A 72089-nucleotide genomic window follows, 5' to 3' on the forward strand; every position below is an offset into this window, starting at 1 on the left:
TCCCCACAGAGATGGTGTGTGAACTGTGACATTGGACTTCCTGCAGAGAATGTGAAGTTGTTGGAAGATTTATAAGTCACATTGTAGATTGTGATGAAGGAGTTGTATCACCCTTACAGAGGTAATGTTTGAGGATCTTGGCATTGAAGTCCCCACAGAGAGAGTGTGAGAATATAGCAGTGTTGAAGTCCCCACATGGTTGTTGTGTGATGAGTTAAATTAATATCCAGAAGAGATGCTTAATTGACCATAGATATGTGTGATTTTAGAAATGCTTAAGTTCCAACATGAGTGGAGGGGGAGAGGGAGACAGCAAATTATTTAAAGAGATAGTGTGTGATGATTGTGCTATTAATGTCGCCACACACAGATGGCGTGTGTTGTTGGAGATGCTTATGTCCCGACAGATATTGTGTGTGATGAGGGCGGTACAGTTCTTACAGATCTGCAGTTCTGTTCCCAGTTTTGTAAAACACAATAAATGTGGCTCTTTCAACAATACCGGCTGAACGGAAAGAAATCCCTCTCTCCCATCACCAACAGTAATGCACTACTGTATAAAATGCCAAACTGAAATTCTGAAAATAAAATACAACTGTGTTGTGTGATAATTGTGCCAATGAAGTCCCTGCAGAGATGGTGTGTTGTATCTATGATGTAGAAGTAGCAATATAGCTGGACCAATTACTGTGATATTGAAGTCTTCACGCGATGCATTGGGGACTATATGTGAGAACCTGCCTTGTGGGGACTATCCTTTACCAATGTTTTAGAAACATGCTGATAGCAGAAATATGTTCAGAAAAAAATCATAATTAAGGATCCAGCTTCAGATTTGCAAAAATGCCTAATTATAATCACATGTACGGTACACTCATTGTGGGGACTTGAATGTGTGTTACCATCCTTGTGGGGACTTATTTCATTATTCATATTTGGAATTGAATGCATTCATATGCAATTGCCTAAATATGTGTTTCACAGTACTCTTTGTACATTTTACAATTCTACTTCTATACATGAGTACCTGCTCGCAGGGATTCACAAGAGATGGATAGTGATGTATTGTATTTCCTATTAGATATTCACTTAAAGGCTCTTCATTCTGTTATCAAGCCCTATTATTAACACTCCAAAATATGTCTGCAAAGAGAAATAGGGAACAGAAAGATGACACAACCAACCCAGGATCACACAGTGTGGTCAAGGAGGGAGCATGGATTTGTATTCAGGTATTTTTGTGTAACAGTCACCACCTTGCCCACTGAAACACATCTCCTCTCCATGATTGGCTTTATAAAGATGGTATGGTCCACTTTGGGACTGTCTGTGATAATACTGAAGATAATTTCCCTATGGGGAGGCTGCATGAATATTGTAAATCGAAAGTTCTCACAAAGAGTGTGTGTTAATACGATTTGTGAAGTACCCATAGGGTTGGAGTATGTTTCTAAAGATGCTAAATCCTCACAGTAATGATGTGTGTTAATGGTGATGTAAATGTCCCTTGCAGGGATAGTCTGTGATAATAATGGTGCTGATGGTGTGTGATGAGGATGATAAAGTCCCCACAGAGATGGCTTGAGATTATCAGGATATTAAAGCCCTCATACAGATGGCGTATTGTGCTGAAGTCCCAACAGAGATTTTGTATCCTGATACAGATGTTCAGATCTTCACAGAGGTGCTGTGTGATAATTAAGTTAATGTCCCCACAGAGATGGTGTGTGATAAGAATGAAGTCCTTGCAGAGGTGGAGTGTGAGTATAATGATTTTAAACACATCTCTTGAAGATTGGCTTTATAAAGATGGTACGGTCCCTTTTGGGACTGTGTGAGATATTGTTAAATTTGATTACCCTATGGGGTGGGTGCATGATTATTGTAAATGGAAAGTCTCTACAAAGAGTGTATGTTAATAATATTATTGAAGTACTGATAGGGTGGGTGTGTGTTCATAAAGATAAGTCCTCATAGAGATGGTGTGTGGAAATGGTGATGTAAAAGTCCCTCACAGTGATAGTCTATGTTAATAATTATGTTAAATCCCAGATGGAGATGGTGTGTGAGGATGACGATAAAGAATCCACAAGATTGTGTATGGTATGTTGAAGTCTGCATGAGATGACGTGTGATTATCAGGATATTAAAGTCCCCATACAGATGACGTATTGTGTTGAAGTCCCAAAATAGATTGTGTCATGATACAAATGTTCAGGTCCTCACGGAGGTGGTGTGTGGTATAAGAATGATGTCCTCACAGTGGAGGTGTGTGATTACAATGATTGGAAACCCTTCTTCTTGAGGATTGGCTTTATGAAGATGCGCCTGTCCACTTTAGGACTGTGTGTGATAATAGTGAAGTTAATTTCCCTGTGGGGAGGGTGCATCATTATTGCAAATGGAAAGTCCTCACAAAGATGGTGTGTTAATCCCATAGGGTTGGTGTGTGTTCATAAAGATGGTAAGTCCTCATAGCGATGGTGTGTGATAAGGGTGATGTGAATTTCTCTCACAGGGATAGTCTGTGATATAAATGATGTAGATGGTGTGTGATGATGATGAAGATGGTAAAGAATCCACAGAGCTGTTGTATGGCAATAGCGATTTTGAAGTCTCTGCAAAGACGGTGTGTGATCATCAGGATATTAAAGCCCCCATACAGATGATGTCTTGTGTTTAAGTCCCAAAAGAGATTGTGTGTCATGATATGGATGCTCAGTTCCACACAGAGGTGGTGTGTGATAATTAAGTTAATGTCCCTATAGAGATGGTGTGTGATAATAATGAAGTCCTCACAGAGGTGGTGTGTGTGATTATAATGATGTTAAAGTCCTTGCACAATGCTGTGTGACAAGCGTAGCTTATGATAAATTACAGTGTAAAAAATGTAAAGGTACACTGGGCTTTTACATTTTTGAGTTAGAAAAAGATCTATATAAATAGTGAGCAGTACAGACATTTTGTTAAGTGTTAATGGACTGTCTAATATTCAATCAATGTCTTGTATTTAAAAAAATAAATAGGATTTACTTTACTTTACTTTAATGAAATTATAATGCGCAGCAATGGACCCATAGGCATGATGGCACAGACAAGACAGAAACAAAAAACATAATCCAGGAACGGCCGAGAAGAGAAAGGGAGCAGAGACTGTAGGTTTAGTCAAACAACCAGGTTTTTAACTTTTTGTTGAAAGATTCTAGTTTTGTTTCCAGCTTGAGAGCCAACAGTAAGCTATTCCAGACCGCTGGTGCCGCTATGGCAAAGGCTCCTTTTTCAGCCCTTTTAGTTTAACTTCTGGAATCATTTGCATTTTGGTATCATTGGATCTAAGTGAACGAGGGATGTTCTGGAATGAAATGAGTTTGTTCAAGTAACAAAGCATGATGCCCAAGAGGCTCTTGAAGGTGATCATGAGGAGGCAATAATGAATTCTTGCCTCCACGTGGAGCCAGTGCAGAGATCTTCTGGCTGGTGTGACATGGTCATGTCTGGCTAAATTTGTAACAACCCTCATGGCCCTGTTTTGGATAACCTGGAGCCGGTTTATCTCAGTCTTGCTGATGCCAGTCAGCAAACTACAGCAATAGTCAATTTTTGAACCTACTATGGCTCTTGCAAACGTTTCCTCATTTGTCTGGGAAATCATGGGTTGCAAGTGTGCAAAGAGTCTTAGATAATAGGCAACTCCAGAGACCACATTCCCCACATGAACCTTCATGGAGAGGTGCTGGTCCAAAATGAACAAGGGATTTAACCTTCTTAAGGGTGTCGATCTTTACTTCTCCAAGTTGGACATTTTTATACCGGGGGTCTAGGTTGGAGATCAAACTAGAAGACCCCACAATCATAAGTTCCGTTTTGGAACTGTTCAAAGCCAGTCCATTCAGGACCATCCAATTTTCAATGCAAGTATATGCTTTGTTTATACAGTCTTCATCTTGTTCATGGTCACCAGTCAAAGGGATGATAAATTGAGTATTATCCACAAAGTTTGTAAACCAGATATCTTCTTGCTCCAGCATCGCAAAGAAAGGAGCTGTAAAGATGTTATAGAACCAAGGAGAGAGACTAGCTCCCTGTGGGACTCCAGATTCAATCGGTGCCAAAGCTGCTTCAGCAGTTTCTGAGCAGACACAGCTAACCTGGTTCTGGAGAAAAGAGGCTACCCAATGGGAAGCCTCAGGGGTGAATGCTGGCACTTGTTCGAGCCTAGTGACCAACAACGTGTGATCAACGAGGTCGAAAGCGGCAGAGAGATCCAGCAGCATAAGCATGGTGGTCTCTCCCTTATCGATATTGGGTAAGAGTCTAGATTTGAGTTCAAGAAGAGCTGTTTCAGTGCTATGCCTTGCTCTAAAGCCTGATTGATGGAAATTTAGAATGGGATAACTTTCAAGATGCTTCGCTATCTGTTTATAAGCAACCCTATCCAGTATTTCCATCGGAAATGCTGAATTAGTGATGGGCCTGTAATTCAGAGGGTCCTCTATAGGGAGGCCTGCTTTTTTTCAACAGTGGAGTAACCCACTGTTGTTATAATACTTACATTTCATAATAATCTAATGTAATCTCAGTCAATGTATACTGGTGCTTTAACTGTGTTTGTTTTCCCCTTTTGTCTGTATCATTATGTAACATGTGGATTTTTAAGCTTTGAAAACATGTTCCATGTGTGGAATTCAACCATCCGCAATGCGGGTGTGCACTCACCTGGGCTTTTTAAAAATGTTTTATAAAATGGAATGATGGTAAACCAACCTCATGAAAATGTGTGGGGCTAATCCACACCCATTTTCCCATGCTCACAGCACAACAAATGCATAGACCCGTGTACTCTGGGTGGACACCATCTACAGGCACAGTCCCCCTTGTCATATTTAGTTGGGATATGACAGCAGGAGTACACAAACTAGTCTTGGGAGGATACCTTAGGGGCAACGTGCTTGCCTTGGAAACAAGATGACATGGAGCAACACAGGTTCGATCCCTGGGTCCGTGCTAAATCTCGGGGTATTAAGCACGTTATAAATAACCTATCATATCATGTATCTCCAGAAGGGGAAGACCAAACCTTTCCCCTGCCATTGCCAGCATGATGAACTAACAAAGGCTACATGGATCTGCCCTGCACTTTTGTTGGGCCCTGCACTTTTGTTGGGCCCTGCAGCTGGTGGCAGTGATTTGCATATCAATTAGAGAGTAATTCAAACAGGCACACAAGGGGCCTGGCTGCAGATATTAACAAAGGAGACATGAAACCCCAGCAACATTTCATATGCAACTGTTTCAACCTAAAGCCACATCCCACCCTCAGTATCAATGGCAGTGAACTGTCTTATCTGGGACCACATGTTTACAGTAGTCCTCCCCGGAGGGGGACCCCATTCATAAGGTACGGGAATGTGGTTTTCAGGAGCCAGAGAATCTGGTCTTGCTGCAGCTTCAAGAGAGACTTGCTGCTTTGATCAGGATCCACAGAGAGATCCATTAACACTGAGACCCATTGATTCACAACAGAAAGGGAGATGGGAGGGACTTAGTATCACATGTTTACACCCCTTTTCATGTTCTGTTGCAAAGCACTCTGGTTGTGACCTCATACAGGAGATTGATTGGTTCATTAAGGTAGGCTTGGCCTACACCAATCCCTGTGCCAATTCGGCTTTAAAAAAGGGCCAATTCCCTCTTTTGGCAGATCATCTGAAGGCTTCACCAGAAGCAGAAGGAAAAACTCATCATTGGACCCTGGATGAAGGTTCAGTTTGTCCATATGAAAATTTGTATCACAGCTTAATGAATCCACAATTGCCATCATCAGTGCAGGGTTTGGGTTGAAAACCATGCTTATTCCTCTTTTATTTTGAATTCCTTCACCTAGTTACTAATCCCTTAACTGGACATGTTTAAATATAAATTGTTGGTATAGTTAAATTATGAAGTATAATGTTATGTGCATTCTGTGAAGGTTTTATTTCAAAGTTTCCGAACAGGGCGTCATTATTTTATCCTAACATTATATGGTGCAGTTGATGAGTCAAATCAAGGATTTACAATATAGCAGTAAGCAGACTTGAAGAAATCCACCCTCATTTTAAATGCGGCAGAGCAGGAAATGGAGATGTAAATACAAGGCATAATGCATTTACCCCTCCACTTCCCACTCTATTCAATTCACCTTGTGAGGGAGGCACAGAGTGGGGATAAGATCTTTGCCATGCTCCCCTTGTGTGAGCACTTAGTTGTATGCCTGAATGACATTCTCAGGCAGGTGCAAAACAAATGGAGTGTTACAAGATCCACCCTGGTTCTGCACCTGGAAGGAACAGGCGGATTCCATAGGAATCCATAAATAAACACCACCTCCAAAGCATATTTGCAATCAGCATATACTTTTTCATCAGACAAAAACAGTAAACACTAAAACGGAGTTTGCCTCACTTTTTCTTTTTTCATCTCCCCTCTGCCTGGTTATGTTTTGAAATTGTACACATAAATGCTTGTGTTAATGGTGCAATTTAAATTTTTTATCAAAATGAGGTTGATATTTTGGCCTTTTGTTATTCCTATATGTTGGTTCCCAGATGTCACACATATCTAGCATAGCAACGTTAATCAATGGGAACATTGTGACAAAGGTGTCAGGTGTTGCAGGACCGTGTGGCGTATCAGGGAACAGTTTGGCATTTTGGCGCAATGGAATCAGCTTGGCATTCTCAGGGTGCTGGCGCCAGCTTTTCTGTGTCAGGCTTCAGTGCTGCATTTCAACTGATACTGATGCTTCTAGGGTTTTGTGTAAGTTACGAATATAAGAGTATTATGCACAGTGATCACCTTAGTGGCCAGTGGCATTGGCATCAGCCTGGCAGAAGTTGGCACTTAGTCCATGATCACCAGTGGTTTCCGGTGTGTCATCTGGTGTTGTGACAATCAGCATCAGGTGCAGAACAGTGCTGTCTTTTTTGGTGGTTGGGTACCCAGACATGCCGCGCATCTTTCTTTTTTTGTAACTTACATTTCATTGATTTCACAAAACAAAATGCTACATCCTGGTGAGGAAAGCATTACGTCCAAATTTCATGGATCCACATTCATTTCATAGAACCATAGATACACATAGCATGACAATATTATCAGACCAAAGCCTAAATAAGTAGTATAATTCTGTTCTCACCAGCACTAGCAGATAAGGAAGACACAGTTTGTGGCTTGCACAGTTCTGTATGGCAACGTTATTGCCCCTTCTCCCCCATCATCTTTCATGGTAATATTAGTGGCAAACACATACACTGCACACAAAAATAACACTGTAGGACTGTTATGATTATTCTTCAGGACTGTCCTGAGGTTTTCAAAGCTCAGCAGTAAAAGGCATGCAGACCCCCTAATTTGCATATGTATTGACATCATCACAGAAAATGACATTACAAGGAGTGTCATATGTGTGATGAAATGACTACTGCTCTGCAGGAGTACAAAGGTGATGAGTGGCTAAGCGTCCACTAAGCCCCACACTACTACTGTGCCAGCAGTGACCCCATTCATAAAAGTGAAACAGGCACAGCCCAAAGATTATATCTCCACCTAATTTGGAAGCCAGACTGGGGGCAGGCTATATCATCTAGAGGGGTGTGAGCTGATAGCAGTGGCAAGCCAAACAGTGTTGGTACAATGGTTCCAACATTACAGAATATCCAAGCAAGGTTGTATAACAAATAAAGGGACTGTAATCAAAGATTACATTGGAAACAAAATAATTAAAATTGCTAAAAACCCACTCCTGTAAAGAAAGCATGGAGAAAGCATAACTGGATGTGAAAGGGCACTGTCGGTTGATAACCAGTGGTGTTCAAGTATCAGACCTGGCCCCAATGTCAATGTTCACAAATTGATTTTTCTTCTGGAAAACGTATGGAAGGGGGACTTTTAAGTTACTATTTATTTATTGAGCATAATAAAGCTAAATAAATCTTTTTATACAACCATAAAACAATTCTAAATAAGAACATCCAATAAAATATAACATACAGAACACCCAAGCAAGAAATAACTTAACTGATTGAATTGGTCAGGATAGATGAAATCAAGTCCCATATCTTCATGTGAAAGATAACCACAACATCATGACCCTCAAAATGTATTTCCCAAAACCATTCAAAGAAGCAACTCGCAGGCACAGTCCTGTCACCAGACAATTTAATATGTCTACGAATAGCAGTATGGCTTTCATATTGAATCATGAGATATTTTGAGCTTTCCACTAGAACATTTCCACAAAGCCAGCACAATCTATCCTTTTTTGTGAAATTCAATCTGCTAGCCTGGGTGTCCAAGGTGGGAATTAGGATGAATTTAAAACATAAATATTCATGCAATATTTAATTAAAAGCATATTGCGACAGGCAAAGAGGACGTTCAGCCCGATTAGTAGATTGAAAGATGTATTCACCGCTCAAGGATTTACTGGTTAAGTCATGATAATTAGTTCACAATCAAAAGTTCCTGATTCTCTTTTGAGGATAGTTTTAAAGCGTATCAAGGACATGACTGCCAGACCCAGACCAGCTGTAGCACACCAAGGTTTATCTTTGGCTACCAAAGAAATAAGGCAAGATTTCTCAAAGCTAATCATAGGGTTTTGAGTATAATATGAAACAAGGAGTTAGATGGGATGTTAACCAATTTCCAGTATAAATTAGTCAACACTTTGCGTAGCTGACTATTAATGTTGCTAATCACAAGTTCCAAATAAAGATATTCTACAGGGAGACATACTGGATATTTTGTACGTGTCTTCAGACAGCGCCCTTCCAGCTTTCTAAGGAACTTTGAATCCCCAGATTTCAGCACCATAAAATATGAGGGGAGAGATTGTGCCTTGATGTACTTTGATGATAGAATCCAACAATTAGCCCGCATGGTGATTGGCAAAGATCTTGTTTACTCCCATTTGCTGCCCTACCTCTATCTCAGGCTTATTTAGTTGAGGTTTCCAGGACAACGTATCATTAATGGTACCCCCAAATAATCATATGATTGAACAAGCACTAAATCTTGCTTGCCTGCACTCCATGTGAAACTATGTAGCAAATGATGTGCTTTTGATTTAAAGATAATAATTTTGAATTGATTACAGTTGATCATAAGGCAATTATTATTGGCATACCAATCTAGACTACTCAGTTGATATTGGAGCCCCTTTGCAGTGTATCCATCAGCAACAAATCTTTGGCATAGCCGAATCACTGAATTCGCCTAGTCCCGAGTCATGGGGGAAAGATGTTTTCTACTTCTAGCTCTTGAGAGAGGCCTGTGAGATATAAATTAAAACGGGTCTGGTCCAATATACATCCCTGTTTCAATCCCACAAATGTAGGTAACACACTAGCGGTGTCGCCATAATTAGTCAACTTGACCTGGGCACACATATTACTATACAAGTCAATATGGTCCCATAAAGTGGACTAGGGAGACAGGGCCTCTTCACGCTACCTTTACCTCTTGTTTTTGGTGCAGAACAGGGCTTGTAGTTGATTTTCCAGTTGAGCCAGTTGGCTCCCTTGCCAGCTATGCCCACCTTGGCCACCTTACCTCCTACCACCCTCACCACCTCTCTCACAACTTCCCCCTTGCCGCATTCTACTGTACAGGCTCCCTTGGCTAATCACATTACACTGACAACCTTGTCAGCCTCTTCTACCCTGCTGCCCTGGCCACCCACTGCTGCCGCAACTGGGGCTCCCTTGCCTCCTGCGACCCCTCCCGCACTGGCTCCCTTGCCTGCTACCACTACCCAGGCTCCCTCACCTGCACCCTCCTCTCTGACTCTCTTGTCATCTTTACCTCTCTACCTCCTCCTACCTCTATTTCTCTGGCACTTTTTCCACTTGCCATATGTCCCCCGAACCCCCTGACAAAAGTCCTTCAAAAGTGGCAACCTGCTTCATGTTGCCACACTAAATTCTTGTTCTGCTGTCAAGCAATCCTCTGACATCTGCCACCTCTTTTAACTTCTGGACCTTGGTGATCTTGCTCTTATTGAGACATGGTTTAAGAACAGCTCTGTCACGAGTTTTGACACACTTTTCCCTGAAGGCTACAAGATCCTCTCTGTGCTCTAGGCCCAACAGACCTGGATGTGGGGTAGCCCTGATCTTTCCTGAGTGGATCCCTGTTTCTATCATTCCCACTCCAGTCTACTCTTCCTTTGAAGTCCTGGCATGCAGGCTCTCTTTCTTGCCTGTCGCCTCTCTTACTGTGGCCAGCTTCTATCGGCTGCTGGGCCAGTCCACCTCTTCCTTTTCGAATGGACTGATCTGTCCTCTTCTCTCCTCTCCTCCTCTTCTCAACTCCTCTTGCTGGGGGATCTTAACATCCATCTTGACTCTCCTGACGCATCAGGACCGTTCCGAAACCTGTGTTACTCCCTTTCTCTTTCCATTCTACCTTCTGGTCTGACGCACACTGCTGGCCACACCATCATCTCCACAGACATCCCCTTCTCTATTTCTCTCAATACTGCACTCTCATGGACTGATCATTCTCTTCTCTCTCACTAAAAGCTCTCGTCACCTTTAGCATTGGCACACCCTGCAACACCTCCTGCCTTCAAGGTCATCCGACCCATGAAAAGAGTGTCAGTGGATGTCTTTGTCTCCACGTACTCTCCTCCTTCTCCTGCAGATTACTCCCTCCCTGATACAGCCCTCTTTAACTTTCCCTGTTCCATCTCCAACACTCTTGGCATTCTTGCCCCGTCATGAGGGTCATGAGCAGTCCAAAAAGTGAAACTCTTGGTACGACTCTGATCTGGTTGCCCTTAAATGGAAATACAGAGCAGTAGAACAGAAATGGGGATCTTCAGGTGAACCCTCTGACAAACTGGCCTTCTTCCTTCTTCAAAGGCAATATAGATTCTGCATCTGCTCCAAGAAAAGAGTCTATATTCAAGCTCACATCTCTGCAGCACCTAATAACATGACTAAATGTTTCAAAGTCTGCAATGAACTGGCCAATCCTACTGCAGCTGCATCCTCTACTGCACCCACCCAGGCCCTTTGCTCCACCCTGGCTGCACATTTCACCACCAAAACACTGGACATCCTGTCCTCTCTCTCTTCTGCAACCCCACCTTCACCAACATCTCTTGGCCCCACTCAGCCATCCCCACCCCGCCCCCTCTTCCCTCCTTCCTCTCCCCTGTCACACCTGATGAGGTCTCTAGGCAAGTCCGGTTTATGAAAGCCTCTTCCAATCAGGTGGAACCCTGCCCCTCCAAACCCATCAAGGACAATATTGACACACTCGCTCCAGCCTCGGCCGACCTCTCCAACCTCTCTTTTACCACTGGAGTTTACCCCTCTCCCCTCAAGCACTCTCTTTTGCACCCTCTGCTCAAAAAACCTTCTGCTGACCTGTCTATTCTGCCAAACTATTGCCCGATCTCCATCACCCCTTTCCTGGGAAAACTCCTGGAGAAGCTGGCTATCACTCAACCTACCCTCCACACTGAATCTGTTGGTTGTCTCCATGACCATCAGTCTGGCTTTAGAGCACCTAGAGTCACGGAAACTGCTCTTCTGAACAACCGTGAAGACCTTCTCTCAAATGTTGACTCTAACACTCCTTCTGTCCTCATTCTTTTCGACCTCTCTTCGGCTTTCGATACAGTAAGCCACAACATCCTGATCTCCTGTCTCTGTGACACTGTGGGTATCACAGATCACCCCCTGGCGTGGCTCGCCTCCTTTCTCTCTAACTGACCTTCCCAGGTGGAACTTGTAACCCTTTCTCTCCTCTCACTCTCTCTACTTTTGGTGTCTCCCAGGAATCTAACCTATCCACCTGGTTCTTCAATACCTTTACTGCTAAGTTCTAGTGCTATGCAGATGATACGCAGCTCTCCTTCAGGCTACCCTCAGCCTCATCCTCGCTCATCCCTGTCTGTCTATCCGCAATTCAGTCTTGGTGTGATGCTAACAATCTCTATGCCTGAATGCCAGTAAGACAGGGATCGTCCTCTTTGTGACCCCTGCTCCCGCATTCACACTTTCACACTGGCTGACCTCCCTGGACCCTGCGCCTTCACCTACCAATGAGGAAAAAAACCTAGGGGTGATGCAAAAAACCTAGGGGTGATCTTCGACCCCACTCTCTCCTTATCTTCTCACATCTCAGACATCTCCAAAAAGTCCCACTAGCAACTGCACCTATCAGAGGTATTCTACCTTTATCACTTTCCTGCAGAGGCTCACCATCTCGAGAGACCTGTCCTCTCTAGGCTGGACTACTGCAACGGCCTCTTTCTTAATCTTCTTTCTTCTAGTCTCCGTCTTCTCCAACTCACCCAGAACAGAATTGCAAGACTTATCCTTGGCCTCAAGACCAGGAACTGCATCTCTCGTGCACTGCAATCCCTCCACTGGCTCCAAGTGGCTGCAAGGATCAAGTTCAAGACCCTCTGCATAATCCAAAAGGGTTTCTGGGGCCCGCACTATCTATAACGCTCTCTTCCTAAATACTCTCCCTCCAGAGACCTCAGCTTGTCCTCCTCCAACTCTTAGCATGTGAGCTGTTTTTTTCAATCAGAGATTTGGAGTTAGATCCTTATCCTCTGCAGGTGCCGCCCTCTGGAATAACCCCCCTGCCTCTCTCTGTCTTGAGCTGGAGCACCTTAAGTTCAGGAAACTCCCACAACCTTTCCTCTTCTCTTTCTCCTTCTCTCTCCATCTCCCCTGCCAACCTATGTTATTTTTTTTCTTCTCTCCACTCTCCTGTTCAGTTTTTGCTGACTGGTTCACCTCCAGAGACTTACAGGTCTCAGGCTCCACCGCCAGTCTTTTGCACTTGCCTCCAGGCTGCTGCACTTTGTTCAGCATTACTGCACTTAAGCTTACGCTCAATGAGCAGGGCAACCTCTCTGCACTTAACCCAGGCCCCTACCGGACTGGACACATTTGTTCTCCCACCCCTCCCCCACCTCCGTCTGTACGCATGCATGGCCAGAATGTACTAGGACTAGTTTGTCCTGTTCCCCCCAACCCCAACTTTGTTGTTCCCCCCTCCATAGCTTGGTCGAAACTGTAATACTTCATGCACTTGTACTAGGAGAAATGCTGTCAGGCCTAGTATGCTATTTTTTCTGTTAGATCATTCCAAAACTTCAAGGCCTAAGAACAATTATGGTATTCTATTGCTCCCTCCTGCCGTGAAGCACTTTGAAGCAATCCAACTGTGTATAAGCGCTGTATGAATAAACAATTACAATATTAGTGCAATTGAGCCAATGCCATGGCATTAGAGTGGAATCAATCCCACTGGCGGTCGGCATTGAGTTGGTTGAAGGTGCTGAGTCCTATTGGGTCAAGTCAATGTGCAAGACTTTGGAGCCGATGGCTTCCAAAGGCTCAAGGTGGAGGTCAAGTCAGCAGAGAGATAATGGCTCTGCTGTGTTGAGCCGTCGTTCAAGCCCTTTGAGGTGATAGCTTCCAGCAGTCAAATCAGCACTTGAGGTCCCATGATGGAATCAAGATAAGTCAGTCTGCTTCAATGGTTCGAGGCAGCATCTCGTAGGCTCAAAGTGCAGCAAGCGGTTCAAAGTTACATAGAGTGTCAAACGGAGCAACACAGGTGCTGTGGTGGCTCAAAGTGCATGGAATGTGATCGATTTAGCTTAAAGAGGTCTTGAGGTGGAAAACAGGATTCCAAGCTGCTTCTGCACTTCTGGGTTGCTGGTAGGCTCATGGACGCAGTGAGTCATTCAGTTCTTCACTTTCACTCCAGGAACTTGGCTGGCACCTACATATGTCCCTTTACCTCCTGTGAACGTGGTTCTGGTTTCAGTGCAAGAAGATAGGCCTTGGTCCACATAGACCACACCTACTATTTCCTAGGGATGGTTATGGGATAGATCTTGCCTCTGTCTTGGATGTCTTCTGTCTTCACTTCTCTGGCAGAGGACTTTGGACTAGACTCTATTCCCAACAGAGGTCCAGTAAATCCTTCTTCTTGTCTTGAGAGTCGAAGATAAATCAAAGAAGGAGGGGTGCTCCCTTCCTTATAAAGACAAAATGTCATCAGGGATTCATCCAAGCAAGCTGAAATGTGTCCAATCGATGCTGTTGTAACAAGTTTCCTTTGCAGTGTGACATCATACCGAGAGTTCCTTGTCCTGCAGCAAAATGGGGGAACAGGAAGTGGTAGAGAGTCCTTAAAAGAAATGAAGATAGTGGAACCCCTCTCTCATTCCACCTCTCCCTTTAACTCTGCGATCTTATAATGGCTGCTGACCTTGATGCTTATGGCAATGATATTGAAGTGCTCACAGTGATCGCAGTGATAATGTGTGTGATACTGAAGTTCCTGGTAGCATCTGCGCTGGCTTGTCCACTACCATTGGCAGTCGTTCTGAGCCTCTTACCACAGTGAGTGCCATTACAAGCATACAGTATCATTGGCCTATGTTCTGGGAGTTTACCAGTATGTTGTCCATCCATGAAGGACAAATGATCAGGGGCCACCCTTTCCACAATATTCCTCTCTGCAGATAGCAAATCTGGTTTTGGTGCATTTTTCCTAGAATGCTGTGGTGAGGATGCACCATTGTGGTGGATTGGATGAGGGACAAGTACATGCAAAGCTCATGTGTGTATAAACACAACTCATCATGAATGCAATTCAATGCCAAAAACAGACTTAATGTGAAGACTTCTACATCTTCACAGGCAATTTCTTTAGGGACAGCAGAATCATAGCAAACTATTCACATGGGAACACCAATATTATCAGGCACCATCTTGGCAGGGATTTTAAAATCATCACAAACATACCTTGTGTTCAACGGAATTATCAGCACACCTTATATCTATAGGGACTTCAATGTCATTAGACAGCATCTGTGTGGAACTTTAGTATCATTATACACACACATTCAGAGTGGGGTCTTTAAAAACAGCCATGTGGGGAATTTAACATCAGCACAAACTACATATGTAAGGTCTTCAGTGGTACCATATCACACTTGTGTGAAGAAGTCAATACAATCACATCCAATCCTTTGAGCAATTTAGCATCATCATTCACCAACCAGTGGGGACTTTGATAACATCACACTCTATCCCTGCGGGAGTTTGAGATTATGACAAACCGTCACCTTGTGAATTTGTAAATCATCTCACAGCATCCCTGTCAGAACTTCAATATCTCCTCAAACCATCCATTTTGGGTAATCAATAAAAATGTAACCATGTAACAACATTAATAATGTCAGAATCCCTTAGGGGATTTCGGTATAGTTGTGTCTATCCTGCAGGGACATGTGTAGACTCAAATATCATAGATCATTCACACCCAGATTTCAGAAACATCAGGCATCATCACAGGGAGGATATTGAAATAATCGGGCACCTTTCTCGGAGCGTCAGCATCATGACATGCCATCTCTGTGAGCACTGTATTATCTTGACATACCATCCATGTGAGAAGGTCAATATCATGATGTACCAGATAGGAGGGCATACATATGATACTTTCCCTTATCGGTGGAAACTGTAATATAATGGGCCTCATTACGACCCAGGCGGTAAGTTACCGCCTGGGCCGTGACTTTACCACCATGGCGCAAACTACGTTTACGCCATGGTGGTTGGCGGACTTACCGCCCCATTCTGACCTTGGCGGGGCGGTAAGTCCCCAATCCCCATTTACCCTTCCCCATTCCCATTTTTGCCCCATAGGGCATAATGGGAGTGGGGAAGGCGTTAATTACGCCACCGTAAATTACGGTGGCGTAATTAACTCCATGGTCCCTTAGCGCCATGGATTTTAACACCTGCTAAAAGCAGGTGTTAAATCCGCCATGGCGCTAAGGGACCTCGTACTCAGGCGGTAAGGGTCGGCGCTGTTTACGCTGCCGTAAACCCCTTACCGCCTGGGTCGTAATGAGGCCCAATGACACTCAAAGTATATGAATTACACAATATTACAATGGGAAGTCAATATCATCACACACCATCTGTGTTGGGACTTCAATATTGTCACACACGCCATCACTCTGGGGACTTCAATATCATGACACATCAACCGTGGGGGATGTTAATGCCAGCACAAATCATCTCTGTAAGGACCTCAGTACCATTGCATAACACTAGTTTGAGGGTGACAATATAATCACACAGAATCCCTAGGGAACTTTAAACATCATCCCACACTAACCATGTGGTGCTTCACACCTGATCCCTGTAGTGGCTTTAGTATTATTGTACATCTTTTCTGTGAGAATTGTATAACTGCCTCAGAATACCCTATTCAGGACTTCCATAGCTCCTCATATAATCCCAGTTGAGTAGTCAACATAAATCAACCTTTTAGCAACAGATCACTGAGGGGATTTCAGTATAATCACATCCATCCTGCAGGGACAAGTGTACCATCATACACAATCCATCTGTTGACTCAAATATAATTACAGACTATGCATGCCCAGATTTTAGAATTGTATTGTTTATATGTATAGTGCAACAAGCCCGGAGGCATCAGAGCGCTCACATAAAAAAATATACAAGAAATCACAAATATAAATAATAAACACAAGCAGCAAAAACTTTATTGCAACACATTGAACTAATAACAAAATCCAAAGAGGCAACATATAGGCAACATACAAAAACAAATATGCAACAAAGGCAGCCCCCCCCAAAAACAAAAATGCCAAAAAAGAAAAGAAAACTTGCCATTGGGCATAAACAGTTCAAATATTCAAACCATACCATAAATCATAAATGAAAATATCCTACAAAGATTATTTCATCTAATTAGGAGTGGTCCAGCACAATTCTCAAGTTAGAGTTGGATGGCCCAACTATCAGAATCACAAAAGACAAACCATAAATAAAACCGTATCCAATCTCATAAAGTAGATACTCATTGGATTATATAAAACCTATGCAGAATCCACAACTAGTTTTAGACTTGAGGGTCAAACTAAACAAATCTTACAAATACTCAAAAATATATGGGAGGTTGTTTCGTCCACAGCCAACAACTACACAGTCTCTGTAGTTCTGAGAACACCATTCCCCCACTTCAATCCTCTGAAGGACCTTCAGATCAGATGAACTGATAACCTCATAACACATCCTCTGATGTAACCACATTAACACCTTGTTCTTAAGGGCCTCGCTTGGTTCAGTGCTGGTTTCTCAACATTTGTAATGAAGATTCCTGTATCAAAGATAGATCCTCTTAAATTCTTATCAATAATCTCAGGCATTTGGGCTTTATCCATGCGAAAATTACTAAATATGCATGTTTTTTGTTTAAAGCTAGCATATCTAGAAGGGTATGGTTGCACTAATCCTACCATATGATCTGCTGCCACAGGAAGTATCAAAGGCTGAGCTTCAGAACAAAAAATACCCTCCTGTCTCTTAACAGATTTTGCATGAGACATAGCTTTACCACTGGCTTCAACTGTAATATATCCCTTGTCCCTTGGAGGACCGTGTTTCCACCCTCTTTCACCCTCTTAAACCAGCATAGAAAACCCTTGAAATTATTGGACTGGGTCAAATAAGTGATAATAGAATCCTTCATTGACTGCCAATTGCCCAATTCATTCTATTCCCTAGCTAGATTTGCATGTAATACAGATTGTGATAGGCAATTCCCAGTAATCACAGGGTCTGCTGTCGAGACGGCTAATGTTCCCACAAGTGGTTCATCAGCAGACCGGTATAGATCCCCCTGCATATTCAATTCTCCACTTCAATGAGTTAATGGACATGCAGGATTTTAGAAACCGGGGCTGGATGTGTCTTATAAGAGCTAGAGTCCACACTGGTTCCATGATCCCCTTATGCTCAGACGACTTTGAGGTTTGTGCAACAACTTCACATAAGGTTTCGGCACCAGCATTGTTCTGCTCTCTCAGTCGCTGTTTACTCATGGCACTCAAAACAAGCACAACCAAAATCTGATTCCCTCTTAAAAATGAGGGTGTACAAGCACTACAAGGATCTAGTAAAACAAGGTCCTTGGCACTTGGAGCTCCATGTAAGACACATTGGTCAAACAATCTAAAATCTAAAGCAATACCAGTTTTGGACCTTAATCCAACATGGAGGCCTATTACACAGCTCAGTTCTTTAGAACCAAGTCATGCGGTCTAGCGCTTTGGGTGTGGCTGGGCCTGGAACTACTTGGCCTGGAACTACTTTACCTGGGCTATTTAAACCACACCCAAATAGCAGAACACGCTTCACGTTATTCTGCACTCCTGCAGCATAACGCTCACCGTGTCCAGCTCCTGCTCATCTGCTTCTCCGGCGGCCCGATCCTGAAGCCCTAGATCCGGATTCCATTAATAACCTGGAAGAACAAGAACAGCATTAGCGAGCAAGAACACTTACCTGTGAAGTAACCGGTCTTGAATCCATCCTGCGCTTTGCTTACCTCGCCCATCTACGGGTGTCACCTCAACCTGCAAGGGAGAAGGAAAAGGTCAGCATTAATAAAGCACTTACCTGGGCAAGCAGCACTTCGATCGCTCATCACTCCAGAACATCACCGCAACCTGTACAAAGAGGAGAGAAGACAGGTTAGCAATTAACACCAATAAACAGTGCAGCGCTCCGTGCATCAATAACTCACTGTGGTCTTTGCCATCGGCACGGCAACTCCGAGATCACAACCATCCCTGTGAACACAGAAAGAGACATTGTTAGGGAACAGCGTAGTGGAGTAAGACGCAGAGAAGATAGAGAAAACAGAGGGAAAGAAAGAGACAGAATAAATACAGAAAAGACATATTACTCACCTGGAAGACAGCAAGCCGGAGTCAGAGTCACAGCCGGTCTGGACCCGACATAAGGGCACATGGACCAGTGAAGCAACTAGGTCCAGGGAATGCCCACACCAACCACGCGCCCCTGCACAGAGAAGCAGGGTGGAGAGTTCAATGCACAAAAACCTAAGGTGAGCAATAACCCAAAAGGGAGGGGATTTGGACCAGAGGGAGGTGGGAGTCCACCCATCACAGAACCAGAATCTTAACCCTCCATTCTCCTGTTATAGGCGCTACCCAATGTCTGGCACATAACCAAGCAGAGAGGAGTCCGGGATAGCGCTTAGACCTCCATCCAGTATTGTGTGGTGCCCCCGTGGATACCAGGTGAGCGTAACAGCACGTGAAGCCTCAATTAAAACATCCACCTGGGCATCACCTGGGCGTCATGGAAGCATCAGAGACTGACCAACTAGCCCAGTTACTGGGAGAATTACGGGCCGAGGTGCACTTCGCCCGGTAGGAAACCAACTCCCTTAGAAGGGAGTTGATTGTCACCAAGGACTGCACCGAAGAATTAGCCAGACAATTGCTCCAAACACAGGCTGGGCAGGCTCCGTTGCCAAGAAGTTATCCATTGGTTCTAGCCACATCCGTCAATCCAGTGCAGATGGTCCTCCCTGGGGGAGTTCTTTTGTAGACCCGGAGCCTTTCCTAACGATCAGTCGCGGTTTGCCTTCATTCTGTCATATCTGAGTGGCAGTGCCGCGGATTGGTCCATACCATGAGTAAGCCAGGATGACCCACTCCTGCAGGATTTCAGGGGGTTTCAACAAGAGATGGAGAAGCTGTTCACCCGACATACCCAGGACCAAGCTCTGGATAACAAACTTCTGTCCCTCCACCAAGGCAGCCAAGATTTGTTAACATATATCGCCACTTTTAACAGACTTGTCGTTGAAACTGGGTGGCCTGAGGAGAAACGAGCAATGTTATTCCATCGAGGATTATGGGGGGAATTGAAAGACGTCCTAGCTCAGGTGGTAAACCTGCCAAAAGACTATGCAGAGTTCATCAACCTAGTGGTGCAGCTAGACCACAGGCTGCAAGATAGAAGGACAGATCGAGCCAGAATGGAGAATCGGACTGTATATGTACGCTCAAAGGAGAACAGTCCGTGTTCATCAGAAAACACTTTGGAACCCATACAAATTGGGGGGTACGGAGCCCATTAACCAAGGCCGAAAGAGACAAAAGGAGACAACAGCAATTATGTCTGTACTGTGAAAAATCGGGTCACTTTCTCACAGAATGTCCCGTAAAACCACTTAGGAGAACAGTTGGAGCTACAGAGAAAGAAGGAGGAGAACAAGAGTCGGAAAACTTCCAGGCCCGGCAAGCGTAGAGGTCCGTTTGTCGAGCGAAGGAAAAGAGCCACAGACCTCACACCTTGCCCTGCCTGTGATTTAGATCAGTCACCAACAACCGGTTTCGGATGCATGCTGTGGGGGCATACATAGACAGCGGAGCCGTTGGTAACTACTTAGACCAAGGCCTGGCAACAAGGATGGGGCTTCCCCTCTGTCAGAAAATGACAACTGAGAAGGTCACCACTGTCGACGGCACAGAGATAGCTTCTGGTCCTGTAACTCAATGCACAGCAGAATTGACCCTTCTGTGCCAAGATGGACATCGGGAAGGCATTGCTTTCGACCTTATCAAGGTCCCTCAGTTCCGGGTGATTCTAAGGATGCTGTGGCTGGTGGCTCACAATCCTAACATCGACTGGCGAGCCAAGAAATGAGCCTTCTCCAATGAGTGTTCTCATGCGTGCTACCAAGTAGAAATGCGATTGTCTGACCCAGGGACACCTGTCCAAGATAAAGAGACGTTGGTACTAGGTGTAACAAGCACACTACCAAGTGAATACCATGATTTCCAAGACGTTTTCCAAAAAGAACAGGCTAATACCTTGCCCCCTCACAGGCCATATGACTGTCAGATCGACCTTGTACCTGGTGCACAAATCCTGTGTAGTCGAATTTATGCACTCACCGAACCTGAAAATCTCCACTTGAAATCATATCTGGACCAATACCTGGCAAACGGTTTTATCCGCCTGTCCAAATCCCCGGCAGCCTCGCCCCTATTATTCGTACCCAAGGAGGAGGGGGACTTCAGAACGTGCATCGACTACTGCACACTAAACCAGGTAACAATTCAAAACCGTTATCCTCTACCCCTTATCCCAGAACTGCTGGACCAAGTCAAGGATGCCCAAATTTACACCAAATTGGACCTCACGGGGGCATACCATCTTGTGCGTGTAAAGAAAGGAGACGAATGGAAGATCGCCTTTCGTACTAAGTATGGGCTGTACGAATATCAGGCGATGCCCTTTGGGATTTACAACTCTCCCGCTGCGTTCCAGTACTTCATGAACGATGTAGTATGGGAAATGATTGACGTATGTACCCTAGTTTATATCGACGACATCTTGGTGTACTACTCTTCCAAACAGGACCATGTCAGGCAGGTTCTCTCCATCCTTGCAAAACTCCAACAGCTCCAGCTATACGTCAAACTTGAAAAATGCTCCTTCCATGTCACCGAAGCCGAGTTCCTTGTTTGTTTATTATTTGTTTGTTTGTTTATTATTTATAATGGGCGACATACCCAGGGGTAACAGGGTGCAACAGTTACAATTATATGCGAACCTTGGTTACAAAGAGATATATACAGATTACATACAGGTAGAAATTACAAGGTGTATATACAAAGAGGGCATACTTACAGTCATAGTATGCATCAGGAGAAAATGTGGGATATTCCCAAAAGGGTATATACAAAACAATGTCTGATGCAGGGATGATTACAAGGATACTGTCATAGCAGAGAGCATATTAGGTCATATGGTGGTTACCAGGGCAGAGGCCGATCAGTTACTGGATGGTGGTTATGAGTGCTGGTTATTAGATTTCAGCCATGTAATGGAATTGGATCTAAACTTATGGTAAGTTTGGTCTATTCTTAGACTAGGGGCAACATATTCCATAGTTTGGCCGCTTTCACCGGGAAATTGTTGCCTCCAATAGTGGATTGTTTAAAGCTTGGTATGGAGAGTTGATCTCTGTTGGCAAGTCTTACTGGTCTTGTGGATGTCTGCTTATGAAATCTCTTAGCCAGGTAGATAGGTGCAGCACTGTTAAGGGATTTGTGAGTCAGCTATAGAGTTTTTAGGAGGACTTTGTCGTAGAGTGGGAGCCAATTATTCTGTCGACAAGTTTCTGAAATGTTGTCTCTTCTGGATATGCCTAAGGCCGCTCTAAGAGCATTATTTTGAAAAATTTGGATTCTTTTGATGGTGGCTTTGGACCATCCTAGGTAAAGTGCGTTACAGTAGTCCAGGCGTGACAAGATGAGGGGCTCTGGCCAAAGTAATGCAACTGCTATCCGAGAGGAATGGCTTGCCAGTGCTTATCAATTTGCACGTGTAGGCTGTGGACGATGCTAGGGATTTGACCTGTTTAGTGAATGAGAGGTTTGAGTCGAGGTAAAAGCCATCCTTGGTTTTGTCCTCACTCCCAGAGGCATCCGGATCGATATGCACAAAGTAGACGCCATCCTTAGCTGGCCATCACCGTCTTCAATCAAAGGTGTCCAAAGTATGCTTGGCTTTGCAAACTTTTATTGCCGATTCATCCTGGGTTTCTCCCAGATTGTGCACCCGATCACTTCTTTATTACGAAAAACCAACAAACTGTTCCAATGGACACAAGAGGCGCCAAAGGCCTTCCAGGAACCCAAGAAAAGCTTTACCTCAACCCCGGTGCTACGACACCCCCTCCCAGATCTCCTCTATTTAGTCGAAAAAGATGCCTCCAGCATGGCAATGGGGGCTGTTCTTTCCCAAATGGATCCCAAAACAGGCCAGTTACTTCCCGTGGCCTTTTGGTCGCAAAAATGTACTACACCTGAACTTAACTATGCAATAACAGACAAGGAACTTAAGGCTTGGCTGCATTACGTCCTAGGCGCCAGACATACCATCACAGTAATCACCGACCATTGCAGCCTACAATACCTCAAGACGGCAAAGGCTCAATCGTCCCGTCAACTCCAATGGGCTTTATTCTTTGCAGAATATGATTCCATAATCACGTACCGACCTGGAGTCCAGAATGGAAAAGCTGACGCCCTATCCCACATGGGCATTGATGAGAATGCATATTCAACCCCAGACCCGGTGGCCATTATTCCAGGTGACAAACTACTAGGACTACAACAACGTTATCTCTGGACGAACTCCAAAAGGAAATTCGGCTCCTAATGAACACCCAGGCTCTACAAGACTGGACCACTCAAGGTGAACATTACACAACAAAGAACCAACTCCTGTATTTCAGAGGGTGTTTATATCTACTGAATAAGGCAGTACAAGAACAAGTCATTTCTGGTTATCACGACCCCCTGATAGAAGGACATCCAGGAATTGCCAAGACCCTCGCCAAGGTGAAAACAAAGTATTGGTGGCCAACCTGGTGAAAGGACATTATGCAGTTTCTTCTTTCATGTGGCATTTGTGGACAGAATAAATCCCAGAAACAAAGACCTGTGGGCCTTCTTCAACCCCTGGAAATTCCACCTGCACCTTGGCACACACTCTCCCTCGATTTCATCACAGATCTGCCTCCCTGTAAAGGGTTCAACAGTATCCTATTGGTTGTTGACCTATTCTCTAAAATGGCCCATTTCATTCCGCGAAAGGGTCTACCAAATGCATCCAGTCTGGCAATGGTGCTTTTAGAGCAAATTGTACGATTACATGGTTTCCCTTCTGTCCTGATTTCTGTCAGAGGAAGTCAGTTCATGTCTAACTTCTGGAGGAAGAGCTGTGCAATTGCCCAAATCGATATTCATCTGTACACTAGTCACCATCCCCAAACTGATGGCCAAATGGAGCGGACAAATGAGCAATACCTACGGTGCGTGTTACATCAAGTGGAAGTAAGCTGGAAGAATGTGAAGAGGTTGAACTGTGTTGCAAGCATGAAAAAGACTGGGCAAGGGAGAAATCCCAGCAGTTTACAAACTGCACCAGAAGCCTAAGGAAGACTGGGGAAGGGAGACATTCCACCCACAATTTAAAATAACTAATAAACTGCAAACTGTCTTTTTGTCCAGGGGAAGAGAGTCATTTCTCTGGGCCAGGAAAACCTTCTTCCATTCATTTTAAACTTTAGCGTGTGAGGGACAGAGTTAGGATTCTGGCATTGGACATTGATACTTTTTGCTTTCGACATCCTGACAGTGACATTAGTTATTTTGGTTGAGGCTTGGAAACCCTTCTTTGAGTTAGGGTAAGAGGCTTTCCTTTTCATTTTCTTAATATAATAAAGGTTTATGCCAACCGATATGACCCATTAGTGTCAGAGTCTAATACTGCACCCTTACAACATACATAGTTTGAGGACAACCAACATTGGACATTTGTAAGTACAGGTAGGCAGTACGGGTAGCTGCGCTCAGGATGTTAACATGATGAGTGACGTGCTAGACTGGAGACAGAGAAAGGGAGTGACAAAAGCAGGTTAGAGGTGAGAGAAAAATGTAAGCTAGCAGGCAGATGCAAGGTAGGTCAAAAGGGTAACTCAGAGTCAAGGAGGTATACTTTAAGTAGTCATGGCATAATGGTCAATACATCAGGTAATGTATGAATGGCACAATGGTTACATCATTTCTCGCTCTTCCTGAATCATGCAATGCCTTATGGAATGAGTGGGGAAATGGTTAATGTCACTAGGGGATTACCCCATTTCCACCAGAGGTAACAGACATGCGCTGTAACTGGATTTTGCACTGACATGTTATCTTTGGATCTTCAATATTGTGCACTCATGCATGTACCCTGATATGCTTTCTGATAATCTTGTGCACTTTGTGATAGTGATCCTGCTCTTTGAAAATGGTATTCATATGGTGAGGCTTTTGTGCCATCTCTGCTTGTCAGTGTTGCGTCTGTCATCTTACTCCAGAGAACTGTGTTGTTTCCTGTCTAGGTATGGTTTTCCTATACAATGGGGGACCTATAGTTCAGTCTTTTTTAATGTGGGTTTTTGTATTTGTTTCATGCCCAGATGTTGTTCTGCAGGGCTTTGTCCAGTGGAATAGTGCTTCTTATGTTTGGGTCAGAAGGCAGGTCCTTCTAGCACAGAGCTGTGAGAGGGCTTGCATTACATTACAATCACATAGGTAAAACCCCACCCCCTCATCGGTCCTAACCCTTTGCACTTGTGAACCCTGTGTGTTTGATGTTGACTGCATTTAACGATGATCCAGGTTTGTTGCCTTTGCTGGGTCACCATATATATATATGCTTGCGGTGTACTGTTGCACAAGACCTTGGCATCATGGGTGGAGCGTCGGGAAGCGGGCATACCAATGGGTCACATTGAGTTCTGCATCGTAGGTCAACTGTATGTTGAGGTAATGTTGTTGTTTCCTGTTACAGAAGACCTTTTCCAAAGCCTATGGCACCCCAATTTGACCAGTGCTGCACTGATGATGGGCAAGTGGGAAGTCACATACAACTGTGCCTTTGTTGCATTTACCTGTGCAGGGGTGGTGGCCAGGGAGGTGTGCTTGGTTGCATGCTGCATAAGTGAGTCCAGCACCTGGGCAAGCACAATTGAAAACATGAGTTGTGACATGCCATCTGCTTGCCCATAATGTGCTGCAAGGTACCTGTGGCATAAACGTCAATGGTGGGATGACTGTTCTTGTGTTGATCATTTTTTGAATATTTGCCTGAATCACGGAGACTAGCTCAACTACTGTCTCTCTGTTAAGGCACTATATTGTTATCAGCTTCACATCAGGTAGTGCCCAGAGAAATTGCTTGACCCAGGGAATGGGTACTCTCCTTGCAAGGCATCTCCTCTGAAATTTTGTTGGTTGTACTCTGTGATGCACTGTACATGCCTCTTCAGCCCAATGTACAGCAGGAATTCTAGGAGCTTAAGGTATGCTACTGCTGGTGACTGCATATAGTGGCTGCGTGGTGTTGGAACGTGAGACTGGGGAAGTTGTGGGCCTCACACACCCTTTCATGGCCAATTGGGTGTAACTGTGGCTTCATTTGCATCACCTGAATGTATTTTCCTTCACCCTTTGGGTGGTTAAATTGGCCACTATTTTTGGCAGTGTTTCATTCGGTATTTTAACCTGAAGATACGATGGAATTAGCATTTTTGTTTCCAGCGCTAATTCTGCCGGCGGATTTAGCCCCAGTAGAATTTTCACTGGTTTTCGTTGCTTATTCGTCCAGCGCTAATTTCTTCTGGGCTAATTCCACCAGAGGAATTAGAGTCCAATTTCAGCAACGCTTATATCAGCAGGTTATTGAAAGTGGCAGCAATTCTATTACTGCCACGTTTCCCCCTTACCGTTGAACTTCTAATGAGACCAAATAAGTATCAATTAAACATCAATCCTGTGAGTATTCTTGTATAATCAGATAAAACTTGAAGCCAACATTCAATTAATTCACATATCAGACTATAGACAAGATGGCATCAGTGCACACAATATGTTGTCTTCACAGTATGGAATTAAATATTATCACACACCACCCCTGTGGAGAATACAACAAAATCACAGAAAAATAAGGAAGTAAAGTAAGTAACATTTTGATTGGTTTGTTACAAAAATAGCCAATGCTTAAACTGAATCTGGAAGTGTGTTGTGCAATGAGGGAGGACTTACATTGAGTATTGATTATATTCAATTCTGTAAACATACAAAATGCACCAAAAAAGCTTAATTTCATGATTTTACATTTAAACACAAAGAGCAAAGGGTTCAGGCCATTAAAAACACGATTGAATTTGTGGATAAGTGGAGGATAAATGGTTCCCATTAATCTGCTGTCTGCTGCCTAAGCATGTAGGGCATCTAATTTATGAAGTGTGTTTACATTCCTGTCCGTGTGTTGATTACTGCAATACCGCACCCAGCCTGCGGGGGCAGAGCTGAGAAAAAAAATCAACACACCAAAATAAACAAAAGTCCCCACAAGGCAATTTTTTCAAAAGTTATAAAAATTGCCACAGATGTCTTTTAAGTTGTTTTAATTCATTTTGAAGGCATTACCATGTGTGGACTTTCGTTTAGGTCCCCACTGTGAAATCAAGTACCCACAGCGTGTGTGTGTTTTCATACCCAAGTCCCCACAAGGATAGTAACACAAACACACACACACACACACACACACACACACACACACACACACACACACACACGTGTGTCTTTCTTTCACTCTCCTTCTATATTCCAGTTTGCGTTTACTCTGTGTATCAATTCCTAGGCATTGCTAATGTCAATTGCCTTTCCTGATACATTCATTAAACATATATTTAGAGGAGGAAGATTGCCTTTTACAACCACAAAGTGTGTGCATTTTGCAACTGTTAAGTGTCTGGAGAACTACTCTGCATAACACGGGCAGATTCGGAAATGCACTCTCTCACATTCATTATGTCTGGGATGGAGCGATTTCAGCAATGCAAAAAGCACTTTCGTTTCCCCTAAAAAGTACTTACCTCTCAAAAAGATCGGGCTTCTATACGTTCAGTAGGCCATTGCCGGAAAAAAAGATATAGATTTAGATTTTCTTTTTAAAAACACTGTTTTAACAGCTTATATTTGGAATATTTACATAATATAAGCTTTCAAAATGAAAGAATCCTTAAGAGTGATAGAACATCTGCAATATCTAGTGGCTATAAGTGTATTGATCACCTTATGCAAATGTGTGCATTGCCCAAAGAGATGGGATCAGCATAATGCCAGATTCAAGAGATGTGTGTTTTCTTTTGTCCTCTCTACTGTCCTTCAGGGAAGTCATGTGGGGGTCGCCAGGGGTCACAATAGCGACCCCTGAGTTTTCCCTTGCTACCCCTGTGGTCTCCCTTGCTGAAAAAAATGTAAATGTGTATTTTTTGTTGTTTTTTTTTTTTTACATTGAAGCTCCAGGACTGTGGCCAGTGCCACGTGGCTCTTTGTTTCAGGAGAAGCTGGACTATATGTAGAGGCCTCTTAAAAAACAGGGGTTTCCACAGATGTAACAATTTGAGCAGTGACCCTAAATCAGAAAGAATAGGAATAACAAATCATTTGTCTTTCTGGAATTCTATACAATAATTGCTAGACTCATTAAAGCGGCAAACGGTCATGTTCTACCACTTCCCATGATGTTACTTCAGGGTGGGGTCAAATGCCATCACTTCTTGTGATTTCATCAGAGGTCAAGGGTCATTTGATGTCCCTTCCACTATCCCTGGCATTTTGGTGAAATGACGTCCCTGCTGATCTTCCCTTCTCTTTCTTTCTTTCTTTCTTTCTTTCTTTCTTTCTTTCTTTCTTTCTTTCTTTCTTTCTTTCTTTCTTTCTTTCTTTCTTTCTTTCTTTCTTTCTTTCTTTCTTCCTTTCTTTCTTTCTTTCTTTCTTTCTTCCTTTTCTTTCTTTCTTTCTTTCTTTCCTAGACAATGTTGCACTTCAGACTTGAATATTTCAGAAAGAAACTCACTGATAAAAAATAGTACAGTACTGAATCTATACAATACAATGTTTATGACTAACAACTGCAATTATGTTACACATTGTCATACACTGTTGAACATACTGCAATCTCCTACGGGCACACTTCAGATTTCTATTAGAGCTTCCTAAAATGAACATTTGAATACTGCAGAAAGCTATTCATTTTCCCCAACAACTGAAGATGGAGAACCAGCGTATGTATGTAACACAACTATACAATTACGTAACATTCTATAATAATTGGATGGTGGTTTCCAGCCGCCAATCAGCTAGCTCTGAATTGGTTATTTAGTATGGATCCGCAGTTCAGGTGCGGCTCATCACCCTGTACCTTCCTTCATATTTACCTGTGACCCAGCAGCTTTCACCTCCAAAGACTTCTTCTCTTTTAGGGTTCGTTCTTCCTGGCCACCACTTCATGGAAAGGGTCGCTTTCTTTTGTCAAAGGGCTCCCTTTCAGTTTCCAAAATGGCCGTGTTGGGTGTGTGTTTTTTTTTCATTCTATAAGTCGTGTTTGCCGTCCGAGCACATTACATTTGGAATGAAGAGCCAATTGATGTGTCGTGGCATTGAGTGCATCCATAGGCTTTTATGCTGGTGTTGAATATGTACTTGTGTGTGCCTGCTGGAATCCCTATCGATTCAAGATGTTTTTTTTGTGCACTTGCAGTACCCTGGCAGAATCTGTAGGGCTACACATTTATGCATTCTGTCTTGCTGGGATACATCTCAGGTGGCATTTACAATTGTTTTAGTGGCGAGGTGTAAGGAACACAACGGTCAAAATAGCATGGAAAGCGCAGTGGGCATGCATGTGTTAGTGGTTGAGTTCTTCTCAGTGCTATTCAATTGAAATGAGAAATGACACCCATCGATAACCTAGAACCTGGGTGGTCGGCCTGGGCGCTAATTATCTTGTTGCCAAGAGTGTGTCTTCTTTAACCCCTCTCACGTCACATGGGTCGTTGTCTTGGATTTCTGTGCTTTAACAGCCAGTGAAACCCACAGCTGTGGGATACACAATTCACATTACATTGTACTGCTACTAAAAATGTCCACAATTTACACATAAACACTACAGAAAACTAAAAATATGCTATTCATTCGTAGAACTGTTGCAGTAAAGGATCCATGACATTAACAATTCTACACATTTATAATATTTTGTTGAGTGTCATCACATATTGTTAGAACTATTGCAGTACTTTGGGTACCGTCCGTGTTGCACAGGTCTGTAGCTGACGTGCACGTTGGGGTCTGCTACAGCCTTGTGTATTTTTTATTGTCATAACTTCCTATTTTTGAAAAATCCCCACATCGGCAATCTCCCAAAATCGCCTATTCTGATAGCAAAGGGCAGCACCATGCTCCGGCTCTGTGCATATCTCTCCAGCCCTAAAATCTCTCCACTGTCTCCCGGTTGCTGCAAGGTTCAAATTCAAATCCATCGGCATCATCCATATGGTTGTCTGGGGCCAGGGACCATGCTATCTACAACTTGCCCACAACAAATACTCCCCTTCCAGCTCCACTTCTCTATGTGTCAAGCGCTTCTCCAAGCAGCGAGCTGGAGGTCGTTCTCTTTCCACGGCTGGGTCCCTCCTCTGGAACAGCCTCCTCTCCATCTTGAGCCGGATCTCCTCAAATTGTAGAAGCGCCTCAAACTTTCCAATTCACCTCCTCCTTCTTCCTCCTGTGCTAACCCCTCAGTTGCTGAGATTGATGGCATTGGCTCTTATGTGTCCTTCTGCATCTTGACCTTCCTCCCAATCGCCTTCAGCCCCTCTCGCTCCCAGCACTTGCTCTTGGGCACTCACTGGCCTGTGTTCCCTCACAGGACTGCAATTATTGTATGGCAGACAACCACTCTTTACTGTGACCTCTGCCAAGCACTCACTGGTTTTCTGGCAATTTACTCCATGGCACTACCCCCTCTGGGGAATTTCCTAGCACTTACCCCCCCTTTCCTTGTCCATTGTCTCTCTCTGCACTTGCATGATCCGAATGCTCACAAGGCTTAATAGGACCACCTCATCCAGTTCATTATTGTATTCCTTTGCCTTGTCCCTTGTTCCCTCCCCTGCCCTGTGGGCGCTTTGAAACACAATTGCTTGCTGCATAAATAAATCAAAGTGCCTCTTGTGCATTATCCTAGTTTGGTTGGTCTAGATCACAAAAATATGTTTGGGTTTCCCACCATCTGATTGCTGTTTTTCGGAACTTATACTGCTCCCTTTCACAATTGTAGATCCTACAGTACACTTGACACCTCTTTGTATCAGAGAAATACACAAAACCATTGTCTCTCGGGTCCATTCATTATTTTCCTATCCTGCTGCTAGAGGATGTTCAAAAAGAATGTTGATACAATGGGCCTGATTCACAGAAGCATGTTATAATGGCACAATCCCATTGAAAAACGCTCAGTGAATCAGGCCCAACGTGTTTCGGTAGTTTCAATTAGATATGCTCAAACTCAAGCGTTCATATTATTAAAGTGGCTCGGCCTGCATCAGGAGGAACAAATAATGAAAAATGACTTCCATCCTTAACACTACCCCTCCATTCATCTCTAACTCTAAAACAAAACAAATGAACATGTATCATAAATCAGCCAACTGTCTAGGTGTCACCCACAGTTCACACTTTCTTTTACAACCAGGTCACACTAACCTCATTCTTGTTTGCTGTGTAGGGGCGTTCATTTATTAGCTTTTTTCTTTGACCAACCCAAACTTTCTTCGGATGGCACCTACACCATCCTATGTGTATGGATAATGTATCTCTTCTTCAATGGAATTAAGTTAGAACTGACTAATCTCTTAGATACATTTAGAAGGTATCCAGTCAATGCCTCGAATACAAAGCATTGAATGACAAAAGCATCGAAAAAAATGCATACATAAAAGCATCAAATGCATTTTTTTCAAAGGTAAAGTTTTTATTTTAAATGTAATGGGTTTTTAAGGGGTATAAAAACAGGGGTTGGAGGGACACCACATAAAAAAATGAAACAAAAATAATACATTTGATGCTTTTTTTTCATTGCTTTTTCTCAGATGCTAAGGCATTTGATGCTTTGGCATTTGATGCCATCACTATAAACCATTCAGAATATCACATCACTGATTGCTGATTTTAAGATGCCTAGTGGTCCTGTAGTGAACCACCAGTAGGTTCAATAATTTCTGTTCTGGTGAGTACTAATGTTGTGAACCTATCTCTCAGACTAATCTATTAGACTCGGCTGACCCTAGAGTCATCACGTCGTTATACACTTGTTTTTTTATGTGTTTTCACAAATGTTTCTCTAAATCCACACTAACCTGAGAACACACATTACCGGGGTATCTCCCTGTCTGCTTCAGGCATTCGAATTCTGAGAAGGCATGCCATTTTCATATGCCTCTCCCTGTAGAGGACAATATAGGGACGGTTTTATATTTTTTATTACTAGCTGTATTCGCATACCATCTTTCCCTGACACGAAAATCTTTTTTTGTACATGGTTCAGAGGGGAAAAACATCCCCCTGCTTTTTTGCCATATTTACACATCATTTTGAACAAACATTTTTTTTAAATGCTTAAACCTGTAGTTTCTACTTGCATAACATTATGGGCTTTTTTGGAATATGTTTCTTACTTTGGCGCACACATATGAATGTCCCGGAAAAGCCCAATGTCGCTGTCCACAGCACCGAAAGATTTGGCGGCTATTTCTGGCACCTATTATACTACATCAAGTTGTGGTCACATTCAGTTGCCATGGATTCCAAGCTGTATCCAGTTATCGTGCTAGACTCGTGGCTATCTTAGAACATGTCAACCTCTATTTGATATATGTCAGTGTGTGCTGTTCGCCATACGGGTATACCCTTGCAGAGCCATTTTTGAATAGGTGTTTGTCCTGATGAAGGCCCGAGCCATAATAATGCAAGATGATCAGCGTATCTAAATGAAATGGCTGAAAACAATGTGTTCTTTTTGAACATCCTCTAGCAGCGGGATTAGAAGATAATGAATGGACCCGAGTGACAATGGTTTTGTGTATTTCTCAGAAACAAAGAAGTGAGAATTGGACTATAGAGTCTACAATCTATGAATTGTAAAAAGAATCAGTATACGGTCTGTAAAACGTTAATTAGATGGTGGGAAACCTATGCCGCTCTCACATAAACCCACCAAACTAGGGTACTGAACAAGAGGCACTTTGATTTACTAACCCCAATTTCCACTTTATGCATAGTTTGCACTGTTCTATAGAATTTGCATTTGTCAAAGCGTATGTTTGTAGATTTTAAGGTATCAAAAGGAAGTTGAGTACATGTTTTGGTTTTAAATATGTAATGATGAATACTTTGTGTTCTTAGTATTCAACCAAAAAAGATGTTCCATGGTGAGATTGAGATATCCATGTATTTGCAAATGGGTACATATAAATGGCTTAAAAGGGAGGGGTAGCTCCCCATCTGCTATAGTTTTTGCAGTTGTATTTCCACACATTGAACATGTTGCAATAGATGTGTATTCAAAATCATAAGGGTGGCACAAGTAAAAAATTGCAACAGCTTCAACTATGATTACCAGGGATTCCCTGAGAGAATTGAGAGAGAGAGTTTGGAATGTGGGAAGGGAAGGTAAGGTGGGTATCCTGGACAAATGAATCCAAAGCTGTGTATTGCTACACAGCAAGCCCAGATGCACTTAAATAGGGAAAAAGATATCCCTCTATTTCTATTTAAATTCATTAAACATTTGGTGCCAAAAGAGGTGTAAATTTTACGATGTGTTAACAACGTGTGAACTTCTCTTATTTGCAACAGAAAGGGTCATTTAGAGCATTTGGCAGTATTATTCAGGATAAAATATACAGTCATAGAGGTCAAACCGATAGAACAATCAGAACGAAAACACTAGAGCCGGCTTATGGATTTTAATCTTCTGAGTCCAACAAGTCGTACATTAGTAAGTAAACAGTAGTACAATCAGTGTTCCCTATTTGCACATGGAAAGGACACTTGTAGGTATTCAATATAACAAAGGTGAGAGCAACAAGCGTTTACAAAAAAACGCTTGTAAGGAGTAACACAATTGTAAAGCTGTATAATAGTTACAGTGCAAACAAACTCTAGATGTATTGATTTGATCATTCAACAGTTCATAAATGAAGTCTCATATTCAGGTGTGACTCGAATAAGACCAACGCGTTTCGGTTCATGGAACCATCTTCAGGGGATAGACTTAATTTTTATTTTCATAAACATTAGATTCTAACACAGTCTCTGTGGGGTAGGAAAGAAAAAAGATATTTCAATAAAAACTCTCTGATTTACATGAAGTCAATTAACATAGTGAGACGAGTCAGAGTCACTAACCTTGCTGATATAAATGCCAGGAAACAGACAGGTAATCCAGACAAGAAACAACGGATAGCCAAAAACCACAGTATGTTGGGGTATCTATGGAGGTAAGGACAAAAGTTAAGCTATTAAGCCCACCAATAACGGGCAATCAGTCCATAGTGAAGAGAAAGAGAGATTTAGAATATAAGTACATACAGTAAACAATGACAGACTACGACAAATCGTTAGGCATTAGCCCGTGCGAACAAATTCAAGTAAACCGCATGAACAAGGGGAATTGGAGGCTTTAGAACACTGCACTAGTGCAGCAACACATACCAGTAAGGTTTAGCTGTACAGTGAAGTCCAAGGTATATAATAAAAGCGAGTACAATAATATAATACTAAAGTCTCAACCAAGCGAGGTACGTTGACCAGGTTATTGCAACGTGTAACTGGTTTCAGGGAAACAAAAAATGCATACCTTCCAATGCGAACACGCAATGAACATCTCGCCGCTGCAGTGCAAGCGAAGTAACTGAGCTTCCCAAAACTACAGCGTCGTCTTGGTAACCCCGCGCATGCGCGTGAGAGCACCAAAAGCGACGTCCATCTTGGTGTGGGCACCAACGAGTGCAGCGTTGCCAAGGTAATGTAACAGTAAACAAGAGTGACACACTGAAAGAGACGGGGCGGTCTCGAGCAGTCCGGAGAAAGGGCTGCACATAACAGCTGTTAAATGACAAATGGTCATTAAGAGAAGGGCAGTACGTGTCCAACATAAGACCTAGTCAAGGGGTTAAAATAACGCGCGCGTGGGGGCAACAACCGTAGTTCAAAGGAACTACGGGGTGCCCCCACGGCGCGGCAAGTGATTAATCATGGCGATCGGTCAGCAGAAGCTAACCAGCATCCACAAAGGTAAGAGAAAAGGTCTATAAAACCCAAAAGGGAACGGAGACAGCAATCAACAACAATGGAGGAGTCTAAACTCCATAGGCAATTCAAGGAGGCAACGAGATGTATGTAAACGTAGAGGAGAACTCAAAGCCCTGGGTGTGGGCAAGCAGCCAACAACAAGGCAGAAAGGTGTGTCAGATTCATGTCAGAACTTGAAGAATAGCTGACAAGGAGACATCACAAGTCGGAGGAGAACTGAGAACATCGGGGAGGTAAAAGGTCAACAGTCTACCTCGATGAGAGGTGAGGAGGAGCTCAACAAAGCAATGGGGTAACAAATGAAAATACATCATGCGGTAAGTACCGTACTGGATGGTACATGTTGTCAAATTTAAAACACACAAACAATAATAATCGCAGAGTGTGTGAATGGTGCTAATTGGAGGCACATATTAATACAAGCAGAGCATACTAGTTTTCAAAGAGACAACAGGTTTATACAAAGCACATAAGGTCAAATTCCATATTCATGCCACGTGGGCTTAGAGAGTCCAACAGTTCAATCCATAAAATCTCACGTTGCAATAGTTTACGCTGCACATCTCCACCCCTGCTTCCTGCTGTGATTTGTTCCAAGATAACACATTTCAATTGAGTAATGGTGTGACATGCTTCAGAAAAGTGTAGTGATACTGGTGACTTGGGACTCTTAGTGCGGATATTAGATTTGTGCTCAGACCATCTAACTTTGACTTTTCTGGTCATCATGCCTACGTAGTATAACCCACAAGGACATTTGAATGCATAAATAACATTTTGGGCATCACATGTGCAAGAATGCTTGAGAAAAATAGGTTTGCGAGAGTGGGGGTGTGATATGCTGTTGCCTTTAATGATGTTGCCGCAGTGCTGGCAATTGTGGCATGGAATAGTCCCCTTAAATGTTTTCTGTAGACTGGGAGATGGAATTTCAGCTTTGACAAGGCTCTTACGCAAGGACCTACTGTTCCTGTAAGCAAAAGTAGGAGGTTCATGAAACAGTTGTTGTAACTGTGGGTCCATTCTAAACATGCTCCAGTTCTTTTTAATGACCCTTTTGATCTTCATACTCTGCATAGAATAGGTAGTGACATAGACAAGAGCTTCTCCCAGCTTGGGGGGTTTAGGAGTCAATAGTGTCTCTCTTGCAGTGTTCCTCACTTTGTCTGCGACTTCTGTGATTTTTGACTGGTTATACCCTCTAGATGAGAATTTGGTTTCCAATTGTCGTGATTGACGTTCATACTCATTGGTCTCAGAGATAATCCTTGTGTAACGCAGAAATTCACTAAATGGGACACTATCGACAGTTCTTTTCGGATGAAAGCTTGTAGCAAGCAGCAAGCTGTTTCTATCGGTCTTCTTAGTGTAGATTCTTGTCTCGAGAGAGTTATTACTGGCATATACCTCCACATCCAAAAAGTGGATGGTAGTGTCGCTTGTTGCTGTAGTAAACTTAATTCGAGGATGAATTGAGTTCATCATTTCGTAAAAGTTTTGCAGTTCTTCTTCCGGACCAGACCAGATTCCAAAGATACCGTCAATGTATCTTAAATATAGTGGTAAATGCCTCATCCATCTAGGTGAACTGAGAATGTTTTCGTGTTCCAGGTAATACATGTAGTTGTTAGCGTAGCAAGGTGCCATTGCTGCCCCCATGCTAGTTCCAAAAATCTGAAGGAAGAAACGATCTTGGAATTTGAAAAAATTATTCGTAAGTACTAATTTAAGTAAAGTTAGTACAAACAGTCTGTCACCTTGACATTGCTCTGATTGGAGTAGGAGCCATTCTGTTGCTTCAAGACCAGCTTTGTGTGTGATGTTAGTATAGAGAGATGTAACGTCCATGGTGAACATCACATCCCTTCCACTGACGAATTGCACATTTTTAAGTTTGTGCAAAAAATGCATAGTGTCCTTAACATAAGTCTTCGATTCCTGTATGAGAGGTTGCAGTATTTTGTCCAAGTATTGAGCCAACGGTTCAAGGAGACTCGCAGTGGCTGCTATAATAGGACGTCCAGGTGGATTCATCAATCTTTTGTGTATCTTGGGAAGTATGTAAATAACTGGCATGATGGGATGTTTGTTTTCCAAAAACAGGCGTGTCTTTTCTGAGATGACGTCATTGGCTTCTGCCTCATCCAAAATCTTCTTGATGAGGGATCTTACTGCTTCAGTAGTGTTAATGGGTACTTCCATATATGTGTCATGGTCATCAAGCTGGCGCTCGATTTCATCGATGTAATCCTGTTTATTCATAAGCACTAATGCTCCACCCTTATCTGCTGATTTAAAAATGATGGTTTGATTATCCAGGAGATTTTTAAGTGTCTGCCGTTCTCTCAAAGAAAAATTGCCTTGTGTATTATTATTAAACTGAATCTTCTTCAAATCCTGTAATACAGTTTTCTTAAAAGTAGAGAGGATATGATTCTGGAATGGGGGGTTGAAGTGACTCTTAGGTTTCAATTCAAGATATTTATGTGATTCCGTAGTCATTGTATCCTCATTTTGTGAGTCAAAGAAGACTTTAAGTCTTAACTTTCTCATTAGTTTGAAAAAGTCTATTTTCTTACAAAGCAAAGTACTATTGTTATTGGGAACAAAGGATAACCCTTTCTTGAGGACCGTCAGTTGCATCTTGGATAGCTGGTATGGTGAGATATTGACAATCAATGTCTCTTCATCGTTTTTTTACGTAGTGGGTTTTTTCTTCTGTCCTCTTCTGAGTGGCCTTTTTCTAAAAAAGGAGTAGCGTTAGCTGCTGGTTCTTCTGTAGTAGGACCAGGGATAGTCTCGCTGCTCTGCCCTGGAAGAATTTCAAGTTCGCCGCGTGAGGCGTCAGATGAGGTATTTTCTGCCGATTGTTGATCTGGTTTACGTGGGTTATTAAAATTTGGTTTATTGGAGAGGTGCCCGTAGTATGACTGCCAACTGTACACAATATTAAGCTTATAGTCCTGGGTGTCGCGTCTAAACCTCCTAATTTTCTTTATTTCTAATTCTTGTTTGAAATTTGCCAATTTCTGATTAATTTCTTCCAGGATTTGTTTCAGTTGATCCGCCGTGTATCCCTTGCTGAGGGATGTTTTCAAACCTTCTATATCCTCATTAAGGTTAGTGAGGGAATGTGCTAATTCTTCAATTGTCAAAAGTATAAGATCAAGCAAGCACTTGTTTAAGATTTGGTGCCAGCGTTTGACGAAAGCTGGATTCTCCTTACAGAGTGTTGGCTCTAAACGTACACGTAAGCCCCTAGGTATTCTTTTGGCAGTGTAATACTGCGCCAAGGTGGATGCATGGAGTTTAAGATTGATCTCTCTTCTTATTTTCCATTCCAATTGTCGTATCAAAGCTTCCGGTTTGTCGGTTGTTGTGATCTCTGCTCCTGCGGATTTAATCAGACCTAATATTTTGAGTGCTTCCTCTTCGCTAAAAGCAAGTGTTTCTGCTCTGTTGTCAGTGGTCTGATCAATTATCGAAAAGGACATATTAAAGTCCTGTGAGAGTTGTAGAGTTTCGTAGAGAATAGAGAATGAAATGATGAATCAGTGCGTGCAACCCCTCAGGTATGGCCAATAAGGATAAAGGGGTGCACAGACAGGTTAAGTAAAAAGTCTGAAAGTAGTAGGAAAATAAAAAATGTATCAACAAAGGGTAGTGTTCAGTATTACAATCAGTCTTATGGTGCAATTGGGCTGTCGTCACAAGGCCACTTGGGACAGAAGAAAGCAAAAGAATCCAAAGCTGTGTATCGCTACACAGCAAGCCCAGATGCACTCAAATAGGGAAAAAGATATCCCTCTATTTCTATTTAAATTCATTAAACATTTGGTGCCAAAAGAGGCGTAAATTTTACGATGTGTTAACAACGTGTGAACTTCTCTTATTTGCAACAGAAAGGGTCATTTAGAGAATTTGGCAGTATTATTCAGGATAAAATATACAGTCATAGAGGTCAAACCGATAGAACAATCAGAACGAAAACACTAGAGCTGTCTTATGGATTTTAATCTTCTGAGTCCAACAAGTCGTACATTAGTAAGCAAACAGTAGTACAATCAGTGTTCCCTATTTGCACATGGAAAGGACACTTGTAGGTATTCAATATAACAAAGGTGAGAGCAACAAGCGTTTACAAAAACCGCTTGTAAGGAGTAACACAATTGTAAAGCTGTATAATAGTTACAGTGCAAACAAACTCTAGATGTATGGATTTGATCATTCAACAGTTCATAAATGAAGTCTCATATTCAGGTGTGACCCGAATAAGACCGACACGTTTCGGTTCATGGAACCATCTTCAGGGGATAGACTTCATTTTTATTTTCATAAACATTAGATTCCAACACAGTCTCTGTGGGGTAGGAAAGAAAAAAGATATTTCAATAAAAACTCTCTGATTTACATGAAGTCAATTAACATAGTGAGACGAGTCAGAGTCACTAACCTTGCTGATATAAGTGCCAGGAAACAGACAGGTAATCCAGACAAGAAACAACGGATAGCCAAAAACCACAGTATGTTGGGGTATCTATGGAGGTAAGGACAAAAGTTAAGCTATTAAGCCCACCAATAATGGGCAATCAGTCCATAGTGAAGAGAAATAGAGATTTAGAATATAAGTACAGACAGTAAACAATGAGAGACTACGACAAATCGTTAGGAATTAGCCCATGCGAACAAATGCAAGTATGAACAAGGGGAATTGGAGGCTTTAGAACACTGCACTAGTGCAGCAACACATACCGGTAAGGTTTAGCTGTACAGTGAAGTCCAAGGTATATAATAAAAGCAAGTACAATAATATAATACTAAAGTCTCAACCAAGCGAGGTACGTGGACCAGGTTATTGCAACGTGTAACTGGTTTCAGGGAAACAAAAAATGCATACCTTCCAATGCGAACACGCAATGAACATCTCGCCGCTGCAGTGCGAGCGAAGTAACTGAGCTTCCCAAAACTACAGCGTCGTCTTGGTAATCCCGCGCATGCGCGTGAGAGCACCAAAAGCGACGTTCATCTTGGTGTGGGCACCAACGAGTGCAGCGTTGCCAAGGTAATGTAACAGTAAACAAGAGTGACACATTGAAAGAGATGGGGCGGTCTCGAGCAGTCCGGAGAAAGGGCTGCACATAACAGCTGTTAAATGACAAATGGTCATTAAGAGAAGGGCAGTACGTGTCCAACATAAGACCTAGTCAAGGGGTTAAAATAACGCGCACGTGGGGGCAACAACCGTAGTTCAAAAGAACTACGGGGTGCCCCCACGGAGCGGCAAGTGATTAATCATGGCGATCGGTCAGCAGAAGCTAACCAGCATCCACAAAGGTAAGAGAAAAGGTCTATAAAACCCAAAAGGGAACAGAGACAGCAATCGACAACAATGGAGGAGTCTAAACTCCATAGGCAATTCAAGGAGGCAACGAGATGTATGGAAACGTAGAGGAGAACTCAAAGCCATGGGTGTGGGCAAGCAGCCAACAACAAGGCAGAAAGGTGTGTCAGATTCATGTCAGAACTTGAAGAATAGCTGACAAGGAGACATCACAAGTCGGAGGAGAACTGAGAACATCGGGGAGGTAAAAGGTCAACAGTCTACCTCGATGAGAGGTGAGGAGGAGCTCAACAAAGCAATGGGGTAACAAATGAAAATACATCATGCGGTAAGTACCGTACTGGATGGTACATGTTGTCAAATTTAAAACACACAAACAATAATGATCGCAGAGTGTGTGAATGGTGCTAATTGGAGTGACATATTAATACAAGCAGAGCATACTAGTTTTCAAATAGACAACAGGTTTATACAAAGCACATAAGGTTGAATTCCGTATTCATGCCACGTGGGCTTAGAGAGTCCAACAGTTCAATCCATAAAATCTCACGTTGCAATAGTTTACGCTGCACATCTCCACCCCTGCTTCCTGCCAATGACGTCATCTCAGAAAAGACACGCCTGTTTTTGGAAAACAAACATCCCATCATGCCAGTTATTTACATACTTCCCAAGATACACAAAAGATTGATTAATCCACCTGGACGTCCTATTATAGCAGCCACTGCGAGTCTCCTTGAACCGTTGGCTCAATACTTGGACAAAATCCTGCAACCTCTCATACAGGAATCGAAGACTTATGTTAAGGACACTATGCATTTTTTGCACAAACTTAAAAATGTGCAATTCGTCAGTGGAAGGGATGTGATGTTCACCATGGACGTTACATCTCTCTATACTAACATCACACACGAAGCTGGTCTTGAAGCAATAGAATGGCTCCTACTCCAATCAGAGCAATGTCAAGGTGACAGACTGTTTGTACTAACTTTACTTAAATTAGTACTTACGAATAATATTTTCAAATTCCAAGATCGTTTCTTCCTTCAGATTTCTGGAACTAGCATGGGGGCAGCAATGGCACCTTGCTACGCTAACATCTACATGTATTACCTGGAACACGAAAACATTCTCAGTTCACCTAGATGGATGGGGCATTTACCACTATATTTAAGATACATTGACGATATCTTTGGAATCTGGTCTGGAACGTCAATCACGACAATTGGAAACCAAATTCTCATCTAGAGGGTATAACCAGTCAAAAATCACAGAAGTCGCAGACAAAGTGAGGAGCACTGCAAGAGAGACAATATTGACTCCTAAACCCCCCAAGCCGGGAGAAGCTCTTGTCTACGTCACTACCTATTCTATGCAGAGTATGAAGATCAAAAGGGTCATTAAAAAGAACTGGAGCATGTTTAGAATGGACCCACAGTTACAACAACTGTTTCATGAACCTCCTACTTTTGCTTACAGGAACAGTAGGTACATGCGTAAGAGCCTTGTCAAAGCTGAAATTCCATCTCCCGGTCTACAGAAAACATTTAAGGGGACTATTCCATGTCACAATTGCCAGCACTGCGGCAACATCATTAAAGGCAACATCATATCACACCCCCACTCTGGCAAACCTATTTTTCTCAAGCATTCTTGCACATGTGATGCCCAAAATGTTATTTATGCATTAAAATGTCCTTGTGGGTTATACTACGTAGGCATGACGACCAGAAAAGTCAAAGTTAGATGGTCTGAGCACAAATCTAATATCCGCACTAAGAGTCCCAAGTCACCAGTATCACTACACTTTTCTGAAGCACGTCACACCATTGCTCAATTGAAATGTGTTATCTTGTAAAAAATCACAGCAGGAAGCAGGGGTGGAGATGTGCAGCGTAAACTATTGCAACGTGAGATTTTATGGATTGAACTGTTGGACTCTCTAAGCCCACGTGGCATGAATACGGAATTTGACCTTATGTGCTTTGTATAAACCTGTTGTCTCTTTGAAAACTAGTATGCTCTGCTTGTATTAATATGTCACTCCAATTAGCACCATTCACACACTATGCGATCATTATTGTTTGTGTGTTTTAAATTTGACAACATGTACCATCCAGTACGGTACTTACCGCATGATGTATTTTCATTTGTTATCCCATTGCTTTGTTGAGCTCCTCCTCACCTCTCATCGAGGTAGACTGTTGACCTTTTACCTCCCCGATGTTCTCAGTTCTCCTCCGACTTGTGATGTCTCCTTGTCAGCTATTCTTCAAGTTCTGATATGAATCTGACTCTCCCTTCTGCCTTGTTGTTGGCTGCTTGCCCGCGCCCAGGGCTTTGAGTTCTCCTCTATGTTTCCATACATCTCGTGGCCTCCTTGAATTGCCTATGGAGTTTAGACTCCTCCATTGTTGTCGATTGCTGTCTCCGTTCCCTTTGGGTTTTGTAGACCTTTTCTCTTACCTTTGTGGATGCTGGTTAGCTTCTGCTGACCGATCGGCATGATTAATCACTTGCCGCACCATGGGGGCACCCCGTAGTTCCTTTGAACTACGGTTGTTGCCCCCACGCGCGCATTATTTTAACCCCTTGACTAGGTCTTATGTTGGACACGTACTGCCCTTCTCTTAATGACCATTTGTCATTTAACAGCTGTTATGTGTAGCCCTTTCTCCGGACTGCTCGAGACCGCCCCGTCTCTTTCAGTGTGTCACTCTTGTTTACTGTTACATTACCTTGGCAACGCTGCACTCGTTGGTGCCCACACCAAGATGGACGTCGCTTTTGGTGCTCTCACGCGCATGTGCGGGGTTACCAAGACGACGCTGTAGTTTTGGGAAGCTCAGTTACTTCGCTCACACTGCAGCGGCGAGATGTTCATTGCGTGTTCGCATTGGAAGGTATGCATTTTTTGTTTCCCTGAAACCAGTTACACGTTGCAATAACCTGGTCCACGTACCTCGCTTGGTTGAGACTTTAGTATTATATTATTGTACTCGCTTTTATTATATACCTTGGACTTCACTGTACAGCTAAACCTTACCGGTATGTGTTGCTGCACTAGTGCAGTGTTCTAAAGCCTCCAATTCCCCTTGTTCATGCGGTTTACTTGCATTTGTTCGCACGGGCTAATGCCTAACGATTTGTCGTAGTCTGTCATTGTTTACTGTCTGTACTTATATTCTAAATCTCTCTTTCTCTTCACTATGGACTGATTGCCCGTTATTGGTGGGCTTAATAGCTTAACCTTTGTCCTTACCTTCATAGATACCCCAACATACTGTGGTTTTTGGCTATCCGTTGTTTCTTGTCTGGATTACCTGTCTGTTTCCTGGCACTTATATCAGCAAGGTTAGTGACTCTGACTCGTCTCACTATGTTAATTGACTTCATGTAAATCAGAGAGTTTTTATTGAAATATCTTTTTTCTTTCCTACCCCACAGAGACTGTGTTAGAATCTAATGTTTATGAAAATAAAAATGAAGTCTATCCCCTGAAGATGGTTCCATGAACCGAAACGCGTCGGTCTTATTCGGGTCACACCTGAATATGAGACTTCATTTATGAACTGTTGAATGTCAAATGATTGTACTACTGTTTGCTTACTAATGTACGACTTGTTGGACTCAGAAGATTAAAATCCATAAATCAGCTCTAGTGTTTTCGTTCTGATTGTTCTATCGGTTTGACCTCTATGACTGTATATTTTATCCTGAATAATACTGCCAAATGCTCTAAATGACCCTTTCTGTTGCAAATAAGAGAAGTTTACACGTTGTTAACACATCGTAAAATTAACGACTCTTTTGGCACCAAATGTTTAATAAATTTAAATAGAAATAGAGGGATATCTTTTTCCCTATTTGAGTGCATCTGGGCTTGCTGTGTAGCAATACACAGCTTTGGATTCTTTTGCTTTCTTCTGTCCCAAGTGGCCTTGTGACGACAGCCCGATTGCACCATAACACTGATTATAATACTGAACACTACCCTTTGTTGATACATTTTTTTATTTATAAATCCTACTACTTTCAGACTTTTTACTTAACCTGTCTGTGCACCCCTATACTCCTCTTTCATGCTTTATCCTGGACAAATGGCCCATGCTGTCCTGCTAATTGAAGCATAAGGATATGTGGGGTGGCGGCTTATGTGGCATCACGCATACAAAAGAGGCCACATAGTTGTTTATGCTGTTTAGATTGAGATACCTCCCTCTGGGTTATGTAACTAGTAAGTGGTGTAAGGTGCCTAGTGCTGGACTCTGTGAATGTGTTAAAAAAACTGTTGAAACCGTCAAACTGTTGAAACCGTTGTGTGCTTCTTACTCTTACGCCTGCATTATCAAAGATGGAGACAGAACAGAAGTCTATCCCTCTTTAGGTCAAACAATTGTCAATTGTGTGACGAGGTCACGTAACACACCAAATTAATTAAACATGAGAGAGTGGCAGAATTAGTGGGCTGTTATCACACTTTAGTCTGGCAATCTAGAAGATGAGTCATTACTCCCTAAATTTGTGGGTCTTGCTAAGGTAAATAAAGGCAAAGATGTCAGAAAGGGATGCGGGGGTTGTTATATGGAATGTATCATGCATTTGCTTCTGTCTCTTATTATGGTTATGTCTTATATGGATAGTGTTCTACCCACTATAGTTGTGTGTATTTCTGATTGTGTTATATTGTGATGGATTTTGCTACAGAATAAAGGTATGATGATGATATTGATAATGGGAGAGTTAGCAAGCAAGAGAGAAAGCCAGACAGAGGGAGGCAACACTTGACATATGGAGGGGAGAAACAATATGTTCAGTGATACAGGGGGCAGGGGCAGACAGAGGGAGACGGACACCTAGACTATATCTGAGAAAGTCAGAGGATGGACAGTATGGAGGAGGAGGAGGACTCTGGTGAATGAGAAGGACTATGATGGAATACTGTGATGAAGAACAACTGTGTCAAAGGACTGAGATGAAGGAAAAAGAACTGATGAAGGACTGCAATGCATTGATGGTAATAGAGCTAAATTCATAATGAGGGCCTTTAATATCGCTCGTGTTCCACTCTTGCTATGCTGGCGTAAGCTCTTCAACTGTTCAGATCTCCGTGCCTGGTTCATTGTGTTTTCTCCCACCTTGGCACCTGGTTCCTCACTAATGAATTCACACATATCAGCCTAACCATATTGCCTTTTGCACAGCTTCACCTACCCTGGTCCTCTTTCATATCAGGATGAGCCTGCTTTATAGATAAATAATTCTCCTTTCAAGTAACCCTGCTCAGGAGACCCCTCACACTCCGCTGCAGGCTGATATTTATTTGGCCTCACAGCCCGTTAAAACGTACGAAATCTTCATTGCGACGTGGACACTGGTTTGCACAGTTCAGTGCAAAGATGCCTTCTTTTAAACATTGGACTTAAAAATCAACAAACGTATGCATGGATGGCTTCTACCATTTCCTCTGAGTGTTAACCAGTTGTGTGGGCTTTGAAGCATAGTCACATCTCTCTAATCCTGTGCGCTGCCTTCTGCAAGTCAATATTACTTCCTGTCACTCGGCTTGTGTCTCTCGAGGGTGGCTAGCGGAAAGCTGCCCATCAGCATGATCCAGAGAGGAACTTTGGCAAATGATGGCAGGTTCCAAAACTGGAGGGGGCACACATGGTACTGCATCAGTTCCCTGCCCAGCACTTAGAGTCAACTACCACAATACTTGGAAAGCATTGGGCCAAGTCTGTCCTGAAGAGCTGGGCTATCACTGGCTTGTCGTCCTCCCTACTTCTGACTCGTTGACTGACCTCCAACTATGTGGCTGGTTCCAAAATAAAGAACACGCTTGTTCTTTAGTGCTGGCTCTTAAGGATGTCAATAAACTGTTGCCTTGAGGACACATGTGTATAGTCAGGATTGTTTGGGGGGCATGTGTCTGCTGTGTGGAAGACTGGGATAGTTAGTCTGAGCCTCTAAACAGCTGGTGGAATGCTTCATCAGCTCTGATGGCTCCCGCTCTGAGCTCCGAAAAGGGCAGGCAAGGATCTTAGGTCTGAACGAGGAGTGGAAAGGGAAGCCTAAGCACTTCTTGTGTAAGGGGCTACCCGGGATGGTTCCAGAGGTCACAGCAAGGCAGTTAAGACAGACTTCTTGTTGCGCCTTAATCACCCCTCAAATTTAGTGAACAAGGAACTCAATAGGCAGTCGTTTCTGTGGCAAAGAAATCAAGTACGTAGCCATTATTACAAATCAATTAATATACATATATATGTAAAGATATATCTCTATATGTCTCTACCTCTCTAATTCCCCCTCTCCCTCTGTAGCTCCACATTTCCAACCATGATTATGTTAGAAAAAGGGTTTCATTCCGCCACTCTTTGATACATTTCACATGTGCAAAGCAGAATGGGTGCCAAATAAATTGTACTTTTCTTCTCTGTCTCTCTGTCTCTCTGTCTCGCCATCTCTCCCTCCGGCTCTCTCTCCTTGTCCCCCTCTCCCTCTCTCGTTTTGTTTCCCTTCTCTTCAATTACTCTATGCATTTCAATTTCCCTTGCTGCCGTGTGGGCATCATTTCTGAGAGTAGGCACTCGGAGAAACCACAGAAGACCATTTGTTTGCAATCTGAAGATGAGCAGACACTGGCAAGCCTTTTAATAATGCTTGTTCTCTCGTCTCTAAAATATTTCTTTTCCATTTTCGTGCCTTTGCATTGATTCGAGAGCAGAACAAATAAAATCTGCGTTTGTTCTTTCCCATGTATTGTTGCCGAATTGCATGTATTTATTTTTAGAAGACTGTTAAGAAAATGTCAGAGCACTTTCACTAAATCTACTTATGTCCAAAGGATAATCATAACACGCCTGCCTTGCTTTTACCTTCTGAAAAATCAGTGCCCGTTTACTTTAATAACAGATTCTCTTTACTTCACGACGGCACCGTTTTTTTGAGGTTGCGTTCTACAACAATGTCCCTGGCGTTACTCTGTTTGTGTGACCCTCGTTTCTCTCCTGACACTTACTTTCGTCGTTTACGTTTGAAAAACAATGACGGGAGTGCTGTTTAATTACCAGCGTCACCTGGAAGGAACAGTTGAAGTGTAGACTTGCCAGTCTGCCCAGTCATTAGACAGCAGGGGCATTGTAGAGTGCCAGAAGGTCCTGGGAATGTTCCCATGTAAACTGGGCGTTTAGCTCGTTTGAGAGAGCAATACGCATCTTAAAGACCAACTGAAAACTTGGCAGACTCTCCTATCACTTGGCTTTTGCATGAAGCCAAGAGTGCTTCTTGTATGCCCGTTGCGTCGTTGTAGCCCTCTCTGACTGGCCAATTGCATTTTGGCGTTCTGATTGGTGGATGTGTTAGGTGTACTATATGTCTTTTCTTATAGGAATCCTTTCCAACTAGGAGGACATTTTAGAAACAGGTTTATGGACTGACTACATTGCAACTGCGATTCCGTATGTTTTACTATGCCATGATGACCGCCATACTATTGAGGGTGGATGATGAGCTGAGGCGGGCAGCGCTTCTGTCAATCACCTCAGCATGCGTACAATTGCAGCTGACTGTCTCTGCATGGCCACAAAAACAATGGGATGCAACTCAGTAAACAGCCAGGAAGGAAGTTGGCTAAATTTAGGTTACAACAGTGACCTCTTCCATTCAGTGGCGCTAGTGAGCCATATCTAAGACCCAAAAGGATGACTTTTTGAATGTGGTCAAGGAATCACACTGCCCATAGTGCCGGAGGAGGATCAGTGACAGAGGTAGAGTCATGTTTCTCCGTGTTTCAAGTTTAAAATGAGCTAAGAAGGTACTGTTTGGGGCATAGGGCGGAGGAAAACAAGTCAAAACAAGTCAAAACTGTATCCTACTGCCAGTACCTTGACTCTGGAAATGGAGGTCAGAGAGTGAGCTGTGCCTGTGGTGACTGGCAGCCCGAGCTGAGTTTTTTAAAATCTAGGGTGAGCCGAGTATCAGTTGAGAGAGGGTGACCGGGGCATATGCAGGAGGCCTGGAAGCATGATAGTGAAAGTCAGGTACTGGAAAAGAACTCAAAGAAGACCTCCAAAGGGATGTCAGGCCCGCCAAAAAAATCAGTCACATAGTTGAACTCACTACTCCCCAGAATGACAGACTGCAGAGGTGATCAGTGACATCATCAGCAGGAATCAGAGGATCCACATGAAGAAGCCCAGCCACAGAGTTCCAGTCATCATTCCACAGGACGAGAGATAGCAGAGGTGAGCAGACCAAGGATGGTTCGGTTCTGGTTGGTTGGGGTCAGCAAATGAGCCCTGGATCCACAGATGATTGGAACAAAAGCGCAAAGGTGAATGGGGGGGAACCCAACATGGGATCCGGTAAAGGAGTCAGCTCAGAACCGCACACTGAGACAGCAGAGGTAGCCTCCGGAGCAGCAGGCGAAGAGGTTGCAGAACCGCTATTACGATGTAGTTACAGACCAATCTCTCAAACTATTGTGGAAACATAAATACTGGCAACACTGGGTTAGCTACATAGTTGAACAAGTGATTTTGAATCTAGTATATGGATTGCACAAGGATTTATGCCTGGAATTTGGCAGGAAAGAGGGAAGAGATCCTAAAGTAGCACCTCATGTAGATGGCAAGAAGACCTTCAATCATGTAGAATGGGGCTAACCCGTACCCAGAAAAGATTTGGCCTACTGGAGGGGTTTGTTAGAAAGGTGGGATTCTTCTATACCCAGCTAAGTGCCAGAGTTAACAGTTGCAGAATTCATTCTGATTCTTTTCACATTAACTGAGGCACCAGGCCATTGTTATCCCTACTCTTCATCCATCTCCTAGAACCACTCTTCCAGGCCATCCGGCAAACATAAACATACAAGAAGTCAAAATGACTATTAGAGAATTGAAGGCCCATCTTTATGCGATTGGCAATATGGAAACCATAGCGGACAATTGCACTCTACCAGGGAACTGATGAAGGTGGCTCAAACTGCCTCTGTCTCCTCTGGATACACAATAAATTGAGAGTGTGAGGACCTACCCATGAAGGAGAACACCCAGAGAAATTGCACTGTATCCAAGAAGCACTGCTTTGACGGTTCACAGCGCATCTCAAATATTTAGGCGTGTATCGGAAACTGGTGGGCGCGATAAAAGACAATGTTGGTGTAGTATGATATAGAAAAGCAGAAAGAGTATGTCCAGAGAAAATATATTTGAAAAAATGTATCAACATTTATTTGAAGTGATACCAACAATTTGAACAATAGTGAATCAATCACGAATAATTAAACACTAATCACTTTAATACAAAGAAACAGCAGCAATCATATGCCTACAATTGGCTAAAACATCGTCACACATACTTGCCATTCATAGTGCACTCATTCAAACACAACTCATCATACCGTGACATACATCCAAAAAGCTAAAAGACAAAGGAATCATGCTAAAACCCTATGGGGAAAAGGAATTCATAACTAGTCCCCATAATAACAGACATTATTTTTATGTTCACAATCAATAGAAATAATTTCACAGATAATCTATTGACAGGGTGGATCAGAGGAAAAAGTGCAAAAGATCACATCCCTGTAGGGTTTATCTCTCATAAACACCACAACAAGCGCTAAATACATGGGCTATGCTTCACGTATCCAACTGGAGTCATTCCCAAATTGTACAAATTATAGATTGCATGATATTTTCAGTTTGCTGCCCCTGAAGATACGGACGACCCTCATGAAGAAGATATCTAAGGGAATAGAAAGCTTAGTCTGGGATAGCTTGTGGCAAAGACTCATATTAGAGAAGCTTCCTGCTCCACCATCAGCCAGAGGTCTCAGACACCCTAATGTGGAATTATAGATTTGGGCACACCAAATCTCTCAAACGGGTGCCTTTGTTTGAAACCCAAAGAGTAAACTGGCTTGGGCCCTGCTGGAGCAGGTACATCAGTAAGTATGGCAAGTAAAGGGCATCCTTTTCTGAACACAAATGTGACTGCATGGGAGAGGGCTCGCACGCTACTCAATATAGACAATAGCTGGCACTTAGAGGCTCCGCTATGGTCCAACAGAGCAGTGCGAATAGCACGGTCTATGATTTTCTGGGTAGGATGGGATACTCGATAAATGGGGAAGAATTGGAGACATTATGGAAGAGGAGCAGATGCCAAGCTTGGAGCAATTAAAGTCTAGATATAGTTTAAGCACGTGGGATGTGTGGAAATACACGCCACTGTTGCAGGGCCTGCAGTCAGATTGAAGTCCTGATAGCAGCAACCTTGCAGTTCACTCGTAGCGAACACTTTAAGAATGTGGGGGAAAAGTAGAGTACTGGTTAGACTAATGTATACCACTCTGATAGATTCTTTAAATGGAGGGCATTGTAACGCGGGAATAAAAGAGAGACAGCAAAAGCCATTGGGGGTTCAATTACGGGAGGAACCTCTGGATAGAAACCTTCTTGAAACTAGCTCATTTTAAATTGCTTCAGGGATGATTCCGGATACCAAAATTATTGCAAGTAGTGGGTCTGCAAACAAGGCCGAAAATTGGAGATGTCAGGAAGCATCATGTGGCATATTAATAATAATAATAATAATTTATATAGCGCTACGAACCCACAGGTATCTGAGCGCTGCTTATTATTACCCATGTTGTGTGCTGCTCATTTATCAACCTCGGAAGGATCAAAGGATGAGTTTGGCTCTGCCAGGATTTTAACTTGCGTCAGCAGGCTTTGCACAGATGTCAAAGCAAGCTTTCTACTCGCTGTGCTATCGGGCCGGTATATTGCACGTACTCTGGACTTGTGCAGAACTATGGGTGCATTGGTCAACTTCTCTAGACAGGATTCAAACACCAATAGGGAGATTAATACCAAGGGAGGCAAGAGTGTGCATATTACATGACACCATTGATATGCTAAGCCTTTCTAGTCAGGAGGTAAAATGGCTGAATGTGGCCCTACTGGTGAGAAAACAGGGAATATTGAGACTATGGTGTAAACCATGCATTGCACATGGGAGGAAGAGACAGTAAAGATAGCATGTTGTGAGTGGTTCATCTTCAGAGCTGAAGACAGAGAAGCAGACTTCTTTGACACCTGGGTTCAGGGCTTTAATTTAACCCAATTGTTATGAAATAAGATATTACAATATCCCAACACTTGGCCAAAGATCAAAATGAGAGTTAGCTGTTTAATAAATACTATAGGAAAAAAAAAGAGAAAGACCAAAAGGGAAGAAGACAACCCTTAGCACCCTAAATACCCTATGAGACATCTTCATTCATTGGAGAAAGCAATGGCTTCCAATTTGGGAGAAGGGAACCTGATTATGCTATTTTGACAATTTGTCCCTTGTTCCTAGGAGATGCCACCCATTTTGAGGCTAGTGAGGTGAGCCCGCTAAACAAGACCCTCCCTAGGGGTCAGGGAAAGCCGGAATTCACTGGGAGTGACTCCTTTCTAGGGGACAAGGACTTCCATTCTTACAAGGATCTCCCTATCAAGAATACTCTGTCCGTATATGTGGATATAGAAGAGACTGATGCTACTTCTGTTTTGCATCCAACAAATATTGACATAGATTTTATATCATTGGCTCATGGTAATACTGGCATTCCCTTGAACTCAGCAACTGATGAAATGCAACACGCTCCTTTGAAGTACCGTGAGCTTCTGGCGTACAGACGTCCTGTAGTGGCGGAGCCGCACTACACCACAGAGTGTGGAGAGACATTCAGAGAGAGGGCGATATGCCGGAAGGCTATCTCTGAGAAAGCTGATGCAGCATAGTAAAATACAGGGACGGATGCACCGTGTTAGCTAGTGGCATGACCAAGCTGCAGCCGTGGTGGGTCCAGTAAACGACCGAAGCCAGGACAGAACAGAGGAATGACTCCTTCCATTGGAGTGTGAGGGCCACAGAGATTTCCGAATCGGGCAAAAGCAGAGGAGTTAGAGACAGGGACAAAAGGACCGTCTTACCTGGTGGAGTGGCCACAATACAGCCGTGGTGGGTCTGGAACCTGGGAAACTAGGCCAAGGCCAGGACAGAATGGAGGGACGAATCCTCCACTTGGAACGCGAGGACCACCGAGAGTGTCAAATTGGACAGAAGAAGAGAAGCCAATGCTTATGTGTCAGCGATTATGTGGAGAAGGGCAAACGGCAACATCCCTGCAAGGATGCCATCCATCTGGAGAACACCCAACGGCTTAGAAGGTACTAAGTTTGCCCATAGTGGAGGGAGGCAAGTAGAAAAAAACAAAGAGAAAGAAACTGACAGGGAGGATTACAGGAGCCTTAGAAACCCGAGAATAGAATATTGGCATGAGGCACAGATATAACCACAGAGGTTAAGGATACTAGAAAGCCAGAGGTGCCTGGAGGCCTCAAGGAATCAGTGACATTTGTCAAACTATAAGAAGCAGGGAACCAGGGGGTTCAATACATTTTTTTCAAAATGCAAAACCATTAGAGAAAAGCTGCTCAAGGTGGTTGGAAAGGAATAAGGGAAGCATTCCTCCACGTAAATAAGATGACACCTTTGATTTATGCAAAGACATGCCACTTGAGACATTTGATTTATATAGAGACTTACAAGACTATCTGAAGAAGCAAATAGGCGAGCTGAGAACATTTCTTTTCTTTCCTATTTTTAAAGGAGCTGAAAATCACCTGCAGAGAGAGATCCAAGCACATTAGGTCAGACATTAGGTCAGACATAGCCTAAGCTTAGAGGCTATTGGGTTCTATGTAATTTCATTGTGAGGCATGTTTCGATTGCCATTTAAATGTGTACAAAATAATTGTCCCCCTCCGAAACACTCCCTCCACCAGCTATTTTTTACTATTCCCGATCCCCCGAGCCACTTATCTGCCCTTTCCCACCCCCAAAAAATGTCATTAACTTTTTTCGTTCTTTCGGGGGCACACAATGCTTCTTCAGAGGTTCAAATGACGCTTCTGCCTGCACAAGTCACTGTACATCCCCTGCATCAGGGACGATGCAAGTGTGTGTAGCCCTGCAGGAGCTGGCATCAAGTATGGGCATCCAAAAGCCTGCATTCTGTCCATGAAGCAGTTTCCATTTCAATGTACATGAGATGTCTTCGACTTCCTGCATCTCTGATCTATCTTCATGTTCATCTTTAGTTTGTTTTTCCTCCCTCCCCCTGTTTTTTCCACTCAATAATGTCATCACGTGTCTTTCTCAGTAATGCCTCCTCCAAGCAGTCATTCACTGTAAGAAGCAGCATAGATGATTATTAAGACAGATTTCTGAACTCTGACCTGGTGGGCAGAGGTTCAGAAGGCCAGCCTAGTTTCTTGGAACAGGGTAACCTTCTGGACAAGCCAAACCAATCAAGGAAGCATTGGCGGTGTTCAAGACTAGGTCTTAGGAGGGGTGAGGGTGACTGAAAGACCTCAATGAGCACACAGAGGAAATGACACTTCAAAATCACTCCAGTCAGGTGTATATATATTAAAAATAAAAATACATTTATTTCAAGGCCTTTGAGGTTCAACACACAGTAATAATCACAGTAACACTTCTAAGCCAACACAATCCTACACAAATACATATATACAAGACCAAAGGGGCCTAAAGGGTTAATGCACGAAATGGGTCCACAACCTAAAAAGGGAAGGAAGGAGGTAGTGCAAATAGTCTTTAGGCAGTTCTGTATCAAACACAATCCTAACTGAAAGACAGTCAAATCCCTATGATGAGAGGAGCCTAGTGCTCAAATGTACGATGCTGGCGCACACGGTAGTGCAGATAGGCAAAACAGGGTCTTTTGTAGGAGCTGTAGCAGCTCAGGAAAGTGGGTGAGGTGATGCAGAATAGGTTCCCACTATTCGTGGAGGGTCTACCCTGGAGGGCAGAGCAGGTTCCAAGAGTTGGGAATAGTTCGCTAGTTTGCACTAGCAGTGGAAATGATTGGGGCCCTCAGGGGCCATTTGTGCGTAAAAATGGATGAATGCGCTAGGGGCCATGGGTAAGGGTTGCAATTACTCACCGACCCCCGGTGCACTCCGGACCAAACTTTGGCAGTCGAGTCCACTTCGGTTGAAAGTTCAAATGCGGAAATCTGGCGGCTCTGCGGCTTTCAGCGACAAAGTTACAACGTTGATTCCCAAAAGGGACAGTGGCGATTTCTCTGCTCCTGACCTGGGAATGCCAAGTGTACGGAATTCTGTGTGCGAGTGCTGTGAACACAGAGCTCACAATGTACCAAGTTTCAAGGACCTCCTCGAAACGGCGGTGGTATCATAGCAAAGGTCCTGTGCAAGGTGGTCAGACCACTGGTTGGCACAGGGACACTTTTGAGAAGGCTTACTTACAGGGTTTGATGAAGGTGCCGAGAATAGTTGGTCCCACTACTCCAATGTATCAAAGTGTCTTTGCCAACCTTCTAGGATGAACAGATCCACCGGGGCCCAGCCGGACGACAGCGGGCTATGGGTGCCAAACCTTCCAGTGGGTCACCAGCGGTTCCTCAACTCGGCTTCTTAGTTTCAGGATCCTTGGATCTGGTCCTTCCTTCAGTGAGAACTCTGGAGATCGACATGGTATGGGTGTTTGGAGCCTTCTCTTATCCAAAATCTAATTTGCACCAAAACGAAAAGGACACAATGGGAGATTTGCTCACGTACAGGCATACCATACATGGACCAATCATGGACCACGGTGGTCCCAGGCATTCACAGCACACCAGACTCTCTGGCACCCAGAATGTGTATTGGAACCAGACAGTCCAGCCCACATCCTGGAAGCACACACACAAGGCATGCAGAAGCCTGTGAAAGCTTGCCGTTTCACAGGAAAATGCATGCCCAAATAAGGACCGACCCGGGTCAGCTCGACCTGGGGAAGGGGAAGGGGCAAGATGGCCAAAGGACAGGACAAAGAACCTTGTGGCATGGCCATTTTGGAGGCAGACCACTTCTTTGTGCGAAACACGGTAAACGTGGTTTGCATGGCAGGAAAGGGTTAAAAATATATGAAAAGATAGGTTGCCACCAGCCCTGTCCAAGGCACACTTGCACTTGTCCTAACAAATCCTTCGAGAGTATCTAGTGCCTTTAGAAATGACAGGAAGACCCAAGTGCACTATACTGGAAGGTACATTGTGCACTTTCGAACATGTTCCAGAAAGGTTGCAACATTTACAAGGACTAAGGGAAATAAATTCTCCCAGTACTGACTGTCTTTAAGGGTATGTCAGTTTCCTCAGAACAAAGTGAGCAAAAAGCCCACGGGAGTGCAGCAGAAGGCTGTGCTCCTCCGGCAAAGTCAGACTATGGTGTTTAACATCAGCAGAAAGTTGGGGGGTATAGAACTGGAGGGAAAAATTACACATGAAATGGAAGTCTTTCCTAACAATGATGAAAAAACAAGAATTATTTAAGATGATTTTAGTCCACTACGAATGGTTTTGTGAACTATCTACAGTAAGTAGTATGGTCATTATTGATCATTGATTATTTCATTAAAGACCTACTTAGGGACACTTTGTGGTCTATTTAGTATTAGACCAGTATACTTTGTTTGTTTATTACACTGTGCAGTTGTATTTAGCACTTTAGATTAGATGTACATTTGTTCAATGACCACCCTTGGGGGTATGTATGTAGACTTGATCAATTGATGCATTTTACTGCAGCATTTTGCACATGTAATCGATTCTATTTGATGTTTGATATTTTTGATCAATTGTCTTTTGTGACTTGTGTTTTAGCATTTGATAAATGTTGGTATTTTAATCTCCCTTTCTATTAATAAAATTGTATAAATGGCTGATCCTTATTCGAAATTAAGTTACAATCGAATTCCGTTACGAAATTATACGCGTAAATGTTTATGCTGCTATCTCGTGAGACATTAGTTTTGTGTATTATATGCTATTACAGTTGGCACAGTTGCCCAGTATAAAGAGTGAATAGGATTTGTGTGGAGATCCCATTTTAGTAATGGGGGAAAACGCTTTTTGGAACCGGATGAATGGTTGGTTGGAGGGTAAATTCACTGAAAGGCATGAGAAATGTTGGATGAGTGGAAATAAGACCAAAGCAGTTGAAGCACTTGAAAACATTTACTTATTTTTATTTAGCTGTTTCGTAACATAGGTCATTGTAATACAATATCCCTTCTGATTGGGGAGGGGAGGAAAAGCGGGGCAGTGACATTCAACCATTCCCAGTTGGTGAATTTTTCTGGTTATGCAGAGGGAGAGAGACAAGGAGGTGAGGTCAAGGAACTATCGCAGCTAAAGTTTGGGTGGTACATTTCTTTCATCCTGAGTAGAGAGAGGGAACACACAGAGAACGGCCCAGAGAATGTGCAATACTGATTTGTGGTATGGAAAGAGATTAGTGGAACGTTGTTCATCAACAGAAGAAGTGACATTTTCTAGTCTTTCGGAAGGACATTCTCCTTCTTAGTTATTTTCCTTTTCATGATTGGCACCACACATCCCAACACTGTTCTATTGATGAACTTTAGCTGTTTGTCTTTTGTGGTCCCCTAGCATTGGAGCCGATTTAAGAACCATCAAAAGATCACATCTTGGGAAATATTTGTTCAGACCTAAGCCATCACGAAGACCTAAGCAAATGGCTTGTCCTTGAGGGCTGTTTTCAGTCAAACCTGCACACTAAGCCGTCAAATAACTCTACATGATTCCGTTCTGTCAGGTCTTTGTTTACAATGACATCGCCAACATTCCAATGTTCTAATTCACCATATCACATTCACTTCCTGCAGACTCTAACACAACGCTTCCCTCTCTCACCACTCTCTGGTCACCCTCTAATAACCTATTCACACATGGCTGAAGCAACCTGATAGAACTCATCTTCCTCTGCTCAACCCTCACTTTACTGAACCTCACAACTGACCACTATCTCTATGACCACTTCCTCCTCCACTTTACAACTGCCATCCCATCTCCTCTCTCCTTTTCTGCACCACTCCTACCATCATGCACATTTAACTTGACACCATATCTCCCTACCTAGGGAAAGTCAGGTCCCCTCGTTTCTTGGTTTTCTGTTGACTCTAGATCTACTCTATCAAACAGACTGTTGTCTTTACTGCATTACTTCTTTGGCCACTCACTTTGACCATCACTAGCCTAATCTTAGCTACTCTCTCTATTTCTCCCACCCTAAACCCTACATATCAGGAAGATGAAGAAAATCAAAGGTGGCTGGTGGAAGTCTCATGGACCAGACCACCTTACTGCCTATAAGTAATCTCCTTCTACCATCACATCAGCACTTCTATACAAACTGTATCTGTTCCCTATGTTTCTACCCTTGTAAGCAATTCTCTAACCTGCAATCGATTCTCTTATCTTGCTTTCTTCCCTATCTTCCCCATCGCCATTGCTACCCCTTCATTACCCATCTTCTGATCCTTCTATTCAATATTTCCTACTGAGCTGGATCGCATCCATGGGACAGCCAACCCCTCCTGTGTTTCTAGTGGACCCCCTGCCTCCAGACAAGCCAAGATGGTTCCATGGGTTCTACCAACCAACTTTTTACTGACTAATGTTTCACCACATATCATTTGCCATTTTTTGTTGCAGAATGGTGGGAAGATCCCCGCCCCACCCCTAACATGCCTCTCTACCGCCAACCTCACCAACCCAATACTGCCTCATGCAAACCTACAATCGATCTTTTGTGATATAAAATGCAAAAAATGTGCTGTGACAAGTTGTATGTAAACATTGTTTAGGAATAAAACTGGATGCCACCTAAGACTTTGCACCCGTTACCGGTTCTGAACTCTCTCTCCCCTTCAACCTATTTCTTTCTACTGGGATCTTTACAACCTGGTACCAAGTGGAAGCTGTCGTAAACCATCCGCAAAAAAACTCTCTCCTGACACAGTCACCCCGGCTAACTATCCGTTTCTTTCTTTTGTTTACTTCTACTCCAAAATCCTATATTGTGACTTAACAAATACCACCCTTCTCATTCTCTCAGACTGAGGCATCCAAGATCTTGTGCTTAACTGATTTCCTCTTACCTGATGAACAATTCATTCTCCATCTCAGGGAACTCTGACAACTCCACATCTGCCCCACTGCCCATGGGAGTGCCCCAATGCTTCATCCTGAGCCTGCCATGTGTCACCCTTTTCCCTCCCTCCCTTTGCAAAGCTATCTCCTCCTTTTCGTTCTCTTGTGACGTATTATCTACTGACTATCAACATGTCTCCTTACTCTCAATCACTTCACCATTACTGTGCCCACATATATGACTGGCCCCATGCCATTCTTCACTGAATAGCTCTTTGGGACCTCATTCTCCCATCCGTGGAGTCGTTTTCCACTGTGGCCTCACACTTGAGAGGTACATTTCGACTGGCATCACTGCTAGGATGAACATATTTCTTAACAATCTGCGCCATTAGCCCAAATTGTACCAATCACTCCACTGAAACATTTACTGCATTTTGAATCCCATGTGCCCCTTGCGTCTATTTATGGGTTTATTAGCACAGTTTGTTGCCTTTTCGTTTTTACTCATACTTTCCCATATAAATGTGAATATATGCACACAAGGGGAGTTGCTAGGTCTGGAAAAGACCCGGGGCTAAGCTGATGTCAGAACTGTTGGGACTGGGGGCTAGCTAGTCTTTTGGCTGTAGCTCCTGAGATTCTATCCGGGGCTACAACCAAAAGATCAGGGGCTATAGCCCCCTTAGCCCCCCCTAGCAATGCCCCTGCTGCACACAAATGTGTTCCCTTCCCTTTTCACACTCCTTTTCCACTTTGTGTCACCCACAAACAATTTAAAAAAGAAACCCCTTTCACCTTGGTTTTCCCAATACTGTTTGGCGCGGTGCGTTTGTCCTAACAGGCGTCGTTTGACCTCTTCCATTTGTTTCTCTTACCTTGCCTTTAACTTCAAAAAATGAAAAGAGCAATACCGTGTTTCTTTGTGCAACCTAAATCACCTTCCCATTTGTGGGTGAACCAGATCATTCTGTCCGTTTCTTTGTGTGTCTGAGAGCTCAGTGTGTATCCATGTGTGTCCCCTAATCATTTGTCTTTGTTGCTTATGCCCTTTCTTAAAAAAGAAAAAAGAAAATTATGAGGTGGGGTTGGGCTTTGTATTTGGAAGGAGGGCGGAGGAGGAAGATGAGGTTTACTTCTCAGAGGGCAACCATGTTTGTTACCCATTCTTTTAGAAGAATGGAGTGGCTATTGTGCTTCTGGGGGTAGGTGCGAGTCATCCACAGCTACAGCTGAGGCTATCTGAGAAGTGAAAGTCATGGGCGGATGGCTCAGGGGCAAGAAGAGCAAGAAAAGGGCTGACAACTGAGGATTTGCCACTGCCAAACTCAGATGAAGTGGAGGGGAGAGGATGAGGCGGGCCGACAGTTAAGGTTTTGCTACAAGAAGCGGGGGAGGCGCATACAGAGCTGACAATAGAGTATTTCCACTGTCAAGGTGACGGGGCAGAGGGGAAGGTGCTGGACATAGGGCATTTGTAAAGGGGTCACACAGGGAGTCTTAGCCAGGGTGGTGGAAGGAGCAGGCAAGGTGTCCATGGAGAACGGTGTGGAAGAGGGCATTGTAGCTGCTAATGCATTAATGATGTTGCTTAACAAGGATTTCAACTGCACAGTTGGAGAGAGTACTCAGGGAGAGCATTCAGCAGAGTTGTTGGACTGCCCCAAGATAGAAGAGGAGAGGGTACAGGTGGTGGCATATGCACCTGTGTCTTCCCTTGTACATGGGGCATGACAGGCACAGATGTTCTTTGTCAGGTTTCTAGCAGGAAAAGGGACATCCTGACCCTGGGCCCGAGCACTTTCCTGCAAGAGATTGTGATATACAACATATGCACGCTGCCAGTCAGGCAATACATTACAACGAAAGGTTACTCCTTTAGAACCCCAGAAATGCAGAAAATGGAATGGATTCATAAACTCACTAGTCCTAATGTAGGCATGTCTTCTTCCAGTGTCCTCTCTTCCACAGCACCATCCATGTATAGGGTAGGCAATCCCAAAGGATCTCTGTAACATCCCCACAGGAAGCCACACATGCTTATTGTCAGTTCTGGACACATCAGCACAAGCAAGCATCCCTCATTGCCCCACCGTCCCATACATATCTGTCCTCCTTCCAGACCACACCAGTGTTCCCATTTAGCATCAGAGCCTTGTTCTCAGCACCACCATCACCAACACCATCACTGCAGCTTGTTGTTGGCTACTGTGGTAGAATCGAGGGAATGAAACGACTTGGGCACGCACGAAGGGACTGAATGATGTGTCATGCTACAAGCACTCTTTGAATTGCCAGATGACCATCAGTCGGGGGGAGCTGACGTCCATGACAGGGGAGGATGTTGTGGAGAGGCTCATGCACCTGCACCACCATGCCCTCTTATAGGTGACTGACTGAGCATTGGGCAATAGGCTAGCAAAAGGGCAGGCTGAGTGACTGCCATTGGAGTAGGATGTTTAAGGTGAGGTAAGGTTTGTTGTCTTATATAGTACCCTTCTGCCGATAGTCTGCCCTCGCTGTGCATGGTAGGTGGGTTCGGGCCCCAAATATTACAGGAGTACATTTTTAACTGTGTGGGACTGCCATAAGGAGTTGAAGAAGCCATATGAAGGAAGATCTCCGTCTCGACACTCTGAACCTCACTTAGCACACAAAAGACAAAATGCACAGGAAAGGTAATATCCTCAACCTCACGGGTGAGCTTGGTGCTCCCATGTTTATCCATTGTATACTATTGATCATGAGAGCTGCACTATAGGAAGAGTGGATTGCTTAGGAATTTTCATACAGTTTTTCAACAATTACTTTGTACGCTGAAAGTGTGCATTCTTTGAGATCATAGCGGTCTCACGTTGGTTTTATATGTGTTTTTTTTGCTCAGTATGCATCTCATGCAGGCTGGATTTCACCCTGAAGAAGAACCCTTAGGGTCTGAAATGCGTTGACCATTGGTATCTGAATAAAACAAGGCTTATCTTAACTACTGTAATTATTGAAAGACTAGAGTTGAATTTTGGATCTATTAATTGTTGATATAGGGTGGTGTCAGAAGTTTCCAGCAGTATTGCTAACAGGTGCAGTGCAGTCCTCACTGTGGCGTGTATGCCCAGGTGTTCCATTTAATAGCCTCAACCTCCTCATCACCTCCCTGATCACCCTCTTTCAGAGATCTCTAATTTTGCTTGACTGGTCGACCATCTAGCAATTCCCTTTAACATCACTCACACCACCACAGTCAAACACACGTATCAAAAATCCAGCAAAAATGCATTTATATCATTTAAAAACTTCTCAGTGGAAGCACTTACGGAAGACCTCAGCAGCTTTAACCTCACATGGGCACTACCTCAGAGGAAACAGAACCACCATTGGCTTCTGCAGAAACTCAACATAATCCTCACAACCAACATCAGCCACCCATTCCCCACTGAAACAACACACCCTTGAGCCTAAATCTTTGCACACTGGAATACCAAAGAGCTCAAATACAACTAGAGAGCTGTCACAGAATAAGAAAAGACTTGGCAACAATCCCTCAGTGCATGTTGCCTTAACCTGCTCAAGGAATTCTGTGTTACTCAAAGATGACTGCTCAGCACTGTCAAGGCTAACTGCTTCCAAAACCCCATAGCCAAGTCCAACATCAAAAGTAGAGCCCTCTTCAAAGCTGCCGAGCATTACATAAACCCCTTTTCTGACTCACCCCTTCCACACTCCATTGTAAAAACCCATGGCCATTACCTCTTTCTTCATCAACAAGATCAAAATCATCCACCAACACAGACACCAATGCCACAAGTGACAGCACACCGCACATCCAACCTCACAAATCAACCATTACCTTGACAACTATTAAGACGCTCAGCATACAGGACCTAGCTGTCACCATAAAATCCATCAAGGCCATATCATGCACAGATGACATACTCCCTGCCTCTGCCTTCAAGGCCTTTCCAACTGAAGAGCCCCACCCTTGCCTGGCATTTATCAACATCTCCCTCCCTAAATGCACTTTGCCCATGACCCCCATTCACAGATAAAGTATTCTGCTTTTCAAGAAACCAACACTCAATCTGGGGACTTCAGCAACTACTTCCCCATCACCCATCTTCCCTTCCTAGGTAATGTCCTTGAGAAAGAATTAGCCACTCAAATCCTCCAACACTTCAACACCAACAACCTTCTTCATTCCGAATAATCTCTCTTCAGAATCTGATACAGCATGGACACAGCAACCATCAAGGTGATCAACGATGCCTTTAACATCCTCAACGGTGTCCGTCCTTGCATCCTTGTTCTCCTTGACCTATCAGATGTGTTCAACACAGTAGGCCTCCAGGCACTGACATTCTACATAACTGCATGGGAATCAGTGGGACATTTGAATCAGCTGGTTCCAAACCTATTTTGTTGACCACCACCAATTCATCCAAATGCATTCCTCCAGACTACCAACTCTCCCCCTCACCTGTGGAGGCCCACAAGGATCCATTCTCTCCCCCCTAGTCTTTACTCTTTACATGGCACCACTTGGAATCCTCCTGGCTTCACAATATTTACATCCAACAATATACAGATTCCATGCAGTTGTATCTCAAAATATCCTTCATCAAAGATAACCACAAGCTCATAGCCTGCCTCACATTGATCTAGTCCTAAAGGGCCAGTGTGTACCTGAAGTTCAACTCATCCATGATAGAATCCTTACTGCTGACCAAGAACATCAACCATTTTGACATCTAGACATGGTTCTCTGCAAGGACCCTCAAGGGTTACACACCACATCTGACCACCTGTGCCATATATCATGCGTTCTATATCAAAAGACACCTCTGCTTCAAGGAGCACATAGGAAAGAAGACACAAACAGCTTGGTACCAAATGTCCCTCCTTTGGAAAATCAAGCGCTTCATCCCAGCAAACCACTTCAGATCTGCTGGGACTCTTCCACCTGAAGGGTGGTATTGCCCTTCTGTAAGGCTGGGTGGTGACCACCCTGACACCTCTAAGATGAATCTGATATGATGCATCATGACACAACAAAATCGTCCTCAAATTCGATCACATCACCCTGACCCTCATCGAACTGCATTTGCTCCCAATACAAGTATTAATCACCTGTAAAACCTACTGTATCATCTACAAGGCCATCACCCTCAGGTCCGCAAGCTAACTCGCTGAGAGGCTCAACATCTATGGATGCCTATAATCCACTAGAAGCAAAGATATGTGCAGACGTGAACTCTGTGGGTACAGGAGTGAAAGAACAAGAAGATAGGCCTTCTTTGTCTTCATCTCCGGACTCTGGAACCTCCTCCCATCAATACCAGACTTCCACAATTCAAGAAGGAGTTCAATACACTCTTCTTCAATGAATGGTGCCTCCCTAACACCTACGTCCACACCCCAACCACTCCCCCATAGCCTGAGACTGGGCAATATGCTCTACCTTGTTTCCTCACTTGGTTGCTTGTAGATTCCTTGCTGCCAAATTGCCTGCCTACCTCCTGACCCATTCTTAGCTCCCTGTTCCATTCTATTGATCTCTTGCAATTTGCTTCCCTCACTGTGTTCTTAAGCCCATGACTTACAGAAGGAAGGAAAAGCACCAGGAGTTCATAAAATCCCTATCGACTTTTCTAAAGCAGAGCTTGATATATGGGCACCTATCTTCCAACATGTCTACAATGACCTGATCGCTATAGAGTCGGTGCCGGACTCTTGGACTAAAGCCAAAATTGTGCTGATTTAGAAGAATAGAGGAAACAAAAACCCTTGCTGTTATATATATATACCTTTTGTGTATTTTCTGGTTAGTATTATTAGGCTATTTCATCATCATATATATCAGTTGTGGGAAAGCACTTTCTGATCTCAATCATGCCAACAGTAAATAACAGTAAATAACAGACATGTTTTGGGGCAGTTAACTGTTTAAATAAACATGTTATGGTCACTGCTATATTTAAAGATGTATTTGTTTGCCTAGTTGCCATCCTGATGGTCAGTGGAAGAACAACATGTTATGAGATTGCCAGAGAAACAAACAAACTATTACGGTTTCAAAACACAATGGGCCTCATTACGACCCAGGCGGTAAGGGGTTAACGGCAGCGTTAACAGCGCCGACCCTTACCGCCTGAGTACGAGGTCCCTTAGCGCCATGGCGCTTTTAACACCTGCTTTTAGCAGGTGTTAAAATCCATGGCGCTAAGGGACCATGGAGTTAATTACGCCACCGTAATTTACGGTGGCGTAATTAACGCCTTCCCCACTCCCATTATACCCTATGGGGCAAAAATGGGAATGGGGAAGGGTAAATGGGGATTGGGGACTTACCGCCCCGCCAAGGTCGGAATGGGGCGGTAAGTCCGCCAACCACCATGGCGTAAACGTAGTTTACGCCATGGTGGTAAAGTCACGGCCCAGGCGGTAACTTACCGCCTGGGTCGTAATGAGGCCCAATGTATATAATGCTGCAAGCCTGTTCTGGTTGAAACTCATCTTTGACTGGAGGGCCCCCTTCACTATATAAATAAATATTCATGGAATGTTTACCTATCTTGCAGGACCCCTCTTGCTTCAAGTACATATCATAATGGAATAGGTCTGAGTTTGGGGGATCTAATACGTACACCACACCTCAAGAAAAAAACAGTTGTATTATAGAGATTGGATTGAAACCCTAGAAAGTTTGCATAAGTATCAGTCTTTGTCTCATCAGACTCATGTGCATAAAGAACTTGGTATGGTCACCCTATACTTAAATTTATATCCAGAGAAGAAGACGAGTAGGCAATTTTTTAGATTTAGATATAATCTTTACCCTACTTGTCAGGCTCTAATGAGGAGAGGGGTTATCGGACAGGATCAGGCAAAATGTCGATTTTTTTCAGATCCTGAAATCGAAGAGACATTGAAGCATTTGATTTTATATTGTCTGGCATTAATGTCTGTGCGGATATTTTGTATTCAGAAATTGGTGTCAATATTGAACTGTGTTGATTCTGAGAATGTATGGGTTATGTTTCTGAAAGGTAGTCCTCCCCCTGTTTTTGTGGCAGTAGCAGGTTACCTGAAAATACTTCATCTGGACGATTAAGTGGATATCGAATAACCTCTTTTATACATAATGTCTAGTAACATTAATGTAGTTTCTCCCTTTTAAATAGTGATTCAAGCTATTTATATATTGATTGATTGATTGATTTATTTATTTATAGAGCGCTTTACGCCAAGGCGCTGATATATATAGAAGCTATTTATACACCTAGGAACTGATTTTATGTTTTGTATATTTGAATGTCCAAAATTGATGTAGTCATGTTGAATTTGTAATGAATTTTCAAACTATATGCAATAAAAAAAAAGACTGTGGCAAAATGTACATTAAGCACATGACTGAGAAGGTACAGTTTAATCTCCTAGTTATATTAACACAAGATCAATATATCTAATCTTGATCCAAAAAGGAAATCTGAGTTATGATTATATATTCAATTCTTTGAATGACACGTATTGACATGGTTGTGTATCAATGCGCATGTCTGCACTTTAATTTTGCTTTTACTGCTCATATTTGCACTTGAAACTTGTTTTTGTGACCTGTATAGCGTAAAACGTACTTGTTTGAAAAGTATTCATTGGCTTATTTATTATTTCAATGGAACTTTAGGGATAGATTGTATGTTAGGTTTATATAGCTTTTTTATGGCTATTACTAATCGATTTGTAAGACAACACCTATTCCTCAGGTTGAGTCTATCGAAAGCACTTTAGTAAAATGGTATGAAGGTTATGCATATTAAGCCAGTATAAGGGCTTCCATGTTTTCTAGATTACTAGTGACACCGGGCAAACTGTACCCCTATTGCCATTAGTTGTTAGAAGATTGTTTGCAATATTTGTATGATTTCTTATCTTGTATGATTTTATCTTGTATTGCAAACCTAATGGTACAGTCTCACATAACGGCTTTGATGATGATGATGACTTCCCAAAGCTAGGTTTGTAAATATGCTACTTCCAATACTAATATTAATAACCTCGATGCACCACTGTTTTATTCACTCAAAGAAGACTTACAAAAGCTGAGCCAAGAGGTATGGAGTTTATTCAAGCTAAAGGAGAAAATACATCAGATAATGAAATGGAGGAAACACATGTTGATCATAGATGGCACATGGGCTCATGATGAGTTGGGCGGTAATATGGCCATGGTGGAATTACCGTTACCGCCGGGCTGTCTGGCAGAAATACCACTGTATTAACACTAGGCGGGAGCACTCACACGCCACTAGCAGTGACAGTAATTATGTCCGGTGGACTTACTGCCAAAAATAAGTTGCCTACAGTAATTCTGCCTGGAATCGGCAGAAATACTGTTACCAAGTCCACATTCTGTGCTAATTCCGCCGGTGGAATTACCGCCTCCGGAAATAGCATTATTGCTGTAATGGGAAGCACAGCGGCAGCCACCTTTAAACATTAAATCCACTCTGAATCTCCCATTTCCAGTTGCCAAATTAACCGAGAAGGAAGATAGAACATGTCACAGGACAAAGGCAAAGGAAAGGTTCAGAGATGACACTTTGCAAGCAAATATTAAGTAACTCTGAGCTGCAGGTCCTCACTGATGAGATAGTGGCCCATGCTAAAGAGCTTTATGGCTCTAAGCACAGGAAGGAGAAATGCTGGCCAGAGGACAACTTCCATCTGGGCCAGCATTCCAGACAAGGTCACGGCAGTGGGTACAGTCCCACGGGACAGCGAGGCATCCCTTAAGAGATGGAATGACCTCAAGACAAGGGTCCACAGCTTCTTGTCAAAACACTTGAGAGAGACAGCTGCCAAAGGAGGCGGCACTGTGGACCCCCTTGTCCTGACCTCCTGGGAGTAGAACGTAAGCTGCATTCTGCAGATGGAGGGAAGTGCTGAGTATGGAGCCAGCAGCCAAGGGGATGGTGGTGAGTCTTTCATTCCCCGTGTGATGCACTGGCAAAAAGCATGAGTCTCTGAGCAAAGATGAGCACAATGGGCAGGGGAATGGGAAATCACATGGCAATCAGTACAAAGGCACAGTGACTGCATGCATGTGCTGGGGAAGGTGGGATAATGTTTTAATGCACATGCACTGTAGCAGTAATGTACAAGTGAAGCCATTGAACCATGAGAAGCACCCATGTGTGCTGTGATGGTTCATGTTGCCAAGTTAACCCTCTGTGTCACCACAACAGAAAGGACTATTGGCTGGCCACCAGGCAACATGCAAATGCATGCACAGTGTACACCCTCAACAGACACTACTCCCACCTAGCAGTAGCTGAACTCATTGGCCTGAAACCAACCCTGCCCGTCATTAAAAAAATGTGTAGGATGATCAAACTTCATGTTGCTTGAGTGTCTTCATGTAGTTCACTTACTAGTATGCAAGTTGATTATCCACCGAACAGGTACACAGTTGCTTGAGGATGAAGAAGCAGGGCCCTCCACTTCCCTGAAGACCTCCACCACTGACAGTGCATTCACCTCCACTACTTCACAGACTGGATGTAGGAGTAGCAAGAGGAAGAGCAGGAGGGAGGCACTACGGCCACATAAGACCAGCACAGAGTCAGGCGTGCTAGGCATGGAGACACCTACTGTCCCCACATCTGTGCCCAGTGGCCCCTACAACAGCCATTTAGCTGGTGCAGGAGGCGCAGGTGCTCTGACAGCCACACCATTGTCAGCCCCTGTGTATATCCCCAAGGGTCACCATGGTGCCATGCACACACCTGCACTTGCACCCATGCATCTGCCCCCTGCTGCCCCCTAATCACCTGTGTCAGGCTGCCATCACCAGCACCAGGCTAGGGCCGACACAGAAACCAATGGCTCTCCAGATGAGGAGGAGGAGGATACAGGTTTCAGGTCACCCTGTTTCAGCCATGCCCCTCTCCAGTGCCCGCGGCCAGTGCCACAGCACTTGAAAGAACAAGGAAATATCGAGGCTGAGTACCACAAAGAAAATACACCAATCATGGGCTAAAAGATTCATGGATCTTCTATTACTGTACAGTTTACAAAGCAACACAGATAGCTATCTGTCCCCCCCAACACCTTGCAATGTGTACCAGCCCGACAGAGAGAGGTGAGAGAGAGCTGGACATCTAAACGTTTGTGCTTTTATATAATTTTGAGTAATATTGTCCTGCCTCTCTTCACGTTAATAATTCATGGTCTAGAGTCCGTACCTAGTTCACATACGGATCATAAAATATTCTACAAAGGATTACATAGGTTTGCATTTCCATGGAGGCGCAATGGCGATGTATGTTCTCAAATCCCACAGTAAGCATCATTCAATATCCCTTTACAATTGCGTTCGGCCTGTGTCTACGCTCCAGGTTTGTTCTACATTGTCCCCAATGTGTATTCAGGGATGAGTCTTGTGAGCGCAGAAAACACTTACTGCCTGATTCATGGAATTATCTGTGTGAAAAACCCAGATTTGCGCGCCTTTCTGCCCAAAAATCCCCATACTTCAAACAGGGATTTTCAGGCAGAAAGGCGCGCACATCTGCATTTTTCACGCAAATAATTCCATGAATCAGGCTCTTAAACAACAGTTCATATGCATTGCAAGGCCTTATTGCCTGGTCTAAACAGTCTGCTCTTGGACAGTCTAAATATTAACAGAACTCAAAGGTCGGGAAGCCTGGTTGTAAGTTGAAAACATAGTCCACCATTTTAGAATGAAGAAACACACGAGTGGAAATCAAAATGGCGGATGAATCTTAAAATGGCGGCAAAGTCAACCCAAAATCGGAAGTTTGCAATGCAGTTTTTTCGTGTAGCTGGACTAGACTTAGGCCAATATAAATATAAAGGAGGCACTATACAATTACCGTTTAACACACTCACTGGCAGCAATATAGACGAGGCTGGAGGCCATGGATGAGTGGTAGGTGTCCATCGAACACCTTGCAGGGCTGCAGGTGCAGCACTTACAGGCAAACATGGACAGTGTCCAGAGAAGATTTCCAGGTGCCTAGATGGTGATAGCCAGCAGCTCCCAGCCTACTGCAGCCGTCACCACTGTTCGGCAGATGATGAGGGAGCACACTAAGAGCATGTCGGCCCAGTCACTACATTCCTGCATGTTCATTATTACCCCCAAAACAAATCTATGGGTTTACAAAGATTTTATTTTTGCCAGCGTAATTGTGCAAAGGTGCCAACAAGTTTCCTTTATTTATTCTGACTAATCCGATATCAAAGTGTTTTCCACAGAATTCATTTATACCAAATTTCCCACCAATTCCCGTTTTGGTAAAACATCATTGCACACATACATATACGTATATATGCGTGTGTGAAGTTCATGTGTGAAGTTCATTACCAGTTATAAGTACAATTAGTGGAAAACAAAATAAACATAATGACATTTGCTAAAGTCCAGACCAAACTATACGTTTGGAATATTCCAGTAACGAGGATGTAGTCAAACATCCTTCCCATGGAATTTGCAGAGAAAAACTGGAAATGTTACACTGTGTAGTCATGCTTGCCTCTATCATCTTCATTTGACCTGGAAGTGATTGGTTTGAGAGACATAATTTCAACAGAAAGTGTTTTGCGGGAATCCTTCCCTGCACCTGCTTCCTTTGTTCTTCCGGTATACGTTAGCAGAATTTGATTTTCAGTTACAACTGTTAGCAGAGGTAAGGAAAGGCAACATTTATCACGCTAATAATGACATATACACCTTACATGCCTGCAGAATCCAATTTGTGGGCATTTAATAGTACCTCTGAAAATCTTTGCAACTTTGTGAAGTGTGCAAAGTTTTTTAGTAAACGTCACAAAGTGTGCAAAGACGAATTCCCACAACTTCACACTGCCCTAAACACACCCTGATGCAGATACAGAATACAATCCTTAATGAAGGATTCATGTTTGCCTTGTCATTGCCCTGTATCAATAAGTTGAAATTTGATGTCTTTTGTGGCGCGTTCTTCCGAAATATAGTTTGAAGAACACTACTATATGATAAATGCTTTGAAACACTAACAAAAATGGAAGAGAATAATGCTGAAAATGAATTTCATTATTGTTCCTTTTACAACTAACTTCTTGCTATTATGCCTGCAATTATTTTTGCTGCTTTATCAGGCAACAGAAATACATGGATGAGGTCATGACAAAATGTATACGTTGGGGAAGGCAGTTTGGATACATTAGTAGAAACAAGGACTGCAAAGAGCCCGCAGGTTGTGAGTGTTGTGGTGGAAGACATCATGCTCTGAGCACCCAAGATCAATGTGTTCCACATTTATGTGACAGGCAACACAAAAGTGGTCCTCTCTGCTGTCTGCAGGATTCTGCGGTTTGCCTGAATAATCAGCGTGAGTGTTATTTCAGGCAAACAAAGGTGAGCGTGTGTGTCTGTACGAAAATGTTCTTTCCATATCCTGAGGTAACCCAGAAACAATATTTTCCTTTCAATAGTCATTGCATCTGCCTGGAAAGGTTTTGTGTTTTTATAGCTACCAACCTCGGCTATTAAATCAACCAGCAACGTTTTAGCATATTTCCTCTCTAAATTGGCTGGAATGTGAAGAGCTCTTAAACAGAAATGGTGGCCTGGGGATGGGATTCTAGCGCCATATTTTACTGACACATTGCAAAGCATGTACGCATTAGACACAGCCCCTCACAGAAGCACCAGGGGCTTCAGAAAGGAAGGATGGCAGGCGTATTTGCGACTGAATATGTTTGTGTTTTCAGAGTGGTATCTTTCACTGGGTACTGCAACAGACCTAGTATTAAGCATGGTTCATGCTTTTATTTGGACAAGAGAGAAAGGTACCTTCTGGAACATTTGTTTGCATACATTTGATGCAGGAGGATTGCACTTGTACGGTCTTGGATGGAGTGCAGCCTCCTGCATTATAAAAACCAAGTGCAACATCCACACAACTCAGACTGCAATCTAAACACTAAGGACCTGATTATGAGATTGGTGGCATTTCTGTAATAGAGTTACCGCATGCAGTAAACATGCAGTCATTTTAACGGTCCACATGATTTTGTGTCAGGCAGGCCCTTAAGGTATTCCCCATTTTGAAGTAACAGAGGGCTCCATGAGGATTTCATATTATCGCATATGGTAATTACCATATGCGGAAAGCCTTTTCAGTAATGGTAATTATCGCCAAAGAAGTGCAGGTGTAGAAGACAATTTTAAATGTTGAACCTTGAAACTTTGCGGAGTGATAAAACATCCGGGGGCCAGTTACACATGTCTTAACTCCTTTATTCACACTCCAGAGGATTTTCATTGTTTTGAAGGCAGAGGGAACGGGAAAAACGAGAGTTACGTTTCCGCCTCCTGGTTTGTCCTCTGACTTCAACCACAACTTTCTTTGACGCCAGCATGAGATTTTCATAGGAAATCATTGCAAATGTGTCCTGCCATGTGTGCATGGCGTGACACGTTTACTGTATTTGCACGGCAGGGTGCAAAGTATTAAGAGAATAGTGTTAAGAGGCTTCCTGCATCTCTTTGCACTTCTCATTTGCATTCTGCAGTGCAAATGACTATCATTTTCCAGAAAGGACCTGTTTGCACGCAAGTTCAAATGTAAGCTGTGCCCTCCAGGCAATTTACGATTTTAGGAAAGCTCCAAGGTATTCTAAAATAATGGATGTTTCACCACTACCACCAAACTTGCAATCGGTCCCAATGTGTATCCATCATTCTATAATGCATGGATAACGCACAATCCAAACACCATGGTCAGCGTCCATTCTATATAGCGTAGTCAGCTTCCATTGGAAAGTAATTGGGCCCGACTCATGGAATAATTTTCAATGAAAATCATGTAGTTGCGCGCTAAATCACGTGCAAGTCCCTGTTTGTCGATTCATGGAACAAAATACGCAGGGCTTATCTGGGACTTGCGAGGAATCTGCTAGGGTCCAACACGTCACTGCGACCTGATGAACGCCTTGCACAAGACTCCAAGAAGAGAGTGGGCCTGGCCTGCGCA

Source organism: Ambystoma mexicanum, chromosome 5q, assembly GCF_040938575.1.
Source record: "Ambystoma mexicanum isolate Mex_15411 chromosome 5q, UKY_AmexF1_1, whole genome shotgun sequence".
In the NCBI taxonomy this organism is placed as follows: domain Eukaryota; kingdom Metazoa; phylum Chordata; class Amphibia; order Caudata; family Ambystomatidae; genus Ambystoma; species Ambystoma mexicanum.